Source organism: Panthera leo, chromosome A2, assembly GCF_018350215.1.
Source record: "Panthera leo isolate Ple1 chromosome A2, P.leo_Ple1_pat1.1, whole genome shotgun sequence".
Lineage (NCBI taxonomy): Eukaryota > Metazoa > Chordata > Mammalia > Carnivora > Felidae > Panthera > Panthera leo.
The window spans coordinates 10860790-10932701 of record NC_056680.1 but is presented as its reverse complement, the minus strand read 5'-3'; the positions used below and the strand labels follow the sequence as shown (position 1 = coordinate 10932701).

Genomic DNA, 71912 nt, shown 5'->3' with positions numbered 1-71912 from the left:
AGCTTAACCGACTGAACCCCCCAGGCACCCCAAAGATAAAGGTGATTCTTAGTGAAGCATAAAAAAGAATGCCTTACAAGTGTTGGAATTCTGATTGTAGAAATAGATCCAATAATAAAAGGCCAAAAGGAACAAACGAGGAATACAGAGAAGTGAAAATTAGTTGGAAATATGTAGAAGGGGTGATTTATGAGCACTAAGTAGCAGAAGGACATTGAATTTAATTTTGTGGACAGTAGGGTCTTCACAAGGGAAGAATATTAAGGTGACAGATCAATTCTTTCAGATCAATTCTTTCAGGAAAATACAAATAAATAAAAATAGAAAAAGCTGTGGAGGGAGTAAGACTATGTCATAGACTACCACACAAAATTTACACACTCTCATACATTCTGCACAAATACATTTATACGTGCATTAAAAAATAAACAAAATGGCAAGTAGTTCACAAAATAGATGCCAATTCTTTTTCTGAAAAAAAAGGAGTAAAAAAAAAACAGAAATAAAACCATTCCAACCCCACTATGCAAACACCAAGGACTCCCACAGACGACTTTCAATAGAGAAAGTGGGTGGCTAGCTAACCCAGAATACATTCAGACTCACAGGTTGTGAGCTGATTGTGAAGGGAGCTCATTAGCATACCCCGTTTCACATAGTACACTTAAAATTTTTATTTTTTTAATGTTTATTTATTTATTTTGACACAGAGAGAGCATGAATGGGAGGGGGCAGGGAGAGAATGAGAGAATCCGTAGCAGGCCCCGTGCTGTCAGAGCAGAGCCCAAAGTCGGGCTCAATCTCATGACCCCTGATATGAATTGAGCTGAAATCAAGATTCGGACTCTCAACTGGCTGATTCAGCCGGGTGCCCCTAAAAAATTTCATTTGAATACTCAAGGAGAGAAGGTGCTGTGATATGTATGTTTCAAGTACTGCTCTTGCAAGGATGCACTTGCAAACATTCTTTCATCCGGGTTTTTCTCATCAGTATGGAATTGTAGTGTATGTCCCATCTTAAAAATGAAAAGACATGTCCTCACTTCAATGTACATCCCTCAACAACCAGTACTAGACTTTTCTACTCCGGTTAATTGCAAAGATCCTCGGTCTCAGGTTCTACTTTTGTGCTTCCCATCCCCCCTCTAAATGAGTTTCCATTATTATCACTTAGTTGTTAACGTTGAACATTGCATTTCTGACTTCAATATTTACTTCTATTTATAGCATCATAAATACATTAATCAATCAATCAATCAATCAATCAACTTACTAATCAAGCCAGCAAACAACTACAGCAAACTCTCAGCTCTGGCTAGGCTAGATTGGCTCTCAGGTGACCTCAGGTAAATGTTCTTGACTTTCATTCTCTTGACCTTCTCCGGTAGTACTTACTGCGATGTAAAACTCATCTAGATGGGGTCTCTGGGAGGAAGGTCTCTACATGCAAATCAAAATACCCATCTCGTTGGTAGATGGTGGAGGATGAAGCTCTGTCCCAGACGCGACAGCCGGGATGGGTCAAACTTCAGTGTCTCATCCAGACTTAGGACTGCAAAAGAAACGACCATGTCTTGTCCAGCCTGAGGTGTACACACTATGAGGCTGCAACAGAGGAGGTATTTGCAGCCTCTTAATTCTGCTCATTAGGCACATTTCCCTCTTGTCTCTCCCACCTTTAGGCACATGATTACCCTACGGGACACCAGGGTGGACAGAAAGGAAATTTTCCCTGTTGAATTTCTGTTGCTAGGAGACCAGGTGATAAGGCAGCTGAAGTCCATTTTTCTTACTCTTTTTCTATTACTTCTGTCTTTCAGAGATCTAAACTCCCAGCATGTTATCTCAATCCTGAATGAACGTTTTCTCCTGTTTAAGACTGAGAAATCAGTTTTGACTAGGTCCCTTGGACTCTTCAAAGCATTGACTTGGGTTAAAGACATAGCCCCTAATATCTTTGGAAAGTAACTTTTCTCTTTTTCAACGAAGATGTGAGGTTTGCTCCTTTGATATAAAACCTGGGGCACTACACTCGTGGGCTTCATGATAGTTTTGCCAAAACAATTAGGGATTTCATATTTACATCACAAGTTTAAAGGCATTACTTAAAATGCCATTATAAAATGTTTGTTAATTGTCAGAGATATATTTACATCTTTTTATGCACTGTAACCTGAGTTCAGCAGCTCTAGGAATAGCCTGATTTTTATAAAAGTATATTCTGTAAGAAAGTACTAGTGTGAACTCCATTCCCCATGGAGAAATGGGGCTTGAAGAAGTTAGTGATCTTCTCAAAGTTATCATTGTGGAAATAGATGGGTGTTCATTGGATCCTGTCAAGACGTTCCCAGTTTTCGAACTCTGCGCCCGTGGTTCCCTCCCAGAGATGAGCCTTTCCCCCTGGGGTATTTGACAATGTCTGAGGGATGCTGCTAAACACCTGTGGTGAGCAGGACAGCTCCCAACACAAATAATCATCCTGCCTCAAAGGCCAAATTGAAAATGTGAGAAAACCTACTCTAGCCCAGCACTTCTTCAACTTCAAGGTGCATACGAATCACCTAGAATTCTAGTTTAAATGCAAATTATGACATTGCAGGTGCTGGTGGGCCAGGAGTTTGGTGTGTCTAACGAGCCCCTGAATGATGTTGATACTGTAAGTCCTGGTCCATGGACCACTCTTTGAGTAGCAAGGTTGTGGTCCTGGGATAGAGCAAGGTGCAGGTGGTCGTAGGTCTTCTTCACAAAATAAATTGTGTTTGCATAAGTTTTGGAATGCTAAGCATATCCAGTCATTCTAGGGGCTGTGATAAATTCTGTGTTTGTTTCTTTTACATAAGGGCCTTTGAGTGACATGAAATAAGTAAAGGGCTTTCCAGTAGGCAGAATAAGAGCCTTCTGATGTCCACATTCTAAACCCTAGAAACTTTCAATGTGTTTATTTTTATAGTAAGGGGGGGAGATTAAAGTAGCAAGTGGAACAAGGCTGGTAATGAGCTGACCTTAAACTAAGGTTGGCCAAGATTGTGCAGGTGGCACTAATGTAATCACCATGGTCCTCCAAATGTAGGAGAGGAAGGCAGAGTAGTTGGATCAGAGAGAGATGTGGGGACACCACATTGCTGGCTTTCAAGATGCAGAAAGGGCAATGAGCCAAAGGATGCTTGTTGTCCCTAGAAACCACAATAGGAAAGAAGGCGGTCTCTCCTGGAGCATCCATGAAGGAACCAGGCCCTGCAGACATCTTGATTTTAGCCTATGGAGACTTACTTCAGGCTTCTGACCTCTAAATAGTAATAGCATAAATGTGTTTCTTTTGAGCTTCTAGTGTGGTAATCTGTTAATCAGAAATAGCAATGTAATATAGAAATTCATCCAATAAAATGGTTTTGGAGGAAAAGGCATTTTAGTCTCTCAGTTAATTCATTTCTCTTCTCTTGGTAAGGGCATTCTGTGTTGAAATCCAACCTCAACTGGAAGAAAAAAAATAAAGTCATTTTGGAGCTTCTGCTCCATTTCTTAAAAGGAATGGAAAAAGTGAACTCCCCATTGATAAAATATAAATGTGACTCTATCTATCTATCTATCTATCTATCTATCTATCTATCTATTATCTATCTATCAATCTATCTATCTATCTATTTTATATAAATATGCCTAACATAGGGATTGAACTCATGACCCTGAGATCAAGTGTCACATGTGTGCAGCTCTTGGTTGGCTAGGTCCATGGAGGGTGGGAATCTTAATCTCAGGTTTGTGGGTTTAAGCCCAATGTTGGGTGCAGAGATTACTTAAAAATAATATCTTTCCCCCCCCAAAAATTGCATGCTCTACCAACTGAGACAACCAGGCACTCTGTGACTTTAGATTTAAACATAAGTTCTGGTTTTGAGGCCCTTATGCATTGATATAAAAAAAGGTAATCTGGGGTGCTTCAGTACCTCAGTCGGTTAAGCAACTGGTTCTTGATTTTGGCTAATATCATGATCTCGTGGTTGTGGGATCAGCCCCACATTGGGCTCTGGTTTGACAGTGTGAAGCCTGCTTGGGATTCTCTCTCCCTCTCTCTCTCCCCATTTCCCATCCACCTTCTCTTTCTCTCCCTCTCTCTGTGTCTCAAAGTAAATAAGTAAACATTGAAAAGAAGACCAAAAACATCATTTATTACTAAAATTAAGTTCACCCATTATACTTTAAGTATTTGAGTCTAAATTCCTACACTTTTAAAACTCCATATTAATTCAAACATTCATTGGTTTGATTTCTATCCTCTCCAAATATCCTTTCAACATCAAAGATGGGATTCTTGTGTCTGTGTCATACATACATCGATAAGAGCGTATTTGTATGAAATAATATACAGATGCGTAGATATGTGCACGTACATACACTCCCTACTTATGAAAGACTTCTTGGTCTTTGGTACCCAAACACTGTACTTATTCCTAAACACATCTGCCTGAATTAGACGTATTAACCCACATCACCATCAGAACTAAGGAAACAGAGGTTTCGGGTGGATCACAATGTTTACGATTATGTAACAAAGCTTTAAAGCTTTTGTGCACTTTCTTGAATTACATTTAAATGGATTTAGGCAGTATGAACTCGGTTTTTGTATGATTCCTTTAATTCAGAATATTTTGCATTTTACTATTTTTTTTAAATTTATTTATTTATTGATTGATTGATTGATTGATTGAGTGCAAGAGCAGGGGAAGGGCAGAGAGAGAGAAATAGAGAGGATCCGAAGCATGTTCCATGCTGTCAGTGTAGAGCTCAGTGTGGGGCTTGACCCCACAATTGTGAGATCGTGATGCGAGCCGAAATCAAGAGTCAGTTGCGTAACCGACTATATGGCATTTTAAATATGTTTAGCTTATTGTGTGCCATTGCATTTCAATGGATTATTTAAAAGAAAAAAATCCCTTATAACTGAAAAATGAATTCAGCAGGCTATAACGTCAATATACAAAAATTGGCTGCATTTCTGCACACTAATCACAAACTATCAGAAAGAAAAATGAAGAAAACAATCTCATTTACAACTGCATAAACAAGAATAAAATACCTGAGAACAAGGTTAATCAAGGCAGTGAAACACTTGTATACTGAAAACTATAAGACAATTGCTGAAAGAAATGAAGTCACAAATAAATGAAAAAATAGGCCATGCTCATTGACTGGAAGAATGAATACTGTTGAAATGTCCATATACCCAAAGCAATCAGTGGATTCAGAGCACTCCCTGTCAAAATTCCAATGGCACTTTTTTTTAATAGAAATAGAACAAGCACTTCTACGATATGTCTGGAACCACAAAAGAACCGAATAGCCAAGCAATCTTGAGAAAGAAGAGAAAAGCTGGAGGCATCAAACTATGTTACAAAGCTATGGTAACCAACACGGCATGTTATTGGCATAAAAAACACACAGATCAATGCAACAGAATCGACAGCCCAGGAACAAATCCACTGTATATATGGTTAATTAGTTTATGACAAAGGAGGCAAACATATACAGTAAGGTAAGAACAGTCTCTTCAGCAAATGGTGTTGGGTAAACTGGAGAGCCACACGCAAAAGAATAAAACTGGACCACTGTCTTACACCACAGGCAAAAAGTAACTCAAAGTGGATTAAAGACTTGAACATAAGACCTGAAGCCATAAAACTCCTGGGGAAAAAAACATTTTGATTTTGGCAACGATTTTGGGATCTGACATCAAAAACAAGAGGACAAAAGCAAGAATAAGCAGGGTCTACATCAAAGTAAATCTTCTGCATGGCAAGGAAACCATCAACAAAATGAAAAGGCAACCTCTCGAGTGGCAGAGAATATTTGCAAATCATACATATCATAAGAGGTAAATATCCTGAAGTATATAAAAAACTCAATAGCAAAGACAGAAAAGGACCCCAGCCCAGGAAGATGGCTCTGACTTCATTGTTGCACCCCTTCTCCAAGCTTCTGGATCTGGCCAGACTCCCAACTGGTCTTCAGTGCCATCAAGGCCCTACATTCAGGAGCTGCCACGTGACAGACCCGACTGGATGAAAGTTGGGCTGACCTTGGGCACCTCCAGCTTCTTGTGGATCTATCTGACCAAACAGCATAATGAAGATGTTTTAGAGTATAAAAGAAGAAATGGGTCGGAATAAACGACTGAAACACTAATACAATATACTCCACATAGTAATGGCACCAGCTCCTTTGGATTCAGCAGTGTGTTGAGCTGTAGACATGAGAGAAAAGGTTCTATGCGGATGTATGTCAAATCAGCTTTCATGAATGAAAAATAATGAAATGAAAAAAATAAAAAGAAAAGCAAACAATATGATTCATACATGGGCAGAGGATCTGAATAAGCATTTTTCCACCAAAGACATACAGATGGCTAACAGATACATGAAAAAATGTTTGCCATCACTAACCCCCAGGGAAATACAAATTAACACTGCAATGAGATATCTCTTCATGCCTATTAAAATGGTTACTTTCAAAAAGACAAAAACAACATGTGTTGGTGAGGATGTGGTGAAAAGGGAACCCCCGTGTACTGTTGGTGGGAATGTAAACTGGTTCAATCACTGTGGGAACCTGTGTGGAGGTTCCTTGAAAAATTAAAAATTGAACTACCATATTATTGAGCAATGAAACTTCTGAGCATTTATCTGAAGAAAACAGAAACACAGATTCAAATAGATATACACACCCCCATTTCATTGCAACATGATTTACAATAGCCAAGACATGGAAACAACCGAGATGTTCAAGTGGATGAATGAATAAATAAAGTGTTACTAATGTAACACTGTAGGTTAATGATACTGGAATTAAAACAAATTAAAATTAAATTAAAAAAGAAATTGTTATATATGTATGATATATGTCATATATACATGTGATATATATCATTTGAGAAGAAACATTTCTTTTAAAAAAAAAATTTTTTTTAAACATTTATTTATTTTTGAGACAGAGAGAGACAGAGCATGAACGGGGGAGGGGCAGAGAGAGAAGGAGACACAGAATCGGAAGCAGGCTCCAGGCTCTGAGCCATCAGCACAGAGCCTGATGCGGGGCTCAAACTCACGGACCGCGAGATCGTGACCTGAGCTGAAGTCGGACGCTTAACCGACTGAGCCACCCAGGCGCCCCGAGAAGAAACATTTCTAACACATCATTAAAGCTGTCCTATAAAAGATATGGAAATTTTCTTTTTTTTAAGGTTTAGTTACATTTTTTTTTGAGAGAGAGAGCAGGTGAGGGGGAGATACAGAGAGAGAGTGGAACAGAGGATCCGAAGTGGTCTCTGTGCTGACAGCAGTGAGCCTGCTGTAGGGCTCAAACTCATGAACCATGAGACCATGACTTGAGCTGAAATTGGACACTCAACTGACTGAGCCACCCAGGTGCCACAAAAAGATGTGGAAATTTTCAAATATGTCTGACCCAAGGCCAGAAAGAATTGTGGGAACACATGAAAACCGACAAAGGGAAAAACTTGTGTATATATTGGACAGAGCAGACAGCTTAGTAAACTGAGTTTTCTGAAATTGTATAGAGAAGCTGATTTCTAAGAAATGGAAATTTCAGGAAATACATAACAGCAAATTCTATTTCACGATGTTCAAAGAATCATGGCTTTGAGCCCCGCAATCAAGGGCACTTCTTCACTAGCAGGACAATGGTCCCTTTTACACTTGCCATCCCCAAGGATCTCATCAGAGCCTTCTTTATGTCTTTGTTCCTCATGCTGTAGATGACGGGGTTCAGCATAGGCATGATCATTGAGGCTGTTGCACTTGAGCGTGAACTCTGGGTAGCAGCAGAGCTAAAGTATACTCTCAGGACCGTACAATAAAGTAAGGAGACAACCAAGAGGTGAGACGCACAGGTGGAAAATGCTTTATACTTACCCTGAGCTGATGGGATTCTATGTATGGAGGAAATAATCTTAGAATAAGAGTAAAGGATCCCAGCAAGGGGACCACCAGCCACCAACACGGTTAAAAAATACATCACTGTGTCATTAAGAAAGGTGTCAGAGCAGGCAAGTTGGATCATCTGATTAAATTACAGAAAAAGTGATGTGTGTGCAGAAGTGCAGCTGCAGCACCATTAAACTTTGTGATAAGGAATGCAGGACACTCATGATCCAGGACACCAGAGCCAGCAGCCCACAGAGCCGGGGGTTCATGATGCCCGTGTAGTGCAGAGGGGGTGACAGAGGGCCAAAAATCGGTCATAGGCCATCACGGTCAGGATGTACTTGTCCAGTCCCGTGAAGAGTAGGAAAAAATACATCTGGGTGATGAAGTCCTCATAGGTTATGACCTTGCTCTGGGTCTGGATGTTCCAGAGCATCTTCAGGACGGTGGTGCAGGTGAAGCAGATGTCTACAAAGGACAGGTTGGCCAGGAAGAAGTACATGGGGGTGTGGAGGCGGGAGTCAGAGCCAGGAGGACGAGCAGGTTGCCAAACACAGTGATCAGGTACATGGAGAGGAAAAGCCCAAATATGAGGGGCTGTAATTCTGGTTCCTCTGAAAATCCCCAAAGAAAAAAATGAAATGTGTGTATCATTGCTGAGTCCCATGTGGTGGAGTTGAATACTAGGAGAGAAAATAATAACATGAGTATTTTTCAAGCAAATGAGCTTTTCTCGTGTATTACCATTTATTTATTTTTCATTTTTTAAAGTTTTGATTTAAGTTCCAGTTAGTTAACATGCAGTGTAATATCAGTTTCAGGTGCACAGTATAGTGATTCAACATTTCCATAAACAGCCGGTGCTCATCACAACAGGTCCAACCCTTAATCCCCATCACCTATTTTACCCATCCCCCCACCTTTCTCTCCTCTGGTAACCATCAGTGTGTTCTCTATAGTTAAGAGTGTGCTTCTTGATTTGTCTTATTTTTCTCCCTTTTCTTGTTCGTGTTGTTTCTTAAATTCCACATATGAGTGAAATTTTATGGTTTTTGTCTTTCTCTGACTTATTTTGCTGAGCATACTACTCTCTGGCTCCATCCACATCATTGCAAATGGCAAGATTTCATTCTTTTTGATGGCCGAGTGTGTGTGTGTGTGTGTGTGTGTGTGTGTGTGTGTGTGTATGTGTGTAAACTCTTCTTCATCCGTTCACCAATCGATTGACACTTGGGCTATTTCCCTAGGTTGGCTATTTGAGATAATATTGCTATAACATCCTTGTGCATGTATCCCTCTGAATTAGTATTTTTTTATCCTTTGGGCAAATACCTAGTAGTTCAACCTACGGAATGGGAGAAGATATTAGCAGAAGACCTATCTGACAAAGAGTTAGTATCCAAAATCTGTAAAGAACTTATCAAACTCAACACCCCCCAAAATAATCCAGTTAATAAATGGACAGAAACTTCAAGACACAGGGAGTCCTTCCTTCCCATGGTTCTTTGCATTTTATTAATTTTTTCCCAAGATATTCTGTGAATAGAGATATTCCCTTTCTTATTTCCATCTGTTGGTTGACATCCTGGCATTTAAGGGTCACATATTGGAGTATATGAACTCAGGTACAATTCATTGCCCTGAGGACAACTCATACCCTACAACACAGACATGCACACACATGCACACACACACACACACACACACACACACACTGAGTGCATTATGGCATCCTGGCACTGATTGCTATCAGGCTTTTCCCGCCCTCAACCACCATACTTTTGAAAGAAATGGTACAAGGCAAGCTGTCAACATCAGATTACCTTTATCCTAGAGAATGTGTAAATAGTACTTAAATTTTGTTGAGTATGCCTCCAATGGACATGTAAACATGGGAGCCCTTTTAATATGATCATCTTGTGTCCTGTATTTTCTTTAAAGTATACTTATTTAAGGGACAGAGAGAGAGAGAGAGAGGGAGGGAGAGAGAGAATCCTCTGTGCTGGCAGCACAGAGCCCGACACGGGGCTTGAACCCCCAAATTGGGAAATCATGACCTGAGTTGAAACCAAGCACTGAGTGCTTAACAGACTGAGCAACTCAGGTGCCCCTTGTGTCCTGTATTTAAAGAAACATAAAAAAGCAGTTCCAAAAACACAGACAGGAAAGAAATGGAACAGGGGAAAAAAGATCTAATAAGCTCCAATTGTCCCTGAGAGACTGTGATGAAAGGAAAGCTTCCCTGGTTCTGGCAGCATTCCAGCCCCAGTTACATCCATTTGATGCCCACAATAATTAAGATAGCTGGGAAAAAATGTACCTAAACAAGAAAGGAGGGGTATTTTTTATGATGTCAGGATCTTTTACTGATCGCATGTCTCTCTAGAAAATGTGCTAAGGGAATAAACCTGCAATTGACAACAGAAAATATACACTGTACAACAACAGAAGGGGATTTTTCAAGCTGCAATAATAAAAGGTTTTTCTGAATGATTTTAAATGCAAAGCATTTGGAATCAGAAAACCAGGCTTCGAAGATCAGATCTATCCTATTAAGCTATTTGAACTTGGGAAAGACAATGAATCCATTCCAAATGTGAATATCCTTACTCAAAGAGTGGGGAGAGCAGTGTCCATCCTCCTAGGGTGGTAGACAGCGTTAGTCAGTGTATGTAAAAGGCTTACAATGGTTCCTTCTCATTAGTAAGTGGATGATTATCACTGATGAAGAGATTGGCTGAGTTTTTTCTTCTATGTTGAACAAATATCTTCCTAGTTTCTATACAACTTGGTAATGAAGTATTACGCAGTAAAGCTAGTTAGCATACACTCTTTTGCAAATTAAACACACATTTTTATGTGAATACTCACCGTGAAAGATGATGCCAAGAAGTGTGTGTCTCAAGAAGTGCTGTTACAAGGAAACAGCTACCTCTATGGCTCTGGGTCTTTCTATAAATACAGAGCGTGCTCAAAACCACCATTCCTTAAAAAGCTCAGGGCACATGCCTCCAAGCCTAACACTCTGTTTTCCTACTCTCCTTGGCTGCAAAACTCCTTGGACATGTTCTAATTTCACTGGAACCACTTTATGCCCCTCTATTCCTTCCTCAGTCTCATCCAACTGGACTTCCGTTCCCACCACTCATTGTCAACAATGATCCCTGTATTGCTGAGTCCAATGGACGCTTTTCTTTTGAACATACTATGTAAATTAATTATAAATGTGTCTACCTAGTCTCAGGTAACCTCAGGTGAAAGCTCTCAGGTTCCAATCTCTCAGAACCTTGCTTGAAATACCTGCTGAGCTCTCAGACTCATCTGGTTGGGGTCTAGAAGATGAAAGTCTCCACGTGGAGGTCTGACTTCCTCCCTGCATGATTGATCACGGAGACTGAAACTCTTTTCCCAGACAGGACAGCAGGAAGGAGTGAAACATTGGTCCCTCCTCCCCCAGACTTGGGAGCCCCAAAGCAACAATCATGTCCTGGCCATTCCAAGGTTTCATATGCTATGGTTTTGCAGTGAAGGAGACATTTCCAGCTCCTTACGTCTGCTCATTAGACGCTGTTGCCATTGTTACTCCCACCTTGGAGCACATCATTTCTCCATGGGCCACTGGAGTGCACAGAAAGGAAAAGTTTCCTGCTGACACTCTGTTCCTGGGAGTTTAGATTAGAAGTCAGGTGAGTCCAGTTTTGTATTACTCACGCTCATGAACTTGCCTGCCTTCCAGAGGTCTAACCAGCTTGCACTTCACCTTCGCCTTGAGTTGATAGTGACTTCATTGAATTGAGGGTTTACTTTACCATTTATAGTTTTGAAGTAATTTTAATAAATGAGGCACGTGATCCTCTTCATGTATGGTTTTGAAAGAAAAGTCTAAGGACTCACCCTAGAGTCTGAAATAAAGTCTGTGTTTGATTCTTTAATCTGAGGGACCCTGAGCTGACCCCAAATATACCCCTGAAAAAGACTTTTAGTAGGCAGAATAATGTTCCCCAAATATTTCCACATTGTAATCTCCAGACTTTTCGAATATATCTTGTGTCACGGCAAGGGAGAATTAGGGTGACAAATGGTATTAACATTGTTAGCCAGCTGACCTGAAGATAAACTTGTTCTGATTATCCAGGTGGGCTCAACAGATCACAAGGTACCTCCAGATATGGAAGACAGAGACAGAAGAGTAGGAATCACAGAGAAATTTTGGGATGCTATGTTGCTGGCTTTGCAGATAAAGGGAGGGACCATGAACCGGGGAATAAAGGTGGCTTTCATTCCCCAGACCTCCAGAATAAACTCTTCTCTGCAGAGTGGTTTTAGCCCAGGGAGACCTACTTAAGACTTCTGACTTCCAGAACTATCAGAACCTAAATGTATTTGTTCTAAGCCTGCAGCATGGAATTTGTCACAACCACAATAAATATCTATTCCAGATAGTTATCCAATAACACTCTCTTCAAGGGAAATGAAATTCAGCCTTGGATATTATTCATTCATATTCTCTCAGATAAGGACATTTGGTGTTGAAATATCAGTGTATGTAGATTAAGAAATCTAAAGTCACTTTGGAGTTGCTCAACCCCAACAGCTGGTAGAGAAAATCTCCCAAGCTATGAGCCATACTGACGTGCAGGCACTGAGGGACAAAACCTGAAATATTAAGGTCACTTGTTCTATCTTAAATTTTTATGTCCAAATCTTTATATACTTTTACTTTCATGTTAATCCAAGTTTTCATTCTTATCATTTTTATCCTCTCCCACTTTCTCTCCAGTTTATTTTTGACATGAAATATTGCCTAATAATGAGTCTGTGTGTATGCACATATGTTTACTTGAAAGAAAAATGTGTATAAACACACACGCACACACACACACACACACACACACACACACACACACACCATACCCCTTGAACATTTTCTTAGGAATCAAAATATTACCACACATTTGTTCATTCCCCACAATATTCCTCTGAAATTAGTTTTGTTATCCTGCATTACCTTCAGAAATAAGAAAACTGAGACTCAAGAAAATTAAATTTTAATAAGTTACAGAACAGGGGCACCTGGGTGGCTCAGTCTGTTAAGCGTCCGGCTTCAGCTCAGGTCACGATTTCACACTTCGTGGGTTCGAGCCCCGCATTGGACTCTGTGCTGACAGCTCAGAGCCTGGAGCCTGTTTCAGATTCTGTGTCTCCCTCTCTCTCTGCCCCTCCCCCCACTCGCACGCTGTCTCCCTCTGTCTCAAAAATAAATAAACATTAAAAATTTTAATAAGTTACAGAACAAAGTAGTTAAAGCTTATTGTGTACTTTCTGGAATTACATATAAATGGAATCATTCACAATATGCTTCTAAATATTTATGACTCCTTTAATTGAGCAAACTCTACAATTTATTTTAAAAAATTTTATTGAAGTGTCATTGATAGTTTCAAGTGTACAACATAGTGATTTGACAGACGACTCTTTATGTTGTGCTCACCACAAGGGTCCAACTGTAAACTTTAAATGGGTGCAGTTTATTGTATATAATTACACCTCAGTGATAGGGTTAAAAGGAAAAAAGTCTAGTGGAGCATGGCTGATGGGAGGATCTAGAACATTAGTAGCTGATTCACATCGAACCAGGATGGAAGGTCTGTCCTCTAACTAGAAAGAACTAGAAAGAAAACAAAGTGTCTGTATGGATACAGGACCAATGAAATGAAGTTAAGGCCATTCATGTTTGATATGCCTGCTCTAAATTACTATCAGGTACTATTTTGTATTCAAAATATTCTTTCCTGAAGACTAAACAAAGTCGAATGTGAGCAAAAGAAAGGAAATAATAAAGATCAGGGCAGAAATAAATGATACAGAGATTAAAAAATGCGATGGAAAAATACCAGTGAAACCAAGAGCTGTTCCTTTGAAACGATAAACAAAATTGACAAACCTTGAGCCACATTCATCATGAAAAAAGAGAAAGGACCCAATTAGTAAAATCAGAAACAAAAGAACAGAAGTAACAATTGACACTACAGAAATGCAGAGAATGGTAAGAGAATATTATGAAAAATTATATGCCAACAAAGTGGACAACCTAGAAGAAATGGATAAAGTCCTAGAAACATACAATCTTCCAAAATGGAACTGGGAAGAAATAGAAAATCTGAACAGACCAATTGTCAATAAAAAATGGGATTGGAAATAAAACATTAAAAAAAAATTTTTATAAAGGGGTGCCTGGTTGGCTCAGTCAGTTAAGCGTCTGACTTCGGCTCAGGTCATGATCTCACGGTCCGTGATTTTCAAGCCCCGCGTCGGGCTCTGTGCTGACAGCTCAGAGCCTGGAGCCTGTTTCAGATTCTGTGTCTCCCTCTCTCTCTGACCCTCCCCCGTTCATGCTCTGTCTCTCTCTGTCTTATAAATAAATAAAACATTAAAAAAATTTTTTTAATGGAATTGGTAATCAGAAAACTACTCAAAACTAAAAGTTCAGGACCAGATGGATGATTTACAGGTGTATTCTACCAGACATTTAAAGAGTTAATATCTATTCTCCTCCAACTCTTCCAAAGTATAGAAGAAGAGGGAAGCCTTCCAAATCCATTCTATAAGGCCAGCATTACCCTGCTACCAGAACCAGAGACCCCACAAAAAAAGAATACTATAGGCCACTATCCCTGATGAAGATTGATGCAAAAATCCTCACGAAAATACTAGCAAACCACATACAACAATATATTATAATAATCATTGACCTTGATCAGGTGGCATTTATTTCAGGGATGCAAGGATGTTTCAATATTTGAAAATCAATATCATATACTACATAAACAAAATGAAGGATAAAAAACATATGATCATATCAATAGATGCAGAAAAAGCATTTGACAAAATTCAGCATTCATTCATGACAAAAACTCTCAATAAAGAGGGAACATACCTGAACATAATAAATGCCATAAGTGAAAAACTCACAGCTAGCATCATACTCAATGGGGAAAAACTGAGATCTTTCCCCCTAATGTCAGGAACAAGACAAAGATGTGCACTCTCACAGTTTTATTTGACATAGTATTGGAAGTCCTAGCCTCAGCAATCAGACAAGAAAGAGAAATAAGGGGTATCCATATTGGTAAGAAGTAAGTTAAGCAGCCACTATTTTCAGATGATAGGACACTATACATAAGAATTCCAGAAAATTCTACCAACAAATTACTAGAAGTATGGATAAAGAAGATGTGGTATATAACATATGGTAGAATATTACACAGTAATCAAAAAGAGTGAAATCTTGCCTTTTGAAACAAAGTGGATGAAACTATAGTGTATTATGCTAAGAGAAATAACTCAGTCAGAGAAAGATAAATGTGATGATTTCACTCATATGTGGAATTTAAGAAACAAAACAGATGAATATAGGGAAATGGAAGGAAAAGTTCAATAAAAACAGAGAGGGAGAAAACCATAAGAGACTCTTGAATACAGAGAACAGGCTGAGGGTTGCTGGAGGGAACCCAGCAACCATGGGGGATGGGCTAAATGGGTGATGGGTATTGAGGAGGGCACTTGTTGGGATGAACACTGGGTGTTATATGTAAGTGATGAATCCCTGGGTTCTACTCCTGCAACCAATACTACACTGTATGTTAACTAACTTGAATTTCAATCAATCAATCAATCAATAAAATTACTAGAAGTAATAAATTAATTTAGTAAAGTACAAGATAAAAAATCAATACCCAGTAATAAGCAACATTCTTATACACTAACAGTGAAGTAGCTGAAAGAACAAAAAATGTTTTTAAACACCATTTACAATTGCACCAAGAAGAATAAAATCTTTAGGAATAACCTCAACCAAAGAAGTGAAAGACCTATACTCCAAAAACTATAAAACACCGATGAAGGAAATAGAAGATAAATAATTGGAAAGATATTCCATGCTCATGGGCTGGAAGAATCAATATTGTGAAAACGTCCGTACTACCCAAAGCCATCTACAGATTCAATGCAATCACTATTGAAATACCACCAGTAGTTTTCACAAAACTAGAACAAATAATGCTAAAATTTGTATGGAACTATAGAAGACCCTGCATAGCCAAAGCAATCCTGAGAAAGAAGACCAGACCTACCAAATTTCAAGATATACTACAAAGCTGTTGTAATTAAGACAGTATGGTATTGGTACGAAAGTAGACACATAGGTCAATGAAACAGAATAGAGACTCCATGACCATGATTATATGGTCAATTAATCTATGACAAAAGAGGTGACAATATTGGGCAAAGACAGTCTTCTCAATAAATGGTGCTGGGAAAACTGGACAGCTACATGTAAAACAATGAAACAGAACCACTTTCTTATGCCACACACAAAAACAAACTAAAAACGGATTAAAGACCTAAATGTGAGACCTGAAACCATAAAAATCCTAGAAAAGAACACAGGCAGTAATTTCTCCGACATCAGCTACAGCAACATCTTTCTAGATAGGTCTCCCAAGGCTAGGGAAACAGAAGTAAACATAAACTATTGGGGCTGCATCAAAATTAAAGGCTTTTACACAGCAAAGGAAACAATAAAACAAAAAAAACCCCTAGTAAATGGAAGAAGATATTTGCAAGTGACATATCTGACAAAGGGTTAATATCTAAAATACATAAAGAACTCATACAACTAAACACCAAAAAAAAAAAAAAACCCACACAATCAAATTAAAAAATGGGCACAGGACCTGAATAGACATTTCTCTAAAGAAGACATCCAGATGACTACAGACACATAAAAGATGCTCTGCATGACTCATCATCAGGGAAATGCAAATCAAAAGCACAATCGGATACCACCTCACACCTGGCAGAATAGCTAAAATCAAATACACAAGAAAAAAACAAATGTTGGTGAGGGTGTAGAGAAAAAGGAACCCTCATGCACTGTTGGTGGGAATGCAGCCACTGCGGATAACAGTATGGAGGTTCCTCAAAACTTAAAAATAGAACTATTCTATGATCCAATAATTCCACTACTGTTTCCAAAGAAAACAAAAACGCTACGTTGAAAAGATATATGCACTCCTATGTTTATTGCAGCATTACTTATTATAGACAAAATGCGGAAGCAACCTAAGTGTCTATAAATAGACAGATGGATAAGGAAAATGGGGTACGTACACGCACACACACACACACACACATGTACACATATGCATACACACAATGGAATATGTATCCCATATGTTAGTTGAAAATATCTTCTCCATTCCTGAGGCAGCCTTTTAGTTTTCTTGGTTGTTTATTTCACTGTGCAGAAGTTTCTCACACTGATAAAATCCCAACAGTTCATGTTTTTTTGGTTGTCATTGTTATTTCCCTTGCCTCCAGGCAACATGTCTAATAAGAAGTTGCTATGGCCAAGGTCAAAGACATATTTCGCTGTGTTCTCCTCTAGGTATTTTGGTTACTTCCTGTCTCACATTTAGGCCTTTCATCCATTTGGAATTTATTTTTGTGTATGGTGTAAGAGAGTGGTCCATTTTCATTCTGCATGTTGCTGACCAATTTCCAACGCTATTTGTTGAACAGACTGCGTTTTTTCCATTGGATATTCTTACCTTTTTTGTCAAAGATTTGACCATATCATTGTGGGTCCATTTCTGGGTTCTCTATTGTGTTTCATTGATCTGTGTGTCTGTGTTTGTGCCAGTACCATACTGTCTTGATGACTACAGCTTTGTAATATAGCTTGAATAACCAAACGTCTAATAAGTGTCAACTTAAAAAGACATAACTCTTACTTGACTTGTCAAAAGAATTATGAATCCAAGGATTGTTGTACCCATGATTTCATAGCAAAGGAACCTACCTTTGCTTGTTGAAGAAGGAATAGAAATTTTCTGGAGCTAGTAGGAGTTGTGTTGTCACCACAACTCAATGTTTTGGAGACCCAGGTTCCCGAGTCTTATATTTGGAAAAAACTTTCACTCCGGGCTGTGAAAAGTTTCAATGTTAGAGCTCTGGAAGCCAGGAAAGTTCAAGGAGGAATAATAAAAATTGGATACACCTGAATTGTTTGGTTTTTTTTTTGAATTTTTAACATTTTACTTATTTTTGAGAGACAGACAGAGCATGAGTCAGGGGAGGGACAGAGAGAGAGGGAGACTTAAAATTTGAAGCAGGCTCCAGGCTCTGAGCTGTCGGCACAGAGCCCAATGCGGGGTTTGAACCCACCAACCATGAGATCATGACCTGAGCCAAAGCCGGACACTTAACTCCCTGAGCCACTCAGGCACCCTGGATATACCTGGATTCTAACCTGATCTCCTGGGAACAGAGAACCTATAGGAAAAAATTCCATTCTGTCCAGATAAGTTCCCATGGGGAGATGTGCTCAGAGGTTGGAGTAATAATGGGAAATGTGTCTAATGAGCAGTTATAGAGAACAGATACAGCAAACATAAGAGACTATAAATATCTCCTCTGCCGCAGACCCTGAACATGTTCTACCTGAAGCTGGAGGAGACATGGTTTTTGCATTTGGGGTCCTAGCACTCCTTCCTGCTGTCTGGAAATAGAGCTTGCTCTCTATCATCAACCAACAGGGAGGAATTCTGACCTCCACTTGGAGACCTTCCTCTCAGAGACCCCAAGCAGGTGAGTCTCAGAGCTCAGCAAGTATTTCAGGAAAGGTTCAGGGAGAATGGATGAGGTCACCTGAGAGCCTAACCATCCTGTCCCAGATCTGAGAGATTGTTGTGTTTGTTGGTGTGGTGAACTCATTCATTCATAATCAATATATTTAAAATGTTTTTTAAAAAAGGAATGTCTGTTGAAATTGCTAATGCAAGGATTATTGTTGACAGCTAAGTGGTGGGAATCAAAGTCCAGTTGGGTGAGACTAACGAAGGAGTGGGAGGTACCGTCTTCCTGGAAACTTTGAACACTTCCAAGGAGTGTTGCAGTAAAAGGGAATAGGAAAATACACTATTAGGTATGGAGGGGGGTGCAGTGCAGTGAGGGAATTTAAAAAATATTTTTAAGATGGGGTATTTTGGAGCATATTCTGTATCCGTTAGAAAGATCCAGACCAATGGAGGGAGCCACGATCTTGCAACCACAGTTCTGGAGACATACATTTCACAGAATCTTCTCTCCATTAGATATTCACTTAAACAGTTTATTTAAAACACAACAGGAATATGCTACAGGGCTTTACTTGACAATTTTTTCATTACCTAGAGACGGAATACAGTTTTGGGGTGTTAGCCATTTACTTTCTTTGCAGCAAATTATCTGCAAAAATTCTTTGCCTGGTTTCCTAGGTTCGGAGCATTCTTATTCTTGTTTTTGTTTGTCATTCTTGCTGAATCATTTTCTTTCTTCTTTTTGATTGCATTCTTTCAAACGCATGATTTGACTCCTGAAACCAGTATCACACTAAGTCAACCAACTAGAATTTAAACAAAAATGTGAAACAAACAAAAAACACAATTGCAAAATTTTAAGCCAAGTTTGCTATTTGCTGTTTAGTTCTTGTATGTATGTACAGAGGTATTTGTTGAGAGTTTATAAATTGTGAGTGGCCAAACCTGTCAACTAGTCATATTTTGTCCCTCACCCATTGTTTTTTATGTGCCTTGTAGTAATAAACTGCCTTTTGTATGTATTGCCACCTACCTCCCATCTGTGCTTCCTCACTGCTACCTTTTTTTGGTGATTGGATCTATTTTCTAAACTAGCAATCGTCCTTTTGCCGTCCTGCGGAAACATGAATTCCTCTCTCATTCAACTTATATCTTTCTCACAAGGATGCTTGATTCCACCTATGTTTATTATATAGGATGAAATTAGAATTTTAGATACTGCTCTCTGCGCTATTTTAAAAATCAATGATAATTATAAATGATATTTTCCTATTCTATCTATCTATCTATCTATTTATTTATTTATTTATTTATTTATTTATTTATTCCTATTCTTTTTTATTAGTTTTTTTCCCCATTCCATTTTGATTTAGACACCTGTGTTAATGTCATGAACCTATTGTCATTGTCTATCTTTTATGGCAGAAGACAGTCTTTTTAAAATTGGATTTGATTAACAAGGTTGTTTGGAATCCACTGTGTTTATTCTGCTTGTCCTCTCCCTGCTATTTTTTTTATTTTATAAATTCCATTTTCTAAAGATGTGTTTCTGCCTGAACGCACACCTTTATGAAATGGGAAAAATGAACAATCAGGCGAGGTCCTGCTCATTTGGATCTGACATTAAATGAAGAAAGCAGAGGGGGTGATGTAAATGTGTGTGTGACATGACGTCCTCAGGGATATACAGACGAAGAAAGGAAATAGGTTTTGGGGGCACGTATAGGATTTTATAGAGCATGTTGTAGGGACGCCTACACACGTTGGATAAAACTCAGGAAGAGTAGAGCCGCCCAATGAGTTTGTCAAAAAAGAAATTAAAACCCAGAGCTCAGGAATTACAAAGGAATGTGAAAGAAGGGCCAGCTGCATCTGTTCCTGGGCCATATGAGAGCAAGTGTGGTCCAATACATAGGAATAAATAGGGAATAAAAGCCAAACAAGGGCCCAATGTGGACACTGTATGAAGCGAACGGATGTTCGCTGAAGTGACGCCAGCACCCGCCCTGGCTGCCCACTGTCTCTGCAACCTGGCTTCTAGAATAGGCTCCTTATTCATATTGCTTTCCCCTCCTTAGCAGGAACTACCCTTCTTTTGAAACTATTCTTGCATGTACTGCCACGGATAAGAGAACTTTGACTTTACCCCGGAGCAAAACATGCCATTACATGTGACCCAGCACGTTGCAGGAGCAAACACAGAAACACATTTGTGCACACGCACGCGCCCACGCCTACGGCTCTACAAGGAGAACCACGAAATGGCTGCGTTTGCAGCCTGACCACGTCTGATGCGCTCTGATATTTTCTACTGTGCCTTATTTTTCCTACTCTAGTTTATTCTTGCAGACCAAGCTTGACCCCACAAATGCTCCCATTCTAAGAACATGGACAACATTCTTCTCTCGCGTCCTCTGTTCCGGTGCTAGTAGCTTCCTGATTCTGTTCTCTCTCTCATCACTGGCAACTTCTGTGAGCGCAGAGCCTCTCATTCCTTCATGCAATATGTATTTATTCCTGGTGATCCCAACTAAGCTATGTCTGGGGGTAAAGGGTGGGGGTATGCATAATAGCCCCAGGGCGACCACAGTCTAGCAGGGAAATGAATGGCATTAAATAAAAGTTACACATTGATAACCCTGATATCTAAATTATCACAAGAGAAAGTCTTTTTTTTCTGTGAGACTATTAAATAGGCTATTTAATATTCTGTGAGACTATTAAAAGGAACTACACCCACGAAGATTCATGAGGGAGAGGACTCCTTGCTTCTGAAAGAGGAGATGGGATTTTCAGGATAGAGAAGAGGTGAAAAACTCCAAACGGACCAGGGGGGTGACTCCAAGCAGAGGGAAGCAGGGGTGTAGAGGCTCCGAGACCTGAGCCGGGCCTTCCGGGGAAGCTACAACTCAGGCTCGGTGTGTGTGAGATCGAAGGGGTGAGGCGGTATGAGTGTAAAGCAGGTGGGTCAGTCAGGGGAGGCAAGCCAAGTGTTGGAAGGTATGGAATTGGGGGTTCATTCTCCAGGGGGGGAGTCACTGGGAAGGGGTTAAGGTGGACAGTCGTGTAATTGCAATATTAGAAAGACCTCTTGGGTAATTGTGACTATTGGCTAGAGAGGCGCCAGCCCATGATAGGTGGAGACAGGACAAGGAACTGAAATAAGGCGATGGATTTGGGACCCCAGAGGTGGGGAAGCGATGGGGACTTTGAGAGGAGAAAAAAAATCAGCCAAATCTCCTCACCAGTGAGAAGCACTCATTGTCAATTGAGGGAACTATGCTAAGTTCTTTATGGCGTGTTCACTAAATCTGCCAACCACCTGAGCAGGATAGATACCTCTAGCCCTACTATTTGGGGAAGGATATTAGCATTGACAATAGTTTGGCTGGGAAGGTGGGGGAAGAGAAGAGAGGGAAACAAACCACAGGAGATTCATAGGGGTAGAGCACAAACTCAAGGTTGATGGAGGCAGGTGGGTGGGGATGGGCTAGATGGGTGGTGGGGATTAAGGAGGGCAATTGCCGCCATGAGCACTGGGTGTGGTAAGTGATGAATCATTGAATTCTGCTCGTGAGACCAATATTACGCTGTATGTTACCTGACTAGAATTTACAGGTGGGAGAAAAAGAATAGTTTGGTTGGTTCTCCAAGTCCAAATAGCAAACGTGTGGAGATCCCCAATTCAAAACCGGTTTCTGATTGTAAAAGCTTAGCATTTTATATCATTTAGAAAAGTTGTTCTTTAGCAAATAATTTTCTAAAACCCCCCACTTTTCTTGTACCCTGTGTATTTCCTTTTGTGAATTGTGGGTGTCTTCCCTTGTTATTCTGGTGGGATGTCTTGCTAACATGAAGACATTCCTACTTTTTTTTTTGGATAAATTGCTTTTTGCCGCTTTATTATTCTGGTCATCAAGGAGATGTACCTGGGGTTGGGGTGTCGCCAGAACCAGGGTCACTTTCTCGTCACCATCACCAAGGACCACCTGAGCTCATTAGATCCTTCTCCCCACTTTTCTTGCTGTCAGTTTTTGAATTTGATTTTTATGTTTCTGTAAATACTGGACACAAAATGATCACCTTAAAATCGAGACCCATATCTACATGCTCACTGGAGACTTATCTACTAGAATTTGGGTGTTTTTGCAACTTATAGGAAAGACAATCTGATATTGAACAGCTTGCCTTGTATCATTGTTTGCCTAATTATTGCGACTGGAGGTGAGAATAGTCTGGTTGTGACATGGTCCAAGGAGGCTATAGAGCGTGTGTGTGTGTGTGTGTGTGTGTGTGTGTGTGTGATGAGCAGGTCTCAAGACAGAGGTCCTGGAACCCATACCTCCAATACGTGACCCTTAAAATACAGGTGCCAGATTACTACTGACAATGAATATAAGAAGGGTGCCTATTTCTATTCAAAGATTCCTTGGAAACGAAATTAATAAAGTGCAAGGAACACCATGTGAAGGAGGGGTTCCTTGTGCCGGGAAGTTTCATCAGTGTCAGGGAGGCCACCTCATTCCTCCACATTCCCTGCCACCACCTCTCATCAGTCTTCCTCTCGCTCCTTCCCCTGGACACACTGGCTTTCTTTTGAGCCTGGGTCTTTAACACAATATGCAAACAACAAAAGGCAGGATGGTGAAGGGGAGTGGGAGACACTGGCTTCCGGTTGAGGAATTCCTTCCATGTTCAGGAAGGGGAGACTCACAGGAGTAAAAGGCCCAGCGGAGGGAATACTGTCAGTGATGCTGTCACAGGCTGTGTGGTGACAGATGGCAGCTCCAAGCCTGGTGAGCAGGGCGTGATGTTGACACTTGTCGAATCACTGTGTGGCGCCCCCCAAACTAACGTGACCTGGTGTGTCGACCACCCTCATGCTTTAAAAAATTAATTTAAAAAACCCACGTCTTTCCTCAGAGCCGTCGCACTCATGGTTCCCTCTGATGGGCACGGTCTTCCCCGGAGGACCTTGTGTCTCCTGTCTCCTCGAGGGCTCTGTTTACATGTGTGCCTGTGTGCCCGAACAACCAGGAAGAGCCATCCCTCCATCCACGCTTCCCTTTACACAGGCTTTGTTTTTCTTCACAGCACCTGTCACCCCTGATATTTTATCTGGTCTCCTTTGCTTATCCCCTTTCTCCATCACTGAACCCTCCAGGCTTTTGTTTCTAGACACTTATACACTTGGCGTGAAGGTGCACTGACTAGTGCTCAAGGTTATTCCTCAAACACGTGACAGATTTCAGAATTTCTCATTAAAAATATATAATAGATGAGTAGATGGGGAAAAAGCTAACTGGGGGATGTGAAGTCTTAGTTAGAGCTGGCATAGGGAGGGGAGGAGATTTTTCCCTGAGAGGCGAAAAATTCTGTAAAAAACCTATGGAAATTGATCTTCTGAATACAATATAAAATTGTAGAATTTCAATGATATTTGCAATGTTCATTTTGAGAAAATTAGTCATGTTATTTCTTTGTTCCCCGGTAGTCATCTCCAGCATATGGAAACAGGAAATGATACCCAAATTTCAGAATTTTTTCTTCTGGGATTTGCAGAGGAACCAGCATTACAGCCCCTCATATTTGGACTTTTTGTCTCCATGTACCTAATTGCTGTGTTTGGGAACCTGCTCATCATCCTGGCTGTAGGCTCTGACTCCCACCTCCACACGCCCATGTACTTCTTCCTGGCCAACCTGTCCTTTTCAGACATCTGCTTCATCTCCACCACCGTCCCAAAGATGCTGTGGAACATCCAGACTCACTGCAAAGTCATAACCTATGCAGGCTGCATCACACAGATGTATTTTTTCATACACTTTGCAGGATTAGAAGTCTTTCTCCTGACCGTGATGGCCTATGACCGCTTCGTGGCCATCTGTCACCCCCTACACTACACGGTCATCATGAACCCCCGGCTCTGTGGGCTGCTGGTTCTGGTGTCCTGGATCATGTGTGTCCTGAATTCCTTGTTACAAAGTTTAATGATGTTGTGGCTGTCCTTCTGTACACATTTGCATGTCCCCCACTTTTTCTGTGAACTCAATGAGATGCTTCAGCTTGCCTGTTCTGACACCTTTCTTAATAACTTGGTGATGTATTTTGCAGCTGTCCTATTAGCTGGTGGTCCTTTTGCTGGGATCCTTTACTCTTATTCCAAGATAGTTTCCACCATAACTGGAATCTCATCAGCTCAGGGCAAGTATAAAGCATTTTCCACCTGTGCGTCTCACCTCTCGGTTGTCTCCTTATTTTATTGTACAAGCCTAGGAGTGTACCTCAGCTCTGCTGCTACCCAGAGCTCACTCTCAAGTGCCACAGCCTCGGTGATGTACACGGTGGTCACACCCATGCTGAACCCCTTCATCTACAGCCTGAGGAACAAAGACATAAAGAGGGCTCTGAAAAGAATCGTTGGCGTTCCAGCAATGCATGGGACAATCGTCCTAGGGCCAAAGACATGCCCATGATTGCAGGTCTCAGAGCCTCAGAGCCAGGAACTCCTAATCTTTGATCAGTCTGGGGAAGTAGAACCTGCTCCTTCTATTTATTTCCTGGCATTTCCGTTTGTGTGAATTCAACTTCTCTATACATTGAGGTAACTCACTTTATCAAGCTTCTGCTCTGTCTGATATACCATTTCATCTTTCTCCACTTTCATATGTTCCCACTGTTTTCCCAAATGTTGGATCACAAATGCCTGGAAATTTCTGCATCTTACAATGGGCAAGTTGGTCTCCTTAAAAATAATTTCATTTCAAATGATTTCTACCATGCCACATAAATTTTCCCTAATTTTCCCCAAAGAATAATCCCAAGGTGGGTTATTCATGTGGAAAAACACTACACTTGGCCCCTAGGCCCTCTACGTAATTTTCTTGTAGATGAAAATACAAAACCACTGCTTTCACCTGGAGTCTGCCAATCTCTTTTAAGTCCCTTCCTTAAGAACTCTTTGATGATGTGGACTCTAGCAGGGACCATTTAAGCCTCAGGCTATTGACACCACTGCTTAGGTAGGAAACCCCAGGCATTTGCATATGCCCTTGTGCTTGTGGACATTCCCACAAGTGTTTCCCTGACCAGAGCCTATGCTGTGACTGCACTGGCCTTTGGATTCTTATTTTGGTCACAAGACACACCTCAGCAACACCCACCGGAGGACTCTAAAAACACAAGGTCCATTGCTCACAAACGTTGAGGGCATTTGGGATTCCCAAAGGCCATTGAAGGAGGTCTCAGAGAGGGAGAGACTTTAACAGGGAAGGAAAGAGAGCACTATGAAGGATCTGGCTCTTGGGGGGTCCATGGGGGGGAGTGACTATGTTTTTCTGGGCTCATTTTTTATGGATGAATTTAAAACATGAGTGGAGTTGGAGGATGGGCCGAATGGGCCAAGGAGAGGGGGAATGGAGTTATGGAATGATCAATGATGAGAATGGAAGACACAGTGTGTGGAAGATAGTCATCGATGATGTACTAGCGGTAATGGGACAGTGTCAGTACACCTGTGTGAGCCCCGCATAAAGTACAGAGAAGGTGAACCACTGTATTGCAGACCTGAAACTAAGGTAACATCGTGTGTCAACTACACTCATGTAAACAGTTAAAGAAAAAGAATAATAGAATATTATCCCCCAGTACTCAAAAATAACAGCAGCAAAAACCAGACAAAAAGCCCAGTAACAGAATGTGGGCACCGAACGGGAAAAGCGGGGTCACTCACAGTTGTTACCTAGATTACCAGGGCTTTCTAATGGGGAGATTTGTGGGAGGGGGGCCTGCATGTTTGTATAGTAACTGAATCATACACCTGCCAATGTGTTAATATGAATGGTGGTCTTTGAAATGGATGCCTCAGAAATCAAAAGCCTAATGTCAGGCAATTACTGTACAAACAGGCTTCTGTGTCTCATAACTGGACTCTGTTGTTGTTGTTGTTGTTGTTGTTGTTGTTGTTGTTGTTGTTTTTCTGTTATTCAGCCCGATGTCCAGAGGCCTATCATAGCCACTGGCAAAAACTGATGAGCAAATATGTACCTCCCCGTGGAGTCAACATGGAAAGACAAATTGGAATAAACAGATTGATGTAATATGTTCTTGGTGTCAGAGGAGACCATAAACCCGAGGAGGCAAAGCACCCATTGTGTTCCTAAGCAAAATATTTCTTTTTCATGCGCTGCCTCTATTTACTGAAGCATGGAGGCTTTTGTCCGCAGCTGAGGTGGTTTGTTCACTGAGGTAAGGGGTTGCTTAGTGTCTTCTGTTTTATCTCCGAATTCGCTTCCCATTTCTTCTGAAAGCTTTGCAATGCTACCTACTACATGAGTCTTCCTACTGTCGCATGAAATAGGTTCCTTTTCCCAGTATTTGTCACAAATGATGGCAAATGAACAGTATCAGCCCCACCCATTTCGTGCCTCTGCCCCTCTCTGAAATCGCTCCCACCTGCACGACCAGAGGATGCTTCACACGAGAGCTGGGTGTCCTGCTGGCATGTGGCTCAGGGTCCCCAGTTGTTCTGCACAAAAGTGCATGTCCTTCAAACTCTCTCAGTTACCCAGAAGGGAGCCCACTTGTTCGTAACGTCGTGGGAAATAAACTTGAATCACAGAACGATCATGAGTGCTCTCCTCAACGTCAGATCATTTGCCACAAATAAAAATCAGCACATCTTCTAAGTGTCTAAGGTCCGTTCGCTTGGGTTATTGTGTCAGTCAGCTACTGCTGTATAACAGGCGGTCCTTGTCAAATGAGATATCATAATACCTTTACAATCAAATGGAGTCATATGCGGGGGAGTGTTTCTGATCTCTGCTGGGCTCCTCGTGGGTCTGGGGTCAGGTATGAATCTCTACATTGTGTTTCTCAGGCTCATGCATGGTGTTGAGCTTGGCTGTAGTGCTCTTCTGTCTCCAACCAATTTATGGTCAGATACGGTTCCCATATGGAGGTTAATCTGCTTCTATTACAGAAACAAGTTTCTTTCTCCTGTGGTTTACTTAAATTTAATTCCATTGTTTGTGCATCCATACTAATGATTTCCTCCCCATTAGAAGTGGTATCTCCTAATCCTCTTAAGTGAGAATCTACTACCTGTGCTCTGGATCCTACACTTACCCATGCACCATCAGATTTTTTTTCCACCGAATTAAATCATTGGAGTGTAATTACACACTATAACCTGCATATGTAAAGTGTATACTTTGGTGAATTAAAGGAGCCACATGCAAACGAACAGTAGATATTTCAAGTTTCTTGTTGTGTATAATTTAAGACTGTCACATAACCTTGAACTGCTTTACTGGGTAATTTCTTTTTTTAAAATTTATTTATTTTGAGAGAGAGAGAAAGAGAGAAGGAGAGGGAGAGAGAAAGTGCAGGGGAGGGGCAGAGACGAGAGACAGAGAATCTCAAGCAGGTTCCATGCTGTCAGCCCCGATGTGGGACTTGATCCCAAGATGTTAGGTACTTTCTAAAATTGAAGCATCCTGAGCCTCAGTCTCCTTATTTCTGAAGGCAGAATGGCATACTGAACCGTGTGGAGGTCGTGAGAATGAATAACATGTGTGGAACTTCCTTTGTAACTCAGAGAAATCATTTGAGGGTAAAAGGTTTGTCGTGTGTGTGTGTGTGTGTGTGTGTTTATATCCAATTTTCTTTCAAATAAGCACACTCACCACACATGTACACACACAGATGACTTGTGATTTCGTCTTTTATGTTGAAAGGAGGTGTGAGAGACCGTTGGAGAGGATAGCACAAAACAGATGAATGGTTGAATTAACATGAAATAAAAGGATGCAGAAATACAGACACAAAATCTTAAATTACAAAGGGTGACCTTAATTTTGATCACGGGTTCCTTTTCCGGACTTGCAGCCTCAAAGGCCTTGTAGTCAGACGACACTCACATTTCTACCCCGAGGAAATCACTGTACCAGCTGATGGGGCAGAATATATCCAAATCAATTTCATTTTTTTCCTACTTTCTGTGGGTTCCTCACATGTCAAATAACCTTTTCCCAGGGAAGATGATGAGTGAATTCAGAGTCTTAAACTCAGTTTCCTCAAATAATTGTATTGACTATGTCAGTATGAGAGTTCTACCGCTGCTGTAAAATATCTCCACACTAGCTGCTTAAAACATACACACTCTTACAGTTCTGGAGTCAGAGCTCAGAAGGAGTCTCATCGGGCTAATAGCAAGAAGTCTGCAGGGTTGACTTCCTTCTGGAGGCTCAGGGGAGAATCTGTTTCCTTTCCATTTCCAGTCTCTGTCGCCGGTCACCTGCATTCTCTGGTCATGGCTCTCTCTCCACCTTCAGAGCCAACAGGGTAGCAGTTTCAAAGTCTCTCTGACACCAAAACTTTTGACTCCCTCCTCAACATTTGGAGGACTGTCGTGACTACCTTAGTGCCACCTGGACAATCATAGCTAATCGTTTTATCTGAATGGCAGCTGATTGGCAGCTCTGTTCAATCTCCTACCTTGATTCCCTGAGCTCTAGAAAATACCATGTTCGTAAGCACTGATTAGGATGTGGACCTGCTTGGGAGGCTCCTCCTCTGTCTTCTAAAAAGTCTTTTTCAAAAGTGTATTGTTTTCAGGTGATTTGACTAGTTTATACATTATGCTCTGTCACCATGAGAGCAGCTACTGTCTGTCCCCGGGCTGCACCGTTACAATAAATTGACTGCATTCCTTATGCTGGGCCTTTTATTCCCATGGCTTATTCATCCCATAACTGGAAGCCCGCACCTCCCACTGTTGTAACCTTGTGTGTCAACTGTACTAAAACTATTACAAAATAATAGACACATGAAAAAAACAAAACCCGGGTGTATTATTTTGTGCCACACTAGTGCCTGCCTATAAAAGAAGCAAACACAGAATTGACACAGCCTCTAGAAGGAGGGATACACTATTCCCTCCAAATTACATGCAACGATGATTTTTTGTATAGGAGATCTCTAAAACTACCTACATCTGTCTCTAACACAGGATCACACCCTTGCTAACCAAAGAGTGGTACACGGACTGGAACTTGCACATAAATAACAAGTGAGAGCTTGTCAAAAATGCAGAAGCTCTGGGCCACCCGGGGACTATCACTCAGATGCTGCATTTGCAGCAGGATCCGTGTGGATTCAAAAACATTTGTAGACCATGTGAGGTTGGAGAAGGGCTGGTCTAGAACAGGTTTTCTCACTTGTTCACCAGACCTTTGGGACAGCTTAAGTCTATTTTTGGAGGGTGCTTTCTTGTGGACGAGGTGTTTAGCAGCATCCCTTCAGACGTCACCAGACATCCCCAGGGGAAAATTCATTTCTGGTTGAGAACCACTGCCCCCAAGCTTGAGAACCAGAAGCATCCCGACAGAATCCCGCTCAAGGCCCACATCCTCGAGCACTGACTTCGGGAAGATCACCAGATGCCACCAAGCACATTCCTGCCTGGAGAATGGAGTTTAGAAATGGAGTTTGTCAGGGACGACATGTTTACAGAACATTGAATTAAACATTCCCTGTAAATGCTCGATACAGGTGATAGCATGTGCAAAGACCTAAGTATATCTCTTATAATTAACAAGGCCTTTATAAGTGGGGCTAAGTGACAGCTTTTAGCTTGAGATAAAGTAAGAAAGTCCTAATTGCAATGGCAAACGTATCTTGAACCCAATGTGCATAGTGCCCAAGGTTTATTATCAGAAGAACCGAGTTCTGCACCTCATTTAAGAGAAGAGTAAACATGTCTGGAGATAGCTGGGTCCCCACCGCAAGTCAATGCTTTGAAGATAAAGGGACCTAGTCCAGGCAGGATCCCTCAGTCTCAGACCTGGAGGAAACCGTAACTGGGAGCTAAGATAAGGTGCTGGCAGATTTACTCACCAGGAGGGAGGCAAGTTCAAGGAAAAGAGTAAAGAAAACCCAACTGGATTCACTACTTTTAAACTGGTCTCTTGGGAACATGATTCATTAGAGAAATTTCCTTTGTGTGCAAAAGTGTTCCGCTTGGGAACTGTGCTGGAGTAAGAAGAAGGAATATACCTAATGAGCACACACAGGGACCTTTAAATACCTCCTGGTCTCCTGTCTGTCAGCCCTTGCAACCTTGCACAGGAAGGGGCATGGTTCTGAATCCTAGTTCTGGCTGAGGACTGATGTTTCACTGCCTCCTGCTGTCTCAGGTGAGGGCAGAGCTTTAGTCCTTATCATCTGCTATCCAGGGAAGAATTCAGGCTTCCACAAGGAGACCTTCCCGTCAGACACCCCAGCCAGGTGAGTCCAACAGTGCAGTGGACCATGGGTGAGAGGGTCAGAGAGAATGGAAGCCAAGATCATTAACTGTCACCACTTGAGAGCCAATCCAACGTAGCCCGGAGCAAGTGGTCACGGTGTTTGTTTGCTTAATTAAGTAATTCATGTATTTATTCAGTGGCTGTGTCAGTTTCAGAGGGAGTGCCATTCACACTCTTGAAGACCTTTCTTATTCTTTATCATTCAGTCGCTATTATGGCCGTGCTAGAAAAACTATGTTGAGATTGTTAAATTCAATGTGTGTTTCTAATCGAGTATAATTTTGTCCCCCAGGGGACATTGATCAATGTCTGGAGACACTTTGTCTGTCAGGCTGGAGAGGGGTGCACAGAGGTCAGGGATGCTCTGAACATCTTACAGGGCACAGGACGCTCCCCACCACAGGGCAGGCTCTGGGCGGGATGGGTGCAGAGACTGGGAAACTCCTGGTGAAAGAATGTCTGTATCTGTAATACAGCTGCTTTCAGGTTCTGCCTTCAACCTTGTAACACTTACTCTTATGCCAACAAATTCAGAAAAACCCTTTGGCTCCTTTTTGAGTTTCAACTACAAACAATGTAACAGCCCTGTAAGTTTTTTTCCAGACTGCTGGGTGAAGGAGACAGTTCTTGTTATTTTCCTAAATCTTGTTATTTTCCTAAACTATCCCTCAGTTTCAGCCAAGGTCGTATGTTTGATGACCGTCTGATTGGTTTTATTATTATTATATGCCCATAGGTTTCTCTCTCTGTCTTTCTGTCTCTCTCGCTCTCTCTTTTCAAAACACTATCAGCGTTTCAAATGATTTCCTGAGATCATTGTTTCTCAATTGATTTTTGCAACATATTTTGATCATAAAATTTTTAAATTTTATTTAAATAAATCTATCTTCCTACTTCTGAGATTATGGCTTTATTTAGTGGGTTTGCTCACCTGTGAATGTTATATGTAGTTTCCTTGATGTTCTGCTATATTGTATGGTTACACTTACACTGGGGTCATAATCCCTCTGAATTTTTGTGAAGTGTCTGAGGAGGGGACCAATTGCATATTCTTCCACATAGATATCCATTGCTGCCAGCACTGGTTTAGATATTCATTTATTCTAGCTGTTATATACCAGTTCAATCTTTTCCAACTAAACAGAAATTAAACCTTGTGAACAAAGAAGGTGAAATCCCTTCACTAGCGTATGTTTCTGTGTAGCACCAAGGACAGAGAACAATAATATAAATATACGGATGGCATCATGCGGTCAAGCATAATCATATGAAACAAATTATTTGGTACAAAACTGGACTGTTGTGATGTCGGGAGCATTTACAGAGCATGGTCTGGGGAAGCCTCTGTCCACTGGCTGACATACAGAATGAGGATTCGAGGTGTCCCTTGGGTTTGTGAAAAAGAGACCAATACTCAGAGTCCAAGAGTATCAATGAGAGGACCTCACATAGGGAAGGGAGAGGAGCGCCTGGGTGGCTCAGTGGTTAAGAGACCTCTTCTTGGTTTCGGCTCAGCTCAGATCTCACCGGTCGTGAGATCCAGACCCTTGTTGGGCTCTGTGCTGACAGCATGGAGCCTGCTTGGGACTCTCTCTGTCCCTCCCCTGCTTGTGTTTGCTCTCTCTCTCTCTCTCTCTCCCTCCTCCCCTGCTTGTGCTTTCTCCCTCTCTCCCTCCCCTGCTTGTGCTCTCTCTCTCTCAAAGAAATAAACATTAAAAAGCAAAAGGGATAACAGGGCTGCCCTCACCTGCTGTCAGCCCCCATGAAGACGAAATGCCCAAGTGAAAGCAAAGTCTTCCGTGGTTGACCTTGTAACTGTGCACCTTGCAGCCAATCGTGTGTGCTTCCTTTTGTGAAGTGTTGGCTTATCCTCTTGCTCATGTTTTCCCTTGGGCCCGCCATATGTAAGGTGTTTGACATTAGGAAGATTTCAGCACTTTCGTCTTTGGGGGGAGGTAAATGTGTTCTCACATAGTTTTTGCTGGGCATCAGGGGAGGTGGTCGGGTGCAAAGCTGCCAGAAGCGAGGAGGTTACTGGTCGTCACAGTCCCTGGGGGACCCCCTGAGCTTACTGGATCCTTGCTCTGCTGTCCTAGACTCTGGGTCTTGTCTAGCAAGGGAAGATTATAATGCGAGTGAGGCTAATGTCAGGGAGGAGACCAGAGCCCCAAGTAAGGGTCCTTGCTCTGTTTTCATTAGGATCAGGAGGCTTACAGGCTTGATGGGTGTGCACAGAGACAATGGAACCATCCATATTAACCCCTGGGCGTGGGGGAAGAGGGGCTTTGAACACGTGTGGTGTTAGGGGTTTGGGTCAATGCAAAACAAATCCTGGGGCCAGGCAGAAGGTTGTTTACAGCAGACAAGAGGAGCCACCTCTGTTTACCTAAACTGGCCTAGGGGCAAGCCAGACAAAGCAGGCTCCTAGGGGTCATCAAGGCACCTTTCTTTTGCTAATTAGCTCCCTTTGGGGCAACTGCCCCTTGCTGAGGTCTACAGCCCTGTTTACCCATTTACCTAATTTTAGTTCTTCCTTCCTGGAAAGCAGCTTTCTGCTATTGTATTCAGTTGGGGGGCATTTCAGTCCTGAATACCTAATCTTTTTCCCTCATTTTGGATGCTTCTGTGCAGAGATTTCCCATTCCTATACTTTTGTCCTATGGTGGGGACCTTTGCCCTGTTTACCTAATGTTGGATGCCTTCATCCTGTGTCTCTTTATGCCTTGTTAATGCATCTGTGCAAGCTCAGGGAATTCCTAAGCTTATTCCCCACAGTTCCCCCCTTTTGTTTTTCTTGGTTCTTCTAGTTTCGTGTTCCAGGACTGTCATGATGAGCTCCTGGTCCTTCGTTTGCTGTCGGAAGGCTTGGAGGGTGATTCCGCAAAGACACAAAAAGAGCCTCAGTGGAAGCATTCTGCTTCCCAGAGTTATCCAGAATTTGAGATGAGTGTTGGCTCTAAGTGAGAAAGGATTTAGGTCGCGTCACATTGCCCAGGAATCAGCCCGTTCATTTTTAAGCTGATCTTCTGCATATTGTAGCTGTCGGCACAATGTCACATCTAGATTTTCTATATTGTTAGAGTTGTAGGAAGAGAAGACACTGCAAAAGTGTGTCTGGACAGCATCCCAAGCTTGGGAGTGATTATAAGGAATGCCAGCCATGCAAATATGCTGGTAGTTAGGGTCGCAGGACAGTTTAGAGCGGAGGGACAAGGCCTCCTGTCTTTTTCCAATAAATTCCACCGACTCCTGAAGAGCTTCCAGGCGGGCCAGAACTTGTTTATCAATGGAAATCTGGCTTATAAATTCTTTCGTAGTGTTGACCATAAATTTATTAAGGACACGGGCTGTCTGGATAGTATGATGCAGGCTGAGTCCAGCTACAGTGGCAGAAGCGATAATGCCTGCTGCTGCTAGGATGCCCGTGATTAACAGGCCAACAAATCATTTCTGCCTTGCAGCTGAGTGCCAGTGTTGAACAAGCTTGGGAAGAGCTCCTAGTCCCGATGGATGCGTATAGGGCTCAGAGCTATTAACAGGAAACCAGGCCGAGATGCGCTTAAGTGCTAATAAAGAGGAGATGTTTAATTGGGTGATATTATCATTACTTATGCAGGACATGAGCCAGCCCTGGGAGGTAGAGATATTATAATTATTTTCTAGTTGTTTGATCTGTAAAGTGGAGGTAGCAAAGAGAAGGTAGGAAGAAGGGATACAAATAGTGGTCCCTGCAAATTGATGGTTGTGCAGGGAGGCCCAAGTTATGTTAATATGTCAATTTACATAAATTTCACCTAACATTTATGGCTAACAGTATGAATGAAGAAGGGAAGGCCTAGCTTCCAAAGATTAACAAGCCCAGGTCCTTTTAACTTCCTTTTATGTGCAGAAATTATAGGGCCAGACAAGCCTCTGTCTTTCAAAACAATATTCTCCCTACTAGGCTGGCCAAAAGGTACGGTCTTATTACAGTATTTTGTTTCACGATGTCCTCTAGGACCCCTGTCAATAATAGTTCAATTGCCCCAGCGAAGATTATGCCGTTTCTCCATAACAGGTTGTCCAGGGAGAATGTTCCAGGGATGGTCTGAATATTTGAGAGTAGAGCAAGCTAGAACATTAGGAGTGTGAGATACGTTTGTTTGTTTGTTTGTTTGTTTGTTTGTTTGTTTGTTTGTTTGAGGTATAGGAAGCTTGTGGCTGAGAAGGAGGTAAAATTGTCTGGCCTTGTAGAGGTTTTGGGCTGTACATATAAAAGCCAGCTGATTTTTAGTTGGAGACAAACAGATAAGTTGCTAAGTTTAGTAACACACACAGGAGGTGCTGGAGGAAGCCACCATCGAGGTCTTGGCATAGAAAGCCAATGGTCTTGTTCCGTTTGGAAGGGCGGGTTAAGATTGCCTCCTCCCAGGAACTCAGTGTCATAATGGCCAATAGGAATATCCCAGTCCAGGAGTGTTAGGCTGTCAAATATAGGTGGGTTAAGGAGATGAGCCCAATATGAATACTGAGGTTGGCTTGGACAAATGAGAGCAAGGAGGGGAATCAGGGTTACACAGATCAAATTCCTGTTAGTGATGGAAATCATGGCCATCAGATGTGAATCAGGCTATATGCAATGTAATTTTCTTGTAAGAGGATGCCAGTAGACAGACATTTAAGGTCTCCCCATGTTCTATCAGGGGCAGGGATTTGTGTTTGTGGAGTGGCTTCAGGATGGGGAGTCCACCAAGAGGCTTCTTCCATCTTGAAGGGGGGCAGTGGCTGCTCATTCAGAATCATTCTCTGGATGCCCTGGCTCATGGGAAGATATCCCGGGTGTCTCCATCATGCCACGGTAAGCCTTCACCAACCGAGAGGGAATCCACAGAAGTCCAGAATCTGAAAGTACGCAAGCATATCCTCGACCGCAGGTGAGAAGTCGAGTGGGCCCAGTCCGTGTGGGCCCCCGTTCGGGGGGTTTGTGTAGCGCCATAGGGTGAGAGGGTTTATCTGGTTTTGAAGAATGTCACTCAGCTGTAGTTAGTCCTCGAGGATTAAGATTTAAAAAGTGAAGAGTAATCATAGCGTGATCAAGAAGGAGCTGAGGTTGTCATGCAGACTGATGAGGTTTTTTGGGGTGATAGTGGGGCTCGTGGGGTCTGGAGCCGATGACCAAGAAGGAATTCTCGAAGACGTCTTTTGTGCCAAGAAGTGATTTACTGAGGCATGGGGACAGGACCCTCGGGCAGGAAGAGCTGCCCAGGGACCATGAGGAGAGACTGGTTTTGCACTATGGAGCTGGGGGAGGTAAGGTCCAGGGGAAGTTTCCAGTGAGATTTTCATATGCTAAAGACAACTCCCAGGTTACTGGAGGCCTAGCCGGTGTCAAGTGAAGATAGTTCTTCCCTCTAGCAAAGCAGTAAGACAGCAAGGAGTTCCTGGAGAAACGTTTTACTCTGCCAGCCTCACGTATTTGTCAGTGGGCTGCAGGGTGTAAGGAAATGGAGTTCTGTTAGCCATTTCCTTCTGCCTTTGTTTCCCCCATCACTGTGGAGAGGTGATGGAGACTCAGGTCCTGCTGGACTGTGACCTCCATCAGTTAACCCTCTGTTTACCCCTTTCCTTTGTTCTTGGGCAGCGGGAGTGCCCACGGAATATCACACACATCCCACCTGGTTGGGAGGGGATGTTTGCGGCCGGTCAGCTTGCCTTAGGCTCCCTCATCACAGACAGCCAGGGGCCTCTCCCCCTTTTGGTTTGTGTAACATGCTTTTCGAGTGTATGATGTGCTCATTTTACAATTGCTTGGCCTTGCGGATTATAAGGAATGGCTAATTCCAACCAAGGCTTCAGTAAAACAAAAGGGCACGTTGTCCTTTTTTCCCCCCTTTTAGTTAAAATTTTATTTATTTATTTATTTATTTATTTATTTATTTATTATTTATTTATGTGGATCCTGAGAAACTTAACAGAAGACCATGGCGGGGGGAGGGGGGGGGAAGGGGGAAAAAAAACTTACAGAGAGGGAGGGAGGCAAACCATAAGAGACTCTTAAATACTGAGAACAAACTGAGGGTTGATGGGTGTGGGGGAGAGGGGAAAGTGGGTGACGGGCATTGAGGAGGGTTGGGATGAGCACTGGGTGTTGTATGGAGACCAATTATAATCATAATAAAATAAATTTGTTTATTTAATCTGCAATAAATATGCCAATTATTTCTTTAATTTATAAGACAATAAGTTATATTTAATGAAAATTATTTATCTATAAAATATAAATATATATTTATTTATAAATAAACATGTTTATGTATTCGTTTATTACCTTTAACAAACACGTATTTTCATTTTTTAATCTTTCTTACATATCTCTTACTTTTTTATATACGAAGTTACTTATTTCCATCAGCCTTAATAACATTTAGCAGAATTTTAACTCTTAGAAACCTTTCGTCTCCATTGAAAATTAAATAGTAACCAACTGTGAATTGTCTGTTACATCAGAAATTTTTTAGGTGGCCGACTTATGAATCCATTAAGCATAATGCATGTTTTTTAATGGATTTACCTGTTCTTAGTTTTTTTTTTTCTTTGCCATAAGAAGTCGGAAGCATAAACCGTGTTTAGCAAGCAATGTTTCAGCGTTCTGTTTGATGTGGAAGAGGCCTAAATGTCGGATGAACTTAATTCAATTTATCTTTTGAGCAAAACGCTAAAGTTTTAGGTTGCCAAAGACCCTGAAAGCTATTTTAACAATTACCCATGAAAACTGTGAGACAAAGTTAACTATTACTGTAAGTCGTCCTTTTGCTAACAAATTGGAACAGAGATCACAGGAGCTTATTTGGCCTTCAGTAAGCCTCAGTAGAATAAAGTTTTAATATTTAATTTTAATAATTTAAAAGACATGTCTATCTTAATTACATTTTATCTGTGTGTCCCCCCAGTCCCCCCCCCCCCCCCCCCCCCCCAGGATACCGGAATAGCAGTGTCAAAGTTCTGCATAGCAGGAGCCACGCAAGCAGCATGAAACTCTTGGGCACAGACAGCATACTGGGCTGGGGTCAAAATGATGCTCATAAGAGAGCCCCAGTCCCAGGCACCCATGGGATAAGTACCCCAAGTATTTTCCAAAATGTCGATTGTAATAGGGCTGTGATGGACATACAGCTGAACTGATTTTTGCAATTCTTTTGCTACTGGAAAGAGCAGGCTTTCATGGACCTATTGCCCACTTTGCCTGACAGAGGGAAACCGCTGGAACTTACCGGCCTTACGGGCTTCCTTAAAGTACTTTCGCATTGGGGTGAGGACTTTATCAGAACCGGTCAGTGAGGTTTTTAGAGGCTCCATATCTTCCCACCCTTTTGGGAGAGGAGGAGTATCTTTTGGCTGTAAAGGCACCGAAGGCACAGGTGGACTATAAAAAGTTCAGGTTTTTCCTCTTTTTTGGGTAATTTTACATCTTTAATCTTTCTTTTAAATTATTTTTTTAATGTTTATTTGTTTTGAAGGAGAGAGAGAGAGACAGAGCATGAGCAGGGGAGGGACAGAGAGAGAGGGAGACACAGAATCTGAAGCAGGCCCCAGGCTCTGAGCTGTCAGCACAGAGTCTGACATGGGGCTTGAACTCATGAGCCGTGAGATCATGAGCTGAGCTGAAGTCAGACCCTTCACTGACTGAGCCACCCAGGAGCCCCTGGGTAAGTTTACATCTTTATCTACATCCTCTGAACTCAAGGGCAGTATGGACAATGGGCTAAGTGAGGATTACCTTTGGGGGACATTAACCCCCTCAGAATGCCCAGCTTTAAATGTTTTCCCTACTTGTTCCCAAATATCAAGTCCTTGGGACTTAACAAGTACCTTGTTTTGGGAACCAAGGGCAGTGTTGCTGGGTAATCATTAGTTATTTAAGGAGTGCTTTCTGATTGAGGATAGTGTCGGCCACCTTTCCCAATGATTATAAAATACGAATGTATTGTTCCTGTTTTGGGGAGAGGGAGTTTCCTATAATAAATCTCTCAAAAGTTCCGCAGCAGCAAATCGTAATATAGTTTCGCTTTATCTCTTACCTTGTCAGGAAGAGACTGTAACCCCGTGCATTTTCCTTGGAGCTCTTTAGTCGTTCCGCGGGTCCTGCAGTCCTTGAGTTGCACCGCCTCCTGGCCACCCCGGGTTCTGCCCACATCAGCCTATAGTCCTCTTGACTCTGATCATGTCGGGGTCACCATCTGTCAGAGACTCTGGGTCTGGAGTTCTCTCTTGTCCAGCAAGAGAGTGGATGCAGGGTTAAAATGCAAGAGAGGCTAATGTCTGGGAGGAGACAAGAGCCCCGAGTAAAGGTCCTTGCTTCATTTTTATTAGGATCAGAAGGTTTACAAGCATGACGGATGTGCACAAAGAGACAATAAACCATGAACATTAACTCAGGTGTGTGAGGGAAAGGGGGCTTTGAAGATATCCTGGCACTGGGCAAGTGGTTGTTTACAGCAGACACGAGGCACCACCTCTGTTTACCTAAACTTGCCTAGGGCACAAGACAGAGCGTGCTACCTTGGGGTCAATAAGGCACCTTTCTTTTGCTAATTAGCTTCCCTTGGGGCAACTTCCCCTTGCTGAGGTCCATAGCCCTGCTTACCTGTTGACCTATTTGGGTCCTTCCTTCCTGGGAAAGCAGCTTTCTGCTATTGTACTAAATGGGGGGGGGGCATTACAGCCCTGAATATCTAATCTTTTTACCTCATTTTGGATGCTTCCATGCTGAGTTTTCCTATTCCTATACTTTTGTCCTATACTGGGGACCTTTGCCCTGTTTACCTAATGTTGGATGCCTTCATCCAGTGGCTTTCTCTTTCTTTATGCCTTGGTAACTCATCGGTGCAAGCTCAGGGTATTCCTAAGCTTATTCTCCACACTCTGCCTCATCCATTTCACTCACCATCCCTATGTCTTTCCACTTATTAAACAAATGTATGTATGCATATATGTGTATATATATATATATATATATATATATATATATATGTGTATATATACATACATACATTTGTTTAATATGTTTAATACATATGTTTAATATGTATATATATGTCTTCAATCTAGTTTATTTTTTTAAGTTTTTTTCAATTTAATTTTTTATTTTTTTAAATTTACATCCAAATTAGTTAGCATATAGTGCAACAATGATTTCAAGAGTAGATTCCTTAGTGCCCCTTACCCATTTAGCCCATCCCCCCTCCCACAACCCCTGCAATAACCCTCAGTTTGTTCTCCATATTTATGAGTCCTTCTGTTTTGCCCCCTCCCTGTTTTTATATTATTTTTGTTTCTATTCCCTATATTCATCTGTTTTGTCTCTTAAAGTCCTCATATGAGTGAAGTCATATGATTTTTGTCTTTGACTGACTAATTTCATTTAGCATAATACCCTCCAGTTCCATCCACATAGTTGCAAATGGCAAGATTTCATTCTTTTTGATTGCCGAGTAATACTCCATTGTATATCTACATACCGCATCTTCTTTATCCATTCATCCATCGATGGCCATTTGGGCTCTTTCCATACTTTGGCTATTGTTGATAGTGCTGCTATAAACATGGGGGTGCATGTGTCCCTTCAAAACAGCACACCTGTATCCCTAGTAGATAAATGCCTAGTAGTGCAATTGCTCGGTCATAGGGTAGTTCTAATTTTAGTTTTTTGAGTAACCTCCATACTGTTTTCCAGAGTGGCTGCACCAGCTTGCGTTGCCACCAACAAAGCAAAAGAGATCCTCTCTCTCTGCATCCTCGCCAACATCTGTTGTTTCCTGAGTTGTTAATGTTAGCCATTCTGACAGGTGTAAGGTGGTATCTCATTGTGGCTTTGATTTGTATTTCCCTGATGATGAGTGATGTTGAGCATTTTTTTCATGTGTCGGTTGGCCATCTGGATGTCTTCCTTGGAGAAGTGTCTATTCGTGTCTTTTGCCCATTTCTTCACTGATTATTTGTTTCTTGGGTGTTGAGTTTGATAAGTTATAGAATTTGGATACTAACCCTTTCTCTGATATGTCATTTGCAAATATCTTGTCCCATTCTGTCGGTTGCCTTTTAGTTTTGCTGATCGTTTCCTTCGCTGTGCAGAAGCTTTTTGTTTTCATGAGGTAGGTCCCAGTTCATTTTTGCTTTTGTTTCCCTTGCCTCCAGAGTTGTGTTCAGTAAGAAGTTGCTGTGGCCAAGATCAAAGAGGTTTTTCCTGCTTTCTCCTCGAGGATTTTGATGGCTTCCTGTCTTCTATTTAGGTCTTTCATCCATGTTAAGTTTATTTTTGTGTCTGGTGTAAGAAAGTGGTCCAGGTTCATTCTTCTGCAAGTTGCTGTCCAGTTTTCCCAGCACCACTTGCTTAAGACACTGTCTTTATTCCGTTGGATATTCTTTCCTGCTTTGTCAAAGATTAGTTGCCCATAGGTTTGTGGGTCAATTTCTGGGTTCTCTATTCTGTTCCATTGATCTGAGTGTCTGTTCTTGTGCCAGTACCATACTGTCTTGATGATTACAGCTTTGTAGTATAGCTTGAAGTCTGGGATTGTGATGCCTCCTGCTTTGGTTTTCTTTTTCAAGATAGCCTTGGTAATTCAGGGTCTTTTCTGGTTCCATATAAATTTCAGGATTATTTGTTCTAGCTCTGTGAAGAATGCTGGTGTTACATTGATAGTGATTGCATTGAATATGTAGATTGCTTTGGGTAGTATTGATATTTTAACAATATTTGTTCTTCCTATCCAGGAGCATGGAATCTTTTTCCATTTTTTTGTGTCTTCTTCCATTTCTTTCATAAGCTTTCTATAGTTTTCAGTGTATAGATTTTTCACCTCTTTGGTTAGATTTATTCCTAGGTAGTTTATGGTTTTTTGTGCAACTGTAAATGGGATCAATTCCTTGATTTCTCTTTCTGTCGCTTCATTGTTGGTGTATAGGAATGCAATCGATTTCTGTGCATTGATTTTATATCCTGCAGCTTTGCCAAATTCATGAATCAGTTCTAGCAGTTTTGGTGGAATCTTTCGGGTTTTCCATATAGAGTATCACGTCATCTGCGAAGAGTGAAAGTTTGATCTCCTCCTGGCCGATTTGGATGCCTTTTATTTCTTTGTGTTGTCTGATCGCAGAGGCTAAGACTTCCAATACTAAGTTGAATAACAGTGGCGAGAGTGGACATCCCTGTCTTGTTCCTGACCTTAGGGGGAAAGCTCTCAGTTTTTCCCCACTGAGGATGATATTAGCGTTGGGTGGTTCATATATGGCTTTTATGATCTTGAGGTGTCATCCTTCTATCCCTACTTTCTTGAGGGTTTTTATCAAGAAAGGATGCTGCATTTTGTCAAATGCTTTCTCTGCATCTATTGAGAGAATCATATGGTTCTTGTCCTTTCTTTTATTGATGTGATGAATCACGTTAATTGTTTTGTAGATATTGAACCAGCCCTGCACCCCAGGTATAAATCCCGCTTGGTCATGGTGAATAATTTTTTTAATGTATTGTTGGATCCAGTTGGCTAATATCTTGTTGAGGATTTTTGCATCCATGTTCATCAGGGAAATTGGTCTCTGTTCTCCTTTTCAGTGGGGTCTCTGTCTGGTTTTGGAATCAAGGTAATGTTGGCTTCATAGAAAGAGTTTGGAAGTTTTCCTTCCATTTCTATTTTTTTTTTTTTTTTTGGAACAGTTTCAACAGAATAGGTGTTAACTCTTCCTTAAATATTTGGTAGAATTTGCCTGGCAGGCCATCTGGCCCTGGACTCTTGTTTTTTGGCAGATTTTTTATTACTAATTCGATTTCCTTACTGGTTATGGGGTCTGTTCAAATTTTCTATTTCTTCCTGTTTCAGTTTTGGTAGTGTATATGTTTCTAGGAATTTGTCCATTTATTCCACATTACCTGTTTTATTGGCATATAATTGCTCATAATATTCTCTTATTATTTTTTTTATTTCTGTTGTGTTGGTTGTGATGTTTCCTCTTTCATTCTTGATTTTATTTATTTGGGTCCTTTCCTTTTTCTTCTTGATCAAACTGGCTAGAGGTTTATCAGTTTTGTTAATTATTTCACAGAACCAGCTTCTGGTTTCATTGATCTGTTCTACTGTTTTTTTTTTTTTTTTTTTGGTTTCGATAGCATTAATTTCTGCTCTAATCTTTATTATTTCCTGTCTTCTACTGGTTTTGGGTTTTATTTGCTGTTCTTTTTCCAGCTCCTTAAAGCATAAGGTTAGGTTGTGTATCTGAGCTCTTTCTTCCTTCTTTAGGAAGGCCTGGATTGCTATATATTTTCCTCTTATGACGGCCTTTGCTGCATCCCAGACATAGCATATGTATATATTTAAGTTTGTGAAATACACAACAGGAGATGGCCATCCCAACATGGAGCTTCACCTTCATTTGTTCATGGGAGGCTTAGGAATTAACATTTCCAGGAGCCATTTCTACATTTTTCAGGGGAAATTTCGCTGGTCTGGTCTATTTGGGTTGTATCCATTCCCAACATAACCTGGATGGCATGGGCAGTAAAGACGGGGATTACACAACCCAGAAGACCACGGTGTCCTGTGTGTTTGTGTGACTTGTAGAGGGTGAGCAGTCCTCACAACAGGGGCCAGGACTCCTAATCTCAAGGTGACACAATACAGGGGCCAGAACTCAGTCAAGAGCAGGCACCAAGATGGAGATCTGTGTCAGTTCATGGGATGTCTTTGCAGCACGATGAATACAGAGGGAGAGGTAGTGTGGACAAGAACGGCCCTGTGCCCTGAGGTCACAGTTGTAGCAGAGAGACTACTTCCGTCATCACATGTGTGACAGCATCTGTCCTCAGTGTCCCCCAGGCTCATTCCCCTTGCAGCGCTGGCTTTGCTTTTTGACTTGAACATTTGAAACAAGTACCTTCCTCAGGGCCTCTGCACCGACCTGCATTCTGTCTGCTGGGCACGCATTTCCCCCATAATCCCACATCTACCTCTCTTTCCTATCAAGGTCTGTGTTCCAATATCACCTTGTTGCAGAATATGCCCAAATACCCACAAAAATAGAATGCCCTATTTGCTCTGCTTTATGCCTGTTTTTCTTTTCTTCATGTGCTATGCACATATGCACCCCTCACCATCTAAAAAGTTATACAATTCTCTTATATGCTTATATTTTTTCTCCATCATTGTAGGACTTTTTTTCTTTAACACGTTATGCTCATTCCTTAGATAGTGCCTGACACATGGTCAGCACTCAGTGTATATTCCTGAAATTCTTGAAGAACTTCTTAGTAAAACTGTAAAATATGATTCCTTAGGAAAGAAGCTGATTGAAAAAAAAACCACACAGAACATATCAGATATGTCCGAGTGCATTCCTGAAGGGGACCATATCCACATACAACATATTAAAATGAATTTCTGCACTCCAAACTATAAAAGTACTATTTCAATTCTGTGAGTAATGAAAGTTTGTGTGAAATGTACTCACATTATTTCCTTCTTTCCAAGAAGCCACCTCCACCACATGGAACTGAGCAACAAAACACGAATTTCAGAATTTCTTCTCCTGGGGTTTTCAGAGAGACCAGAACTGCAGCCCCTCATATTTGGGCTTTTCCTCTCCATGTACCTGATCACTGTGTTTGGAAACCTGCTCATAATTTTGGCCATCAGCACAGACCCCAACCTCCACACACCCATGTACTTCTTCCTCGCCAACCTGTCCTTCGTAGATATTTGCTTCACCTCCACCACGATTCCGAAGATGCTGGTGAACATCCAGACTCAGAGCAAAGTCATAACTTATGAGGACTGCATCACACAGATTTATTTTCTCATTCTCTTTGCTGTACTGGACGTCTTCCTCCTGAGTGTGATGGCCTATGACAGGTTTGTGGCCATCTGTCACCCCCTGCACTACATGGTCATCATGAACCCCCGGCTCTGTGGGCTGCTGGTTCTGGTGTCCTGGATCATGTGCGTCCTGAATTCCCTGTTACAAAGTTTAATGATGTTGCGGCTATCCTTCTGTACACACTTGCATATCCCCCACTTTTTTTGTGAACTCAATGAGATGCTCCAGCTTGCCTGTTCTGATACCTTTCTTAATAACGTGGTGATGTATCTTGCAGCTGTCCTGCTGGGTGGTGGTCCTTTTGCTGGGATCCTTTACTCTTATTCCAAGATAGTTTCCTCTATACGTGGGATTGCATCAGCTAAGGGCAAGTATAAAATGTTTTCCACCTGTGCGTCTCACCTGTCGGTCGTGTGTTTATTTTACTGTACGATGCTCGGCGTGTACCTCAGCTCTGCTGCTACCCAGAGCTCCCACTCAAGTGCCACAGCCTCGGTGATGTACACGGTGGTCACGCCCATGCTGAACCCCTTCATCTACAGCCTGAGGAACAAAGACATAAAGAGTGCTCTGAGAAGAATTGTTGGGGTTCAAGTGATGTAGTGGCCAACTGTCTTGGGGTTGGAGATGTGTGCATGATTGCAGGGCAGAGCCTCAGAACCAAGAACTGCTCTTCCTTGAATAGACTTTGGCAGGAGAATCTGCTCCTTCTGTTTTTCTCCTAGAATTTCCACTTGTTTGCTTTCAACTTCTCTATACATTTAAGGAACTCACTTTATCAAGCTTCTTCTCTGTCTGACATACAGTTTCCCCTTTGTCCATTTTCATACATCCCCAGTGTTTTCCGCAGCCTTAGAACACAAATGCCTGGAAATTTCTGTATCTAATGGGACAAGTTGGATATCTTAAAATAAATTTTTTTTCAAATGGCTTATCCCACGAGAAGTAAATCTCCCCTAGATTTTCCAAGAACATAATCATGAGTTATAGTCTTTATATGGAAAAAAGCTACACTTGGCCCCTAAGCCTGTTGTATCCACACGACTCCTGAAACAGAATGCTACGGGCACCAGTGACAGTCACAACAAAGTTTATTACAATGAGAGGCAAGGCCGACCGATCCGGACCAACACTCTTGATAAGAGTGCGGCCTTGAACAGCCTGGGTACAGAGTTTTTAAAGCTGATCACATCGTTTTATTATTACCTGGGAACAGAACAGAGAAACAGTTGCCAGATGAGTTAGAAACAGTTGCCAGATGAGTTAGAAACAGTTGCCTAATGAGGTGTTTATTTTAGACTTTCTGCCTCGAAGTTGCAACCAGTGGATCTCCTTGACCTTGCCTTTGATGCTCTTTTCTTTGAACTTTTGTTTCCTTCGTTGGTAAAGCCTAATTTACAAGAGTAAAAGCAAGGCTGTTATCTTTTGACCTTCAGTGTCAGAACAGAGCTGTTATTTTTCAAGCTAAGCGTTAGATCTACACTACAATTTAACCCTTACATTTCCCCCTTTTCTTGTCAATGAATCCATCCCTTGATTCATCATTAGGAACTAAGGGGACATAATTGGACCTAATCATCATAATTTTTATTTCACTAACTCGCCTCTTGACACAGTGTACTAACCAATTGATAATGCACGGGGCAATAGTTAACCCGAGAAGTAACAATAGCAGTGGCCCAGCTGTGGCGGTGAGCAGTGATGTGAGCCAGGGGGACCAAGAGAGTAAAGTCTGATACCAAATATTGCTGGCTTCCCTGGCACGTTCCCTGGTCCTAAGATTATCCCTGACCAAACTGAGAGTGTCTCAGATTACTCCGGAATTGTTCGCATAAACACAGCACGTTTCTCCGAGGGCCACGCAGAGGCCCCCTTCCTTCACGAAGAGTAAATCAAGTCCTCTTCTGTTTTGTAATACAACCTCGGCCCTCTTCCTTCATGAAGAGTAAATCAAGTCCTCTTCTGTTTTGTAATACAACTTCGGCTGAAGAGTCTACTTGGTGTTCCAGCCGAGAAATTGAAGTTTCCAAGCAGCCTAGGTCTCGGTCCACTTGCTTGCTTACAGTTTTGTAATTTCGGTCCCCCACAATGAGTCCAGCAGTTCCAATAGCTGTGGATCCCACAATTCCCAGTCCCACTAGGAGTGGAATGAGGACTGGTGCTGCCCTTTTTACCCTGGAACCTCCTTCGAATAGACGTAAGTGCTCTTTCCCTGCTTCTCGGCTATATAGGTATATTTGTGGGAGAATATGAACTAAGATACAAATCTCTTGGGTGCCGACCCCGAGGTATGAGGCTGCAATGCAGGGGGTAATTCCTGATGAGCAAGCAAACCAGGCTCCAGGAAGGGCTCGGTATGCTATATTTTGGGCGCTAGCAGTATCTGAACTAGTTGGAATATACACTTCCGCACAAGAGTTTTTGTAAGGCGAGCTCTGCCAATTATATTCTTGGGACGCTATACACCAATCCTGCCCTTGGAGGTCTCCTAGGGTTAAAACTGGTCGTGAACCCCAAGGGCACAATGTCGTGCTTGGATTTAGCAATTTCACGACCTGCTTTTCTGTGTCTTGTCCAATGCTAGCGTTTGTAGCCACTCTCGCGTAATATGGGGGTTTAGGGTTTAAACACAGCCAACAATCTTGTACAGTCTCGGCGTGAGATGAATTTAGCCAAGCATATGTAGAATCTACTCCATCCAGCCAATGCGTCTCAGGGGAGAGCAGGTTCTGGATATGACCTGTAGTTGGTAATTCCGACTTTGTGGGGACACCCGATTGCAGGGTAGGTTGGGAAGGGACAGTCGGAAAGAGTGGGGGGTGTAAAATCATATCCTTGTTTGGCCCTACCGGATTGGGTGGAGTTTTTCTTTTAACCCTTTGTATAGTAAAGGAAATGCCCTTGTCAACTCCTGGAGCATACATCCTGAGACCCCAAGTGTGTCCAGTGTCCCAGGAAGAGGAAAAGGTACTGGGACTAGAAACCTTTTTTAAACATATTTTTGTTGGGTTACATTTTCCTCGAGTCTTACATTTGGGATCTGGAGTTCTAAGGAGGGTGATTAAGGGGTCATGGCCCTGTCCTGCCAGCCAGGGGGCCAGCGTTTCACAACCCCATTTTGCACAATGGTATTGGCCTTTTCCTTCACATTCGACCTTTCTATTTGCAGGCCAACTGTATAACCCTGGTATGTTAGCCAATTTTTGTTCTTGATCCCTGTGTCCATATCCATAGGCAACCATATAGGGGTTTTCGGGGACCGGAGGAGCAAAGCCCGTTGGCTGTTTATAATTAGTAACTAAAGTCCCCCATGAGTCCCCCACCAAGTCGCATAAATCAAACAAAAAAAACAAGGCACAGTGGAAGAGGTATTAGATGCTATCACCCTCCCCGTGACAGTGTCCCCGAGTTCCCATTGGTATGGCCAAAAAGATAGGGGATGCAATTTCATACAGTCCCCCACACTTAACACCATACAAACCCAGAAAATTATTATTATGCCCGCATCAGTCTTAGCTTTAAAGGATCCTCTGGGTGCCTTTGAACCTTCCTTTGCTGTTTGTTATCTGGTTCCGTATCAGTCTGGGTTGTTCCCGCCTTCACGCAATTTTTCTTGACCTGAGAGTGATGAATCCAGGTTCGGACACCGTCTATCTTCACGGCCATGGGTGTAGTCCGAATCACGGTGTGTGGTCCTTTCCAGCGCGGCTCCAGGGTTTTAGGCTCGTGCCTTTTGACCCAGACTAAGTCTCCTGGTTGAAAGGGGTGGGGAAGAACAGGAGGATGAGTGAAGGCTTCTCTCAAGGCCCTGGTTATTTCCTTTTGTACATGTTGCAGGGCCATGAGCGAAGCCAGCAAATGGTCCCGTTCCAACTGTTCCATTACGTTGTCTCCTAGCCTCGGCAGGATAGGTGGAGGTCTGCCGAATAAAATTTCATAAGGGGAAAATCCCTTGACAAATGGAGTACAACACGCTCGCAAAAGGGCAAAAGGCAGGACATCAACCCAATTTTCGCCTGTCTCAAGGGACAATTTGGTTAAGGTCTCTTTTAGGGTCCGTGTCATCCTTTCTACTTGACCTGAGCCCAGGGGTCTATATGTACAATGTAATTTCCAATCTATTCCCGATGCCTGGGCCAGACCCTGGGACACCTGCGCCGTGAAGGCCGGGCCATTGTCTGATCCTGTGCTCAGAGGCAGCCCGAATCTAAGAATTATTTCGTTTAATAATTTCTTAACTGTCGCCTGAGCCGTTTCTGATTTAGTGGGGAACACCTCGACCCACCCGGAGAAGGTGTCTACAAAAACAAGCAAATATTTATATCCGTATTTCCCTGGTTTAATCTCAGTAAAATCTACTTCCCAAAAGCGGCCTGGCTCAATTCCTCTATCTCTTTTAGCTTCTGAAACCTTCCTATTTGCACCCTGATTTACTTGGGCGCAACTTACACACCTTTCAACCACCTCTTCGATCTCTTTTCCCAGCCCTTGTGCCCTGAACTTTTTCCACACTAATTCCGCCATCCTCGTTTTTCCCAGATGAGTCCCTTGGTGGAGCTGACCCACCATGGGCCGCCCGAGTGCCGCGGGTAAGAGTATCTTACCTTCAGGATCCTGAAACCACTTTTGTCCCGGCATCTTACTTCCCCCCTTCTCTGGAAATCCACTCCAAATCTTTAGGAGTGTAATTGGGTCCGGTGGAAGCAAGGGCTCGGTCAAGATCGGTAGCTCCAAGGCACTTTCACTTTTAGTTAGGACAGCTTCTCGGGCTGCTGCATGAGCCAGGCGGTTTCCGACTGCCTGTAGGGAGTTGCCTTTTTGATGTCCTGGGCAGTGAATGATTGCCAGCCGTGCAGGTTCCCAGATGGCTGCTAGAAGATCTAAAATTTCAGCTTTATTTTTGATAGCCTTGCCTTCTGCTGTGAGGAGACCGCGCTCTTGATAAAGGGATCCGTGTACATGCGCGGTTGCAAAAGCACAGCGGCTGTCCGTATGAATGTTAACTGATTTGTTTCTTCCTAGTTTTAGGGCTTTTGTTAGTGCGATGAGCTCTGCGCATTGGGCTGGGGGGGAAGGGTCTGTTGCCATAAAATTTCACAGTCTGTCGTCACCGCAGCGCCGGCTCACCTTTGCCCTTGAAATACAAAACTACTGCTGTCTGAAAACATGCTGATATCAGGGTCCTGTAAGGGAACGTCCGTAAGATCAGAGCGGAGGGACGAGATCGCTGCCAACGTTTCTGGGCAAGAGTACAGAGGGGGATTCTGTCCTTCGGGCAGCAAAGTGGCTGGGTTTAAGGTTGTGGGGACACAAAAACGTACTGGTCGAGTAGCAATGCTTGATATTGGGTAATCCGAGCATTTGACAGACATCGCTCTGGGGGAGCCCGCAGTAAAGTTTCCACTTCATGGGGCCCTGTGGTTTACAATTTAACCCTTACAAGCCCTCTCCATAATTTTATTGTAGATGAACATACAAACCAAAGTTTTCACCTTGTGTCTGTCAATCTTTTTACATCACAACCTAAGCATTCCTACTGATGATGTGGACTCTAACAGTGTTCCCTTTAAGCCTCTGGCTATTGACACCACAATGCTCTGGCTAGGAAAGCCCCGGCACTCACCCGTGCCCATGTGCTTGTGGACATTCCCAGAGCTTATGCTGTGACTCACTGGCCCTCGGGTTCTTTATTGTCATCAGAAGACACACCTCGGCACCACCATCAGAGAACTCTAAAAAAGCAATGCCTCTTACTCACAGATCCCGGACGGCACATGGGATGACCAAAGGCCATTTGGAGAGGTCTGAGAAAGGGAGACAGGGATTGACAGACACTGGGAGCACCGCTGAGGGATCTGGCTTTATTGAGGACCATGGCCAGAGTGGCTAGGGAGTTGCGGGTTCACACCTTATTGAACAGTTTTATAGGAGCAGATTTCAGCAGCTGAAGGGGAAAAGCAAGGTCACTCAAGGGCAGTTACATTAGTTACCCAGGGCTTTGTCAACAGGAACTTCCTGGCTGGGGCGGTCTGAGTGCTAATTTGGTAATTGTGTCATACACCTGACAGTATGTTTGTTCAACATGGTTGTTTTCAAATGGATGTCCCAGAAATCCAAAGCTTAATTTCAGGCATTTACATTATAATCAAGAGCTTAATGTCAGGCACTTACTCTAAAAAACATGCTACTGTATTTCCTAATCGGTCTCCTGTTTTTTCCCTGTTATTCAGCGCGGTGTCCAGGAAGCCTACCATAGCCCAAGACAAAACTTGTTCAGCATAATATATCTCCCAGTGGAGTCTACATGGAAAGACAAACTTAAATAAGTAGATCAACCGGATATATTCTTAGTGTCAGGATGACCATAAATATGAGGAGGCAAAATTTCAAAACACTATCTGTTACTACACAAATATCTTTCTTTCTTTCTTTCTTTCTTTCTTTCTTTCTTTCTTTTTCTTTCTTTCAACAGTTGATCCTGTGCATCTATTTATTGAAGCATAGAACATTTGTGTCCACAGCTGAAGGGACTTAGTTTTTGAGGTGAAGGTTTGCTCAGTGTCCTCTATGCTTTATCACAGAATTTTCTTCCTGTTTCTACTTGAGAACTTCTAGTGCTACCTGCTAATATGACACTTCCTGGTATTATACATAAAATAACTTGCTTTTCTTAATTTTTGTCACAAATGCTAAGGGTGGGCAAAGGAACAGTATCAGCCCCATCCATTTCGTGCCTCTGTCTTGCTCTGAAATCTCTCCCACCTGCATGACCAGAGGATGCTTCACACGAGAGCTGGATGTCCTGCTGGCATGTGGTTCAGGGTCCCCAGGTCTTCTGCACAAACGTGCATGTCCTACAAACTCTCCCCCTTACCCTGAGGGGAGCCCATATATAGTCACTTGTTCATCAAGTCATGGGAAATAGACTTGAACCACAGAAGGATGACAACCGCTCTCCTCAACTGTCAGACCATATGCCACAAATAAAAAGCAGCACATGTCTGATCACCTCAAGTCTGTTTGCTGGGGTGATTGTGTCAGCCAAGTGTTGCTGTATAACAAACAGACTGTTCTTATCAAACGGGATATCATAATGATGTGGGGATGCCGAGCACAATGGTGAAGAAAGAATTCTTGAGACATTTTATGATCCAAAAAGGTGTGTTTATTAGAGCTTGGAGATAGGACCCATGGGCAGAAAGAGCTACACTGGGATTGTAAAGAATGACTGATCATATACTTTTAAGTTTATGGAGGAGGGGAGTAGAGATAGCACGTTTCTAAGGAATTCCTTTATGCTGAAAGTGAGGTTTACGGGGTCATGGAGGTTTGGTTCTTGTCAAGATAAGGTTGCTTTTCTTGTCTAGTAAAACATCAACATTAACTCAGCCTCGAGTTCCTGGAGGTGACTCAGGGACTTGTCAGGGGGCTGCAAGTTGTAAGGACACTGATGTTTAGCTACATTTCTCTTGCTTTTGTTCTCCTCATTGATGATAGCTTTAGCATCAAATGGCATCATGTCGGGAAACCTTTCTTTTTCTTTTTAACATTTATTTATTTTTGAGAGACAGAGAGACAGAGCGCAAGTGGGGGAGAGGCAGAGACACAGAATCTGAAGCAGGCTCCAGGCTCTGAGCTGTCAGCACAGAGCCTGATACAGGGCTTGAACCCTCAAGCCGTGAGATGATGACCTGAGCCGAAGTCAGACATTTAAGGGACTGAGCCACCCAGGAGCTCTGGGAAGCATTTCTAATCTCTGCTGGGCTCCTCATGCATCTGTGGTCTGGTAGGAATCTCTCTGTTGTGTTTCTAGGGCTCATCCCTGATGCTGTGTGTGGTTGTAGTGCTCTACTGTCTCAGCCAATTTATGGTCTTATTACTACATTTCTATGTGCAGGGTATTCTTCTATTGCTAAATAAAATGAATTATCATGTGAATTCTTTGCATTGAATCCCAGTGTTCCTACACCCGTATGTAACATTGGTTTTCTTTCCCTGGTGGAAGGGCTCTCTCCCAAACCTGTAAGGAGAGTCATCTATTTGTGCTCTCTATCCAACCCTCAGCCTGTACCATAGATATGTGCCCATTTAATTAAATCACCAGAGTATAATTACACACAACACACCACATATTTAAAGGGTACAGTTGGATGAATTAAACGAGCTACACGAAAATTCATAGCACATAGTGCAAGTTTCCATTTGTGTATAATTTAAGTTTTAACTGCTTTGTGAGGTAGTTCTTAAAATTTTAAACTCCCTAAGCCTCTCTTTCCTTATTTCTGAAGGCAGAGTGGATGCTCAACATAACTTCCAATGAAATGTAAGGAAAGAATGAAATGCATGGATATACATTTTTTACTCCAAGGAAACCATTCAAGTGTAGTGGTTGTGTCATATGTGTGTGTGTGTGTGTGTGTGTTTGCACACATTTTTCTTTCTTATAATGTGTACACACACAGATGATTTATGATTTCATCTTTATGTTGAAAGACTTGAGAGAAAGTTGGAGAGGATAGTACTGAAAAGAACGAATGGTTGAATCAGCCTAAAATAAAAAGAAGCAGAGATAAAGACACAAAACTTTAAATTACAATGGGTGAACTTAATTTTTGTTTTTAAATTTATGTATTTAAATTAAAGTTAGTTCACATACAGTTTACTATTGGTTTTAGGCGTAGGCCCAGTGATTCATCGCTTACTTTGACACCCAGTGTTCTTCCCAAGTGCCCTCCTTAATGCCCTTCACCCATTTAGCCCATCCCCCCCACACACACCTCCTCTCCAGCATCCCTGAATTTGTTCTCTTTATTTAAGAGTCTCTTAAGGTTTGCCTCTCTCTGTTTTTATTTTATTTTTCCTTCCATTCCCCTGTGTTCACCTGTTTTGTTTCTTAAATTCCACATATGAGCAAAACCATGACATTTGTCTTTCTCTGACTGACTTATTTCACTGAATATAATACCATCGAGTTCCATCCACGTTGTTGCAAAAAGATCTCATTCTTTTTGATGACTGACTAATATTCCATTGTAGGGATATATCACATATTCTTTATCCGTTAAAGGGCACCTGAACCCCAATGTTTATAGCAGCACTATCAACAATAGCCAAACTATGGAAGGAACCCAAATGTCCATTGACTGATGAATGGATAAAAAAGATGTCAGTGACCCTAATTTTGATCATGAGTTCCTTTCCTATCTTGTTGCCTCAAAGACATTATAGTCAGACCACACTCACATTTATGCCCATAGGAATTCACTCTACCACCTGCTGGGCAGAATATCTCCAAATTGTTTTAATTTTTTTTCTACATATTGTGGGGTTTTAAAAATATAATTTATTGTCAAATTGGCTCTCATACAGTGTGTAAAGTGTGCTCTTGGTTTTGGGGGTAGATTCCCATGGTTCATTGCTTACCTCGTATTGTGGGTTGTTAAACTGTAAATTGCCTTTGACCAAGGGAAGCTAATGAGTGAATTGAGAGGCTTAAAGTTGGTTGTCTCAAATAATTTTATTGACTATGTTCATATGAGATTCCTATTGCTGCTGTAAAATATCCCCACACCAGCTGCTTGAAACAAACACATACAGGCTCTTACACTTCTGGAGTCAGAGGCTTGGAAGGAGTCTCAGGGCTAATAGCAAGAAGTCTGCAGGGTTCAGTTCCTTCTGGAGGCTCAGGGGAGAATCTATTGCAGTCTCTGTGGCTGGCCACCTCTTCCTCCACCTTCAGGGCCAACAGGGTAGCATTTTCAAAGTCTTTCTGATACCAAATCTTTTGTCTCCTTCCTTACCAATTGGGGGACCATCAGGATTACCTTAGGCTTACGTGGATAATCACAACTAATATTTTTATCTCAATGGCAGCTGACTAGCAGTCCTGTTCAATTTGCCACCTAAATCCTTCTTTGCTATAAAAAATATTTTAAAGGTACTGGGGATTTGGAGGTGGGCATATTTGGAGTGTTGTATTCTGCCCACTACAAAGTATTTTTCTCTAAGTATATTATTTTGATCACTTACAAAAGCAATAAACACAGAATTTATGCAGCTTAATGAATGAGCAAATACTGTATTCCTTCAAAATCACACCATGCAATGACAATATTCAGTGCAGAAGACTTAAAGTTACCTACACTTATCTCTAACACAGGACCGCCTCCTTGCTAATCAGAGCGTTCCACATACGATAGTGTCCTACCTATATCACCTAGGAACTTGTAGAAATGCAGATTCTCTGGGCCACTCAGGATATGTTATCAGATTCTGCATTTGTAGTGGGATCTGTGTGGATTCACAGGCACATTGAAGTTGGAGAAATGCTGGTCTATTTGGGTTTCTATCTTTTGTGGTTGACATTTGTGGCAGGATAGTAATATTTTGGGGTGCTTCCCTTTTCCTTGTATGTGTTTGGCAACTTCCCTTCAGACTCTGACAGGTATCTTCAGGGGAAAATGCATTTCTGGCTGAGAACCACTGCCCCAGTGTTTGAGAACTAGAAGCATCCTGACAGAATGAAACTTAAGGGACACCTCATGCTCAGATATTAAATTCGGACAGATGACCAGATACCACCAAGCACCATTTCTACCACGCAAAGTGGACTTTCAGGCTTCTGGGTGAAAAAGACATTTCCAGGACCAGATGGCTTCCCAGGAGAATTCTACCAACATCTGAAGAAGAGGTAATACTTATTCTTTTGAAGCTGTGTCAAAAAAAATAGAAATGGAAGGAAGACTTCCAACTTCATTCTCTGAAGTCAGCATTACCTTGATTCTAAAACTAGAGAAAGACCCCACTAAAATGGAGAATTACAGACTAATCTTTCTGATGAACATGGGTACAAAATTATCAACAAGATAGTAGCAAACCAAATCCAACTATACGTTAAAAGAATTATTCACCACAATCAAGTGGGATATTCCTGGGCTCTTTGGGTGGTTCGGTATCCTCAAATCAATCAATGTGATACACCACATTAATAAAAGGATAAGAGCCACATGATCCTCTCAATAGATGCTGATAAAAACCCTCAAGAAAGTAAGGATAGAAGGAACACACCTCAAGATCATAAAGGCCATGTACGAAAGACCCAGAACTAATATCACCCTCAGTGGGGAAAAAGTTAGAGTTCTCTACCTAAGGTCAGGAACAGGACAGGGATGTCTACTCTCATCACGTTTGTTCAACATAGTGTTGGAAGTCCTAGCCTCGGCAATCAGACAACAAAAATAAATAAGAGGCATCCAGATTGGCAAGGAAGAAGTCAAACTTTCACTCTTCGTTGATGGCATGATACTCTACGTGGAAAACCTGAAAAGTTCCACCAAAAATTGCTAGAACTGATGCATGAAGTCAGCAAAGATGCAGGATATAAAAATTAACATATAGAAATCGGTTGCAATTCTATGCACCAATAATGAAGCAACAGAAAAAGAAATTAAGAAATGAACCCTATTTACAATTGCACCAAAACCCATAAAATACCTAGGAATAAACTTAATAAAGAGGTACAAAAAAACTGTACACTGAAAACTATAGAAGCTTATGAAAGAAATTGAAGAAGACACAAAAGTATAAAATATTCCATGTTCATGGATTGGAAAATATTGTTAAAATGTTGATAGTACTGAAAACAATGTATACATTCAATGCAAGTGCTATCAAAATAACACCAGCATTCTTCACGGAGCTAGAACAAACAATTCTAAAATTTGCATGCAACCAGAAACGACCACAAATAGCCAAAGCAATTGTGAAAAAGAAAATCAGAGCTGGAGACTTCACAATTCTGGACTTCAAGCTGTATAACAAAGCTAAAATCATCAAGACAGTATGGTACTGGCACAAACACAGACACATAGATCAATGGAACAGAATAGAGAACCCAGAAATGGACCCACAAATGCATGGCCAACTAATTTTTGACAAAGTAGGAAACAATATCCAATGGAATAAAGACAGTCTCTTCAGCAAATGGTGCTGGGAAAACTGGACAACAACGTGAAGAAGAATGAACCTGGACCACTTTCTTACACCATACACAGAAATAAACTCAAAATGGATGAAAGACCTAAATGTGAGATAGGAAACTATTAAAATCCTACAGGACCAAACAGGCAACAACCTCTTTTACCTTGGCTGCAGCAACTTCTTACTAGACACGTTTCCGAAAGCAAGGGATAGAAGGGCGAAAATGAACTATTGGTACTTTATCAAGATAAAAATCTTCTGCACAGCAAAGGAAACAATCAACAAAACTAAAAGTCAACTGATGGAATGGGAGAAGATATTTGCAAATGACATATTGGATAAAGGGTTAGCATCCAAAATCTATGAAGAAATTCTCAACCTCAACACACAAAAAACAAATAATCCAATGAAGAAATGGGCAAAAGACATGAACAGACACTTTTCCTAAGAAGACATCCCAACGGCTAACAGACACATGAAAAGATTCTCATCACTCATCATTAGGGAAATACAAATGAAAACCACAATGAGACACCACCTCACACCTGTCAGAATGGGTAAAATGAACAACTCAAACAACAACAGATGTTGGCTAGGATACAGAGAAAGAGGAACCCTTTTTCATGGCTGGTGGGAATGCAAACTGATGCAAGCACTCTGGAGAAGAGTATGCGGGTTCCTCAAAAATAAAAAATGGAGTTACCCTACAACTCAACAATTGCACTACTAGGTATTTATCCAAAGGATACAAAAATGTTGATTCCAAGGGACACATGCATCCCAATGTTTATAGCAGCGCTATCAACAACAGCCAAATTATGGAAAGAGCCTAAATATCAATCAACTGATGAATGTATAAAGAAGATGTGGTATATATATTATATATATTATATTATGTTATATTATATTATATTATATTATATTATATTATATATAATGTAATATTGCTCAACAATAAAAAAGAATGAAATCTTACCATTTGCAACAATGTGGATAGAACTAGAATGTATTACACTATGCGAAATAAGTCAGTCAGAGAAAGATAAATATATCATTTCACTCATATGTAGAGTTAAAAAACAAAACAGATGAACATAAAGAGGGGAGAAAAAAAAGAATAAAATAGAAAGGGGGGCAAACCATAAGAGAGTCTTAAAGTGAACAAACAGGGTTGCTGCAGAGGAGGGCAGAGGAATGGGCTAAATGGGTGATGGGCAATAAGGAGGATACCTGTTGGGATGAGCACAGGGTGTTCAGGGAAATGATGAATCACTGGGTTCTACTGTTGAAACCAATACTACACTGTATGTTAACTAACTGAATTTACATAAATAAAAAAAATGTTAAGGTGTAACAAAAACCTTGGGTACTACATTCTTTGGCTTCGTGATAGTTTCACCAAAACCATTAGGAATTTCATAGTTACATCACAAGTTATGAGTCATCATTTACTCCCTCATGATGAAGTATTTATTAACTATAAGAGATACATTTAGATTTTCTGCAGCATAGACTAGCTTAGCACCCTAAAGGGATTCTATGGTTTAATTTTTACAAAAGTATAATCTATTATGTAGTACTTTCATGAGCTGTATTTACTATTGTAGAAATGGGCTCAGAGGAATTCAATGTTCTGCTCAAAGGCACAAACCAATTAGCAAGTAGTCTTAATTGGAATGATGTCGGGATATTTCCAGTTCTGAAACTCTGGGAAGTGGTTCCCAACCAGAGTTGCTCTTGGGATTTTTGTCCATGTCTGAAAAGGTGCTTCTGAATACCATCAGCCACAGGACAACACCCGACAAAAATAGTTATCCAGCTCCAAGGGTCAATGGCAAGAAGGTGAGGAAACCTGTTCCACACTAAGGTTTCTCCACTTTCCTGTGCACACAATTCACCAGGGACTGTAGTTGAAATGCAAATTCTGATTCCTCACGTCTCCAGGGGCCCCGAGGACCCTGCTTCTCTAACAAGCTCCCTGGTGGGTTTGATGCCACTGGTACTGGATGTGGAGCCCAGAATGAGAGCAAAGCTGTGGTCCTTCGTTAGGAGAAATTTAAGTTAGAATTAAAGTTGTTAAGATGGCAATACTACCCAAAGATCTACAGATTCAATGATAATTTGAAAATAACAAAAATGGGGTATTCTTGGAAAACATTTTTAGAACCATCCTAAAATTAAATAAAAAATCTTCCAAGCATGAGCACAGGATGTCATCCCATTTATTTATGTATTCTTTAATTTCTTTCAGGACCATTTTATTGTTTTTATTTATAAGTCTTTTGATGGCAATAAGTAACCAATCATTCACCCCAGTGAATAAATCCCCTTAAACACTGCCACTGCTATTCCATACTTGATTGAGAGATGTACAGCGTGAAAAGAAATACAGGGCATAGTAATACAAAGGAGAATTTAAAATTTGCTTTATCATAGTCGAGGTCATCTTTGACTCCAAGGCCATATTAAGTCATTCTACTTATTTGAATTTCTGTTTCCGTGTAGACTCCACTGGTAGACAAGTTTTTGATAATCAGTTTTGCCAGTGACTAATGTAAGCACTGGGGACATAGAGCCTGAGAAGAAAACAGGATCCTAATTCGGAGAAAAAAGCTAATGGCCCATTATAAGACACACTGGTATGTTCATCAAGAAAAACAGTTAAGGCAGTGATAAAGGAATGACAGGCTCAAAATGAAAAAGTGTGGTGCCAGAGTTAATAGAATAGAATAGAAGAAATAGAATAGAGAATAGACTAGAATAGAATAGAATAGAATAGGAGAATAGAATAGAATAGAAATGGCCTATTTGCCAAATTGAATTTATTCCAACAGAGAGGTAACAAATCACTATTCTTTTAGTAAAACTAAAAACATTATTATGTGGAATGATTTTGTCATTGGTGAAGAAATTATTCCTTTTTCTTTAAAATTTTTATAATTTTTTTTTTATTTTTTAAGGGAGAGAGACAGAGGCAAAACATGAGTGGGGCGGCGGGGGTGGGGGGGGGCAGAGACAAAGGGAGAGACACAAATCTGAAACAGGATCCAGGCTCTGAGCTATCAGCACAGAGCCCAATGTGGGGCTCGAACTCGGGAACCAGGAACCTGAGCCGAAGTGAGATGCTTAACCAACTGAGCCACCCAGGTGCCTCTGTGAAGAAATTATTCTTAAGAAATCCAGGCAGTTCCATGAGACAAATGAGAACTCCTAATTTTCTCATATCACAGCTTGCGAATCAATTTAGAAATAAAAGAAAAAGATGAAGGGAAAAAGGTTGGATCACAGAGAGGGAAAAACTTACTAAAATGAGGAACTAAATTGTACTGAGTGGTTGAAAAAATAAAAATTCCAGGAAATAAACGAGAGAAACAATCTCTATGTCTACAATCTACTTAAAACACACACACACAATTTCTGACACTAAGACTTTGAGGCTTGCAATCCTGGGAAATTCTTCAACCGCAGGACAATTGGACCTTTTCTAACTGCCATCGCAGAGAATCTCTTCAGAGCCCCCTTTATATCTTTGTTCCTCAGGCTGTAGATGAAGGGGTTCAGCATGGGCGTGATCACCGTGTACATCACCGAGGCTGTGGCACTTGAGTGGGAGCTCTGGGTGGCAGCAGAGCTGAGGTACACTCCTAGGCTCGTACAAAAAAATAAGGAGACAACTAAAAGGTGAGATGCACAGGTGGAAAATGCTTTATACTTGCCCTGAGCTGATGAGATTCTCTGTATGCAGAAAGCTATCTTGGAGTAAGAGTAAAGGATCCCAATGAAAGGACCGCCACCCACTAGGATAGCTGCAAAATACATCACCAAGTTATTAAGAAAGGTGTCAGAACAGGCAAGTTGGATCATCTGATTGAGTTCACAGAAAAAGTGGGGGATTTCCAAGCCTGTACAGAAGGACAGCCGCAACACCATTGAAGTTTGCAACAAGGAATGCAGGACACTCGTGATCCAGGACACCAGGACCAGCAGTCCACAGAGCCGGGGGTTCATGATGACCGTGTAGTGTAAGGGGTGACAGATGGCCACAAACCTGTCATAAGCCATAATGGCCAGGAGGCAGATGTCCAATCCTGAAAAGATTATGAAAAAGTTCACCTGTGTGATGCAGTCCTCATAGGTTATGACTTTGCTCTGGGTCTGGATGTTCCAGAGCATCTTCGGGACGGTGGTGGAGGTGATGCAGATGTCTACAAAGGACAGGTTGGCCAAGAAGAAGTACATGGGCGTGTGGAGGTTGGGGTCTGTGCTGATGGCCAGGATGATGAGCAGGTTGCCAAACACAGTGATCAGGTACATGGAGAGGAAAAGCCCAAATACGAGGGGCTGCAGTTCTGGACCCTCTGAAAATCCCAGAAGCAGAAATTCTGATATCCGTGTATCATTTCCTGGTTCTATGAGGTTGCACTGACCACGAGGAAAGACGATGGGAGACATCATTAATTTTCACCTGAACAGCATCACTCACATTGTTGCAATGCTACGATTTATATTTTGCTGTCAAGAAGTTGTAGTGAGGGTCAAACATATTCCAGGCATTGTCTAGGCAATGAGTCTGGGAAATCAAAAGCCAGTATAATCCAGTGGTGGAGAATGAACAGAAGGAAATAAAAATATCAATAGGACATCAGAGGGTGTCAATGCTGTGAAGAGAACAAGAGTAGGTATAAAGGAGAGTGTGGATACAAGTGTTATTTTGTAATTGGTGTTCAGTCAAGAACAGTGAACAAGGCGACATCTGAACGGAGACCTCAGGGAAAGGAAGGCGGGAGCCACGAGCATGTCTGGGGAAGTGTGTGCTGGCTGAAGGAATGGCCTCTGCTAAGGCCCGAGGATGATCCTACTTTGAGCTATTTGGGTCCCAAACAGGAAGCATGTGTAGGAAGGGGAGTGAACAGGAGGGAAATGAGAGACGGTGTGAGGCAATTTCAAGGAAATGGGCGCTGCTGGTTAACCCGCAAGAAAACAGAGTCACTCACCCACACTATGTGCTGCTTGTATTTTAGACTCTACTTGCAAAGTGTCCTGTAAATTGACATCGAGCCCTCCTGAGTACTGTGTGTTGATTGAGTTCTGGCTTCTGTATTCACCTTAGAACATATTAGACCGTGTACCCCTGTTCTGAGGATGAATCCTACTCCAAAAAGCACACACACACACACACACACACACCACAAATGATTGTTTCTCTGGCTGTGTTCTTACCATGACTTCTCACCCCCAGCCCCCGTGATTAAGTTTGGAGGGAGTATAACTCAAGCTGGCCAGATCCATAATCATTCCCCTAAACAATGTAAAATGTTACCTGAATTCCAATGAACAAGCGTCCCGTGAAGAAATAACATTGTCAAGTCAGACTGGCATGTTCATTTTCTTCCCTGTATTTGAAGTTTTTAATGTTTATTTATTATTGAGAGAGAGAGAGAGAGAGAGAGAGAGCGTGAGTGGGGGAGGGGAGGAGAGAGAGGGAGACACAGAATCCGCAGCAGGCTCCAGGCTCCGAGATGTCAGCACAGAGCCCGACGCGGGGCTCGAACTCACAGACCGCGAGATCATGACCTGAGCCGAAGTCAGACGCACACCCATCAGCCTTTTATAATACAAAAAATCCCATGCAGGCTCCACGCTCGGCATAGACACTGATGCATGGTTTGATCTCATGAACCATGAGATCATGACCTGAGTCGAAAGCAAGAGTCAGATGCTCAACGGACTGAGCCACCCAGGCACCACTGTATTCCAATTTAGTTGGTGAAGGTTGTTTCCTAAAGGCTGGCACAGGTGGCTATCCATCTGAAAGAAAATAAAGTTTCCCTAGTACGCACATTTTAACAATTCAGAGGGATTAGAGATCTTGAAGTAAATGGAAACAGTACATTTTTAGTGAACATGAATAAAAACACAGATACAAGCCACAGGTGAGCAAAATCATTGTAATTAAGGCAGGAAAATCAGAAGTAAGAAGATGGATATATTTAGCTATATAAAATTTAAATCATTTTGGGGACATAATATCCAACCCAAGGCAATAAACGGTAATCTGTGAACTTCATTTGAAATGCTGCTAGCTGCGGAATAGGCATAGACTTTATGGACATATAATAACAATAGACATGTAACAATGAACCTGGTGATCAAACATGTACATATTGGCTCAAATTCAGTAACGGTTGAAGAAAACAAGATCTCTCGAGCTGACTGGGTTGAAATTTTTAAACAGGTAGAAACAAGAGATTCTCTAATTTTTCTGGGAGGAATGGGAACCACTGCGATGTTGAGAAAACAACCTGAAGACAGCTACAAATGTGAAAACACAGATATTCTTTAACTCAGAGATTCTCAGTCTCGGCACCCTTGACGTTCCGATCCAGACTGGTCTCTGTGCTGTGTGTCCTGGGCTTTGAACGTGTTTAGAGCATCCCTGGCCCTTCCTGAGCCCCCCACCCCCCACCACCACGTGACACCCAAATAAGTCGTGTCCGTCTGAGGGACAGTGTTTCCTCCAGTGGAGAACCAGATTTTTCACATAACAATCTCAAAATATTTTTGTAGAATTGTCATAATAGCAATGCGTCGAGAAAAGCTAGGAAAAGCTTTCGAAGTGTGAGTAGCACAGCCGTATCATGAAACATTATGCAGACATTGAGATAAAGAATCAGCCTTTCCCTAGTCGGTTGGAGACAAGTCCATGAGGTAGTTTTGAGGAAGAAGGAAGAGTGGATGCAGGTAGAAGAAAAGACTACCCTAAAACCTAAAGAGCGTTTATGTCGCCCACAGACCGCCATTCATTCATCCGTCTGGTTATGAATGCGTATGTGCGCCTAAGACAGGAAGAGAAGCTTTGAGAACTTCAAGAATAAAGACTTCCAGGAGGAGTGAAATTAGGGCAAGTTTCAAAACAACTGTGTGAAACGAAATTATGTGAGAATCTAAAAGCGACTCTCAAAAGGCATAAAATGATTTAGTGGTATCGAGGTGGTCACTGATTTCAGATCACACTTCCAAACACGTGGAAAGAAAAGAATGCGATAGAATCACCTTTATCACCGGGGAAGGGGCCGTATCTAAATGATAAATATTTTCTTATAAGGATACATGGATTCAAATATGCTTATGGAGGGTAAAGGTGATCTTCAGTCAAACGTAAAGGAGCCGTCGTAGTCAGAGATAACGCAACTTCCAGAAATAGACCTTTTCACAAAGGGCCAAAAGGAACTGCAGGGAATAACAGAGATGGGAAGGCACGTGGAAATGTGTATAGACAGTGATTTGTGAGCAATGTACAAAATGCCACGTATACTCCTTTTTGTTTATAGCAAGAATTTGCAAGTGAAGAATATTAGTGACAGCTCAGTATAGGATAATGAAGTCAGGCAAATAAATAAATAAGTAAGTAAATAAGTAAATAAATAAATAACAAGAGAGAACACAGTACAACCGAGTGACAGATTTGACCCCATATTACTAATGAACACAGTCCTATCTGTCTATGTCACAGTGCGTATATATCTAGATGTACACAGTAGAACTCAATGGTAAACGGCAAAGTGGGGAAAATAACACCGAACACCCCATCCACTTCCTTTTTAGAAAGAATGCAATCAGAAATGGAAGTAGCACCTCCCCGACTCCCCTGTACACATGCAAAGACCCGTTAGAGACAATGCATAAATGAGGCAACCAAGGAATAACTAACCCACAAATATAGTCAACTTCGTAGATAATGAATCAATGCAAAGCAAAGCTAGGTAACCATAGTTTTTACTTATCACATCATGGCGGTCATACGAACACCCAGAGCAAGAGCACGCTGTGAAAATATATGTCTCATGAATTAATGTTGCAAGGTCGTATATGCAAGCAGTAATTGGTCTAGATATGTCCCATCAATATGGAAACGTAGCCCGGTATGCCCCATTTGTTTAATGTTTTGTTATTTATTTTGAGACAGGGTGTGTGAACGGGGGAAAGGCAGAGAGGGAGAGAGACACAGAATCCAAAGCAGGTTCCAGTCTCTGAGCTGTCAGCCAGAGCCCGATGCAGGGCTCGATCTCACAAACCATAAGGTCATGACCTGACCCGAAATCAAGAGTTTGCAGCTTAACCCACTGAGCCACCCAGGCACCCCCCAGGATGCCTCATTTACAGACAAAAAAGAAATGTCCTAACTTCACTGCGCATCCCTCCATCCCTAATTTTCCTACTCCCTTCAACTGCAAAACACTTTGGACGTGTTCTACTTTTACTGGAAGTATTTCCTGCCTCCCCTCCCATCACGTCACTGGCAACAATCACCCATGTGTGGCTGAGTTCAATGTGCAATCCTTTCTGTAACATCATCCACGAGGTCATTAAGTAATCAGGCAAGCAAATGACCATAGAGATCTCCAGGTTCTGGGCTAGGCTGGTGGCTGTGTGGTGACCTTAGGTAAATGCACCTGGCTTTGATTCTCCCTAATCTTTTCCTGAAGATCCTGCTGGGTCTCAGACTCACCTGGATGGGAGCTCTGAGGGAGAGGTCTCCTTGTGGCTGTCTGAATTCCCTCCAGATGGTTATAGGTGGCGACTAAACTCTGTCCCCACACAAGACGACAGGACGGAGGCTAGCATGAGTCTTCCAGCCAAGCTTCAGACTCCAGAAGCAACAACCAGGTCCCATCAGCCCAAGGTTGCACAGGCAGAGGGATGGCACAGAGGAGATATTTATAGTTTCCTCTGTGTGTTCATGAGGCACGTTCCCCTCCTGCCTCTCCAACCTACAGCACATGATTTCCCTGGAGGACACTGGTCTGGAGACAAAGGAAAGATGTTTGGAGATTCCATATTCCCAATAGACTGTGACCCCAGTGTTAATCACTCCTTCCTCTTGAACTCTGCTCCTCCCAGAGGGCAGACATCCCCGCATCTCATCCCAACCCTGATTTCAGCTTTTCCCCCAAGTCTAGAACTGAACAATCTTTGTGGATTAGATGCCTTGGGTGTCCAAACACTTGGCTTGTGGTGGAGACACAGCTCCGCTATCTATGGAACATTCCTATTTCCTTTTCAACGAGTTCCTTTGATATGAACCCCAAGCACTACGTACCTCAGCTTCATGACACATTTTCCAAACATTTAGGAATTCCATAACATGTCACAAGTTAACAGCTGCCATGTAGCCCCTCTGTGTGAAGCATTTGTCAGTTATATAAAATATATTTAGATCATATTTTGCACTATGATATGAGCTTGGGATAGAAAAGTAAACAGATTCTTCCCTGTAGCTTCCAGAAGGAACCAAGCCTTGCAAACATCTTCCTTTCAGACCCATGAGAATGACTTCAGGCTTTTGAGCCCCAGAATTGTAAGAGCATACATGTGTTTTAAAACACTAATATAGTCATTGTACATTAGCATTAGGACTTGAACACAAACATTTGTCCAATAAAATTTTGTTAAGAACCTGAGACTAAGCTTCTCCTTTCATTCACTATAGCTCCCCCTGGGTAAAGGCATTTTGTGTTGTAATCCCATCTTTAAGTAGAAGAATTTTAAAATCAATTTGGAGATATTTGTCCTCTTTAGCTGGTAGAGAATTTCTCAGTGCATAAATACAAACGTGCTCCAGATTTTATTGTCTTTGACACATTAGCATAAGAAAAGTAATTCATCATTTGAATGTATGTCTATTGTTTATACTAAATTGTTGTGTCTACATGTCTACATTCTATCAATTGCATATTAACTCAAACATTTATTCTTTTTATATCAACACTCTTCAAATTTCACTCATTTCCTTCAACATAAAATAAGAGGTCATAAATGAGTCTGTGTTCATTTTTTAAATTTTTGTTTGAGAGTAAGAGCATGTGTGAGTGGAGGAGGGGCAGAGGGAGAGATTGAGAGAGAGAGAGAGAGAGAGAAAGAGAGAGAGAAAGAGAGAGAGAGAGAATCCTAAGCAAGTTCCATGCTCAGTGTGGCGGGGAACCCAATTCCACGACCCCAGGGGAACTCAAGAGTCAGACATTCAGCCAACTGAGCCACTCAGGTGCCCCATTGAGTCTGCTTAAAATGAATAAACAAGCACACAGAACAGCAGAATCCGATCCATAAATACAGAGAATAAACTCGTGGTTGTCAGAGGGCGGTGGGGAGGATGGGTGAAGGGCAGTGGGAGGTACAGGCTTCCAGTTGTGGAATAAATGAGTCACAGAAATCAAAGGCACAGCGGACAGAATATAGTCAATGATATGGCAACGGCCTGGTAGGCTGACAGCCAGCAGCTACATTTGTGCTGAGCACCACATAATGTACGGAGAAGTTGAATCTCTACGTCGTACACATGAAACTCGTGTAACGTTGTGTGCCAAGTACACTGAGATAATAATATTTTTAAAAATGATTCTGTGTTGGGGTACCCATGTGTAGGTGTGTTTATTTGAAATAAAAATGTATACAGAGAAACACACATATATGCATACATACAACTTTACAGGTGAGCATTTTCTTCGGACTCAACGAAATATGTCCACACACCTCATTTATTTCTTGCAACATCCATTTGAAGTTACGCTTATGGTCCCAAGTTACTTTTGGAAATAAAGAAGCTGAGGCCCAGGGAGATTACCTTTTAACAATTGGATTAAGAAGTCATCAAGGTTGTGCATTTTCTTGAAGAACATCAAATAGGAACGTGCAGTAGGTACTTTAGTTTTTGTGTGGCTCCCTTAATTCATCAAGTCATACGTTCCGAATAGATGCAGTTTATAGCACATGATTGTACCCCCACTAAATTAGTTAGAAGGGAAAAAAATCTAGCAGCGTACCGATCGGTGTGAAATATAGAGCAGAGGTAGCTGATTCATACTGAGTCGTGACAGGAGCTTTTTCTTCTCAGTAGGAAGAAAGCAAAGTGTCATATATGAATATAGGAACAGTAGATGTAAATTAAAATCATTCACTTTTAATATTCTTTTTTTCCCTGTGAAACAGAAGATAAAAATGCATTCAGAAATCGAGTTAACTGATCATATACTTGTTCAGAAGAGAAGTGCCCCGTGGTCACACATGACATCATGGATGAGCCTTAGGAACAATGTAGAGTCGGGGCACCTAGGTGGCTCAGTCAGTTGAGCGTCCGACTTCAGCTCTGGTCATGATCTCGCAGTCTGTGAGTTCGAGCCCCTCGTCGGGCTCTGTGCTGACAGCTTGGAGCCTGGAGCCTGCTTTGGATTCTGTGTCTCCCCCTCTCTCTCTACCCCTAACCCACTCGCATCCTGTCTCTGCCTCTCTCAAAAATAAATAAACTTTAAGAAAAAATTTAAAAAAAAAGTAACAGTGTAGAGTCTCACAGCTCACTATAGACTAACGAGGAGACAAGCACAGCTCAGAACAATCCCCAACATACAATATCATTTGGTAATAAAAGCATTACATTAAATCATTTTCTTTTAAATGGCTTGTTATGCAGCAATGGCTAACTGATTCAATGATCACGGTGAACAGAAGTAAGGACAATTATCATAATCTGCCGCTGACTGTTCTTGGTATTTATTTTTGTATTTGAAGCCTGCATTCATGGTACCTCTGTTATTTCAGTTTAGTTCAGACAACTGCATATAAAACCTCTCACTGAGAAGCACCTTAGTGGCTCAGTCGGTTGAGTCTCCAACTCTTGATTTTGGCTCAGGTTGTGATCTCACAGTCATGAGATCAAGCCCCGTTCAACTTGGAGCCTGCTTAAGATTCTATCTCTGTCTCCCTCTCTGCCTCTTCCCCTCTCTCCTGCTCACTCCCCCTCTCCCTCTCCCTCTCCCTCTCTCTCTCTCTCTCTCTCTCTCTCTCTCTGAAAAAGAAACAAACAAACAAACAACAAGAACAAAAACAACAAAACAACTACCTCTCATTGAGGTTCATTTCCCCATAGCCAGGAAAGATTGAAAATGTATGCATTATTGTGTTGGAAAACTGGAGTCCCTGATTCACATGACCAGACAGGAATGCAAGCTCTCTCTTATGTCATCCCTTGAGCATAGAAGATGAATAGAATCCTGAGCCTGAGAAACATGTATAATGGATGATAATGACCATTCAACACCCCTTTCATGGTTATGACAAAATTTAGAAGGAAGGGGGATATATTTCTTTTACAACAATGAAAGGAGTCATACCAAAGGCAGCGTAAAGATTTCAGGAAGAAACAAGGAGGTAATTCAATAAAAGTAGAAAAATGTCAATCAGTCCTTCCCCAATTTGGATAAGCCCCCTTACACATGGCCACCAATCCTCCATACTCCAATGAATAGACGTACAGCATGAAGAATAAATATTTTAAAGGCACAATATGCGATTTAAAACTCTGCTTCATTGGGATGGGCGCTAGATGTTGTATGTAAGTGATGAATCATGGAATTCACTCCTGAAACCAATATTGCAGGGTATATTAACTAACTAAAATTTAAATTGAAAAAAAATAAAATAAAATTTTGCTTCATCATATTAAAGGGCATCTAGAGTCTCAGATCATATTCTAAAGTCAATCTATCTAAGTTTGTTGTTCCATGAAGATTTCTTTTGGAGACGCGTATTTGGTGAACGCTTGAGTAAGGTAGTGACTATCATACACATTGTGGACAACAAGGTACTAAGAGACCAGGATCCTAATGAGGAGAATGAAACCATCTATACGACACATTAATATATTAAGTGTCCGCTATTAAGAAGAGCAGTTAAGATACTGATATACAAAGGAGCTTCAGACTTATAAGCGAAAAAACGTAGCCTCAGATATTGTTCTACTTTAAAATCATATATATTTGTCATAAAGTGTGGTTGTTTCCATAGGTGGCGTATCAATCATGACAGTTCTTTTTGTTTGTCTGTTTCAAGTTTTTATTTAAATTCTAGTTAGTGAACATGTAGTGTAGTGTTGGTATCAGGAGTAGAATTTAGTGATTCATCACTTACATACAACACCCAGTGCTCACCCCAACAAGTGCCCTCCCTAATGCCCATTGCCCATTTAGCCCATCACCCACCCAATTCCGCCCGCCAATCCTAAGACATACAGAGAGCTAACCAGTGGTAATCGTGGCATTAAAAAAACACATATGAAAGAAAAATGATTTGGTGTGACACAATTGTTTGAGAAAGATTATTTTTTAAAAACGTCTATGTTGCCTCAAGGTAAATGAACATTTCCAAAAATTTCAGATCCATGGTTGGAAATAAAATTCAGAAAGTGGGAAATACAAGGGAAAAATCTGTAGGATATCAGAGAGAGCAGAGCTTCATAGAGTGAGTTACATACATGGCATATGGAAGTTGAGGACAAGGAAATAAACGGGAAGAGGAATACTACATCTACAGTCTGAATAAAGACCACAATCTCTGACCCAGAGGCTTTGACCCCTGCAATCATAGGCATTTCTTCAATATTATGATGATTGGCCATGGAAGGGTCTCCTTCCCAAAGAATGCTTTCAGAGCCCTTTTCATGTCTTTGTTCCTCAGGCTGTAGATGAAGGGGTTCAGCATGGGCGTGACCACCGTGTACATCACTGAGGCTGTGGCACTTGACCGTGAGCTGTGGGTAGCAGCAGAGCTCAGGTACACACCGAGCATCGTACAGTAAAATAAACACACGACCGACAGGTGAGACGCACAGGTGGAAAACGTTTTATACTTGCCCTTAGCTGATGCAAACCCACGTATAGAGGAAACTATCTTGGAATAAGAGTAAAGGATCCCAGCAAAAGGACCACCACCCAGCAGGACAGCTGCAAGATACATAACCACGTTATTAAGAAAGGTGTCAGAACAGGCAAGTTGGAGCATCTGATTGAGTTCACAGAAAAAGTGGGGGATTTCCACCTCTGTACAGAAGGACAGCTGAAATGCCATTAAGGTTTGTAACAAGGAATACAGAACACTCATGATCCAGGACACCAGAATCAGGAGTCCACAGAGCCGGGGGTTCATGATGATCGTGTAGTGCAGGGGGTGACAGATGGCCACAAACCGGTCATAGGCCATCACACTCAGCAGAAAGGCGTCCAACACACCAAAGAGTATGAAAAAATAAATCTGTGCGATGCAGTCCTCATAGGTTATGACTTTGCTCTGAGTCCGGATGTTCACCAGCATCTTCGGGATGGTGGTGGACGTGAAGCAGATGTCTGCAAAGGACAGGTTGGCCAGGAAGAAGTACATGGGCACATAGAGGTTGGGGTCTGTGCTGATGGCCAAGATGATGAGCAGGTTCCCAATCACAGTGATCAGGTACATGGAGAGGAAAAGCCCAAATATGAGGGGCTGCAGTCCTGGTTCCTCTGAAAATCCCAGAAGAAGAAACTTTGAAATTTGTGTTTCATTGCTTGGTTCCATGTGGTGGAGGTGACTTCTGGGAAAGAGGGAAATAAAATAACACAAATCTGTATTACTCACAAAATTGAAATGCGACTGTTTTTTTTGTTTTGCAGTCCAGAAATTCCTTTTAATATGTTGTGTACGGATATGGTCCCTTTAGGGAACCATCGCTGCCACATCTGATATACTTTTTATTGTCAATCAGCTTCTTTCCTAAGAAATCATGTATTTTATACTTTTTCTGAGAAATGCTTCAAGTATTCAGGAATATAAATTGAGTGCTGACCAGGTTTCAGGCACTATCTAGGCAATGAGTATAGAGCGCTGAAGAACAAAAATCCCTACAGCGATGGAGAAAAAATATGTAAGCAAAGAAGATAGTTATACAACTATCTTTCTGATACAATTATCTTTTGATTATCTCACCTTTTTGATGGTGAGGTGTGCTGTGAAGAAATGGAAAACGGATAAAGCAGAGAGCAAATAGGGCATTTTATTTTAATGGCATTTAGGCAAATTCTGTACACAGGTGGCATTGGAACGCAGACGTTATGTAAGACGGAGACATAGACACAGGATTCTAGGGGAAGGGTGTGCCTGGCAGAGGGAATGGCCAGAGCAAAGGCCCTGAGGAAGGTACTTGTTTCAAACGTTCAAGCGAGAAAGCAAAGCCAGCGCTGCAAGGGGAATGATCTTGAGGGGCACTGATGACAGACTCTGACACACATGTGAGGAGGGATGTGGCCTCTCTGTGACAGCTGTGACCTCAAGGCACAGGGCCGTCCTTGTCCACACTGCCCCTCCCTCGGTATTCATCGTGCTGCAAAGCCATCCCATGAATT

The 71912-nt window shown here is 41.8% G+C and overlaps 5 protein-coding genes and 2 pseudogenes across 6 annotated transcripts in view; 3 read left to right on the top strand and 4 right to left on the bottom strand.

Moving 5' to 3' along the window:
* The first annotated feature begins 5934 nt into the window (after nucleotides 1–5934).
* Nucleotides 5935–6164, top strand: LOC122213334 (annotated as a pseudogene).
* Nucleotides 6165–7665: 1501 nt separating this feature from the next.
* LOC122213089 lies at nucleotides 7666–8439 on the bottom strand (annotated as a pseudogene).
* A 15744-nt stretch (nucleotides 8440–24183) lies between these two features.
* Nucleotides 24184–25053, top strand: LOC122213087 (olfactory receptor 7A5-like). Its single transcript, XM_042927294.1, has 2 exons — nucleotides 24184–24531; nucleotides 24817–25053. The coding sequence occupies exons 1-2, from the start codon at nucleotides 24184–24186 to the stop codon at nucleotides 25051–25053; spliced, it is 585 nt and encodes a 194-aa protein (XP_042783228.1).
* Nucleotides 25054–44337: 19284 nt separating this feature from the next.
* Nucleotides 44338–45333, top strand: LOC122214081 (olfactory receptor-like protein OLF4). Its single transcript, XM_042928725.1, has one exon. It carries the CDS (start codon nucleotides 44338–44340, stop codon nucleotides 45331–45333), a length of 996 nt encoding a protein of 331 aa, XP_042784659.1.
* Nucleotides 45334–46175: 842 nt separating this feature from the next.
* Nucleotides 46176–49938, bottom strand: LOC122214080 (endogenous retrovirus group S71 member 1 Env polyprotein-like). 2 transcript variants are annotated; one of them, XM_042928723.1, is made up of 2 exons: nucleotides 49335–49938; nucleotides 46176–48482 (listed from the first exon to the last, which is right to left on the bottom strand). In XM_042928723.1, the coding sequence occupies exon 2, from the start codon at nucleotides 47970–47972 to the stop codon at nucleotides 46623–46625; it is 1350 nt and encodes a 449-aa protein (XP_042784657.1). In that variant the 5' UTR covers nucleotides 47973–48482; nucleotides 49335–49938; the 3' UTR covers nucleotides 46176–46622. The 2 variants fall into 2 exon arrangements, with proteins under 2 accessions (XP_042784657.1, XP_042784658.1); XM_042928724.1 differs by having other exon boundaries at nucleotides 49335–49935.
* Nucleotides 49939–60132: 10194 nt separating this feature from the next.
* On the bottom strand, nucleotides 60133–61119 carry LOC122213086 (olfactory receptor 1571-like). Its single transcript, XM_042927293.1, has one exon. The coding sequence runs from the start codon at nucleotides 61021–61023 to the stop codon at nucleotides 60133–60135; it is 891 nt and encodes a 296-aa protein (XP_042783227.1). The 5' UTR covers nucleotides 61024–61119.
* A 9000-nt stretch (nucleotides 61120–70119) lies between these two features.
* LOC122213085 (olfactory receptor-like protein OLF4) overlaps nucleotides 70120–71912 on the bottom strand; it is a 2489-nt gene continuing 696 nt past the window's right edge. The window contains exon 2 of the mRNA XM_042927292.1: nucleotides 70120–71135. Coding sequence (XP_042783226.1) covers nucleotides 70120–71135 — 1016 coding nt within the window. The remainder of the gene's footprint in view (nucleotides 71136–71912) is intronic.

Bases quoted from the DNA above. Each gene is read 5' to 3' on its own strand.
- LOC122213086 (XM_042927293.1), bottom strand. From the start codon at position 61,023: ATGTACCTGATCACTGTGTTTGGCAACCTGCTCATCATCCTGGCCATC.
- LOC122214080 (XM_042928723.1), bottom strand. From the start codon at position 47,972: ATGGTTGCCTATGGATATGGACACAGGGATCAAGAACAAAAATTGGCT.
- LOC122213087 (XM_042927294.1), top strand. From the start codon at position 24,184: ATGTACCTAATTGCTGTGTTTGGGAACCTGCTCATCATCCTGGCTGTA. The intron at 24,532-24,816 runs ATCATGTGTGTC...TGTGCGTCTCAC, and splicing joins TGCTGGTTCTGGTGTCCTGG to CTCTCGGTTGTCTCCTTATT.
- LOC122214081 (XM_042928725.1), top strand. From the start codon at position 44,338: ATGAAAGTTTGTGTGAAATGTACTCACATTATTTCCTTCTTTCCAAGA.